This window comes from Convolutriloba macropyga, chromosome 4 (assembly GCF_964194025.1).
Source record: "Convolutriloba macropyga chromosome 4, txConMacr16.3, whole genome shotgun sequence".
Classification (NCBI taxonomy): Eukaryota; Metazoa; Xenacoelomorpha; order Acoela; family Convolutidae; genus Convolutriloba; species Convolutriloba macropyga.
The window spans coordinates 15,432,169-15,497,205 of record NC_134471.1 but is presented as its reverse complement, the minus strand read 5'-3'; the positions used below and the strand labels follow the sequence as shown (position 1 = coordinate 15,497,205).

At 35.0% G+C, this 65,037-nt stretch overlaps 1 protein-coding gene across 2 annotated transcripts; it reads left to right on the top strand.

Annotated features, from left to right (window-relative positions):
• Nucleotides 1–9,995: 9,995 nt before the first annotated feature.
• Nucleotides 9,996–56,578, top strand: LOC142337477 (protein shuttle craft-like). Of its 2 annotated transcripts, none has more exons than XM_075386727.1 (13): nucleotides 9,996–10,367; nucleotides 13,945–14,109; nucleotides 15,954–16,167; nucleotides 16,661–16,786; nucleotides 17,315–17,515; nucleotides 19,524–19,687; nucleotides 27,258–27,398; nucleotides 40,229–40,434; nucleotides 42,941–43,141; nucleotides 46,112–46,330; nucleotides 47,708–47,987; nucleotides 50,521–50,882; nucleotides 56,320–56,578. In XM_075386727.1, exons 1-13 carry the CDS (start codon nucleotides 10,137–10,139, stop codon nucleotides 56,489–56,491), a joined length of 2,682 nt encoding a protein of 893 aa, XP_075242842.1. In that variant the 5' UTR covers nucleotides 9,996–10,136; the 3' UTR covers nucleotides 56,492–56,578. The 2 variants fall into 2 exon arrangements, with proteins under 2 accessions (XP_075242842.1, XP_075242841.1); XM_075386726.1 differs by having other exon boundaries at nucleotides 9,997–10,367; nucleotides 56,317–56,578.
• Nucleotides 56,579–65,037: the final 8,459 nt, after the last annotated feature.

Sequence of the window (65,037 nt, the reverse complement as noted above, 5' to 3'; positions counted from 1 at the left end):
ATAGGGAAGAAGGGAACAAGCTGTCCAGCAGCGTTTCTTAATTCTACATGGATACTGTGGAAGTTCGATTTGATTACTTTATGGAATCTCAAGTGTTCGAAACTGCGATAACTCAGAACTTGCGATCTCTTAATCTCATCATTATGGAACTCTCGGTGTTTGAATGGAAAGGAGCGTAGAAGAGGACATTTCACATCACCGACTGAATTGGGTTCAACTATATCCAAGTAGAGTAAAACTGTGTGTGTTCCAGTAATATCAAAAGGGAGATCTGCCGTTGCCCAGGACTTGGTGTTGTATGATCTGTTCGAATAAGGCATAACAGGTTTGTCAGCTTCAACGCCCAAGTTAGCAGCCAAACTTTTGCTGAATGATACATTTTGAGATTCTATATTGCAAAAAGTTAGTCTTCGACTTTTTTGTCGATGTTGATGGAAAATTGAGGATCTAAGTTTTTGGGATGTCGTGCTTTTTTGGGAATATCTGTAAGACTCTTTACAAATTCATCCATTGAGTTAAAAACTGCTGGTGGAATGGTAAAGACATGCTTAAATTTCTCATCATAGTGAAAGGTCATCAATCTTCCTTCAACGTTATAACATATACCGGGATATGATACTTCGACTAAAGCTACTTCCTAAGATCCATCCAGTTCAATTTTGTCGGGAAGAAAATTAGTGAACGAAGCCATTGTATTTTGAGGATAAAATTGAGAGGAAGCGTTGGATACTAATTCAAGATAAAACGAATTCATGATGTTTGACTGTACTCTGTGACGTTTGTTTGGGAAAATGATTAGTCAAGGTTCTTCAGAAAGTCTTTCCGAATTTTTTGCCGCACGATACTTTGTCTCGTGTTTTTCCTCTTTTTCATACCACCACCAACTTGTTTTCGTATTGTTGATTTCCCAGTCTTCTTTACTGCTCTTTTAATTGAAGTTTGTCCTGATAAAACACCTCCAATTTCGGGAATGGCTGACTCGATTACATCTCGTCCAATTTTTTTTTTGCTGCAGGTAAAACGTATTTCTTGAGAATTGGGAGAGTTGTTCTAGCGACTGTTCTAGCCAAGGCTCCAAAGCCACGCCCTCTCTGACGAGGAACTCCTTTAAAATAAGGCAGATTGTAACCGTCCATTTTCTAGCGCGACTAATTGAAAAATGATTATTTAACTTTTGACAATTCTTGCTCGTAAAAGATTCCATCAATGTTTTCTCCTTTCTGATCAACAACAAAGTAAGTCGGGAAAGGAGCCAAAGTGTTTATTTTTCCAATTAGGAAAATTTCATGTGTATAGTGAGGCTTATATCCTGTTTGAAAATTGTGCCCTACTAATACCAACCGAACTTTATCACCTACTTAAAAATTAGGCTTCTTGTTTTTTCGTAGTTTCATCCGCTTGTACATGACAGTCAAAAAGTCAGCATTTACTACATTTTTGGGTGCCAAACCAATACTTCGATTTATTCTAGAGTTGATGATGTTGGTCCCTTCCCTTTATACAACTTCTGCAATTTGATTCTATCTGAAACTGTAATTGAACCAGTCTGAACCATACTGTGTCCTCAAAATGTTGTTTTTAACAGATATGGTCTCAGATTTAGAACTTTAAGAATTAGGAAATAGTTTGGATCAACTGGAGCGTTTTTCAATTTGATTGAATGAAGGAATGTTTTTATATCAACTCCAGTGTCAACGTTGTCAACAATAATTGTATTGGAAAGTGAAACTTTCAACCGTTTGTTTTCGTAAATTTCCTTCGAAGTTTTCAATGTCTCGGGACTGTTCTTATAGTGAAATTCCAGATCTGTCTTAAGTTCTTTAGGTGGACGCTCGGTTTTTTCGGAACTAATTTCTTCTTTCGCTTTTTTGATAACTGGAAAAACAGTTTCTTCCTTTTTATAGATCTTGCAGGAGGGTTCCGGTAATTTCCTTTTTCTGGTCTCACACAGTTCTTTTGGAACAAGAACAAACTTTTTGACCTCACTCATTGAAGAAATTTGAAAATTTGTTCATACAAGGTTGATATATGTAATTTAATATTGTTATTCCAGCTTTCGAGCCCAATATAAGTCTTCTGGAATTGAGGGTTGTTGATTTTGACGTGAGCTTTCTAAGTTGTTTTTGGAAGCGAACAAACTGATTTTTTCTTACTCCTGTGAGGTTTCCTTCAATCAAGTTTACAATACACTCACAGAGAAATCTGATGAACTCTTTAGGACAATTTAGAAGGAAAGCTGGTTGAAATTTCTTGCTGAGATTGCGAAAGAGCTGCAGAGTATAATAGTTCTGTGCGTTTATCATTAATATCAGTAATACGAGCACGACTGTTCGGTACAAAGAATTCTGAGGGAAATGATGTTACATTTGAACAGTATCTCAACAAATCAGGTGTAGATGGTCTCAAATCAATCATAAGATGACCATATGGTTCTTGTGTTGCATCATCATACCAATGTTTTAGTTGTCTTCCGAGACCTAGCTGTCTCCCCAAGATATCAATCTGCTGCACATCTCTCGGTGATTTGAACAAAACAATGTGAGTAGTCTGCAGCTCGGCATCACGTCCAGTTTTGTTTTTGTGGAAGAGATTATGCTTGATATATACACAATTTAGGTTTCGATGTCTACCGGCTGTCGCAATTCCGTTTAATTTTTCCGACTTGGAAAGAATGTCTAATGAATCATCGAATATAAGTAAATATTTAGTACCGTCAGCGGGTAAGTTATCGATTAAATCAAAGTCAACTCCCTAAATGAATTCTATATCTGCAATTGATTGAATCATTGTGTCGTAAATTGACTGAAAGTGCTTATAAAAGTATAAAATTCGATCAAATAATGGTTGAAAAGTTTTCATTCGTAGCATATCACTGATAAAAACAGTTTTTCCAGATGCGGAAGGACCAATAAGATACATCAAAATTCGTTCGTTTGTTGAAATGATTTTGTTCATTTTATGTTCTGGGATTAGGAAGTATATAACCAACGGCACTTGAAAGAATAGCAATCCAAACTGTTCGTTCGTCACAAGTTCTAGCAAAAATAAGATTAATAATTGAAAACAGAAGCAGTACTAATACAACTAAGCACTGAAATATTGACAAAAAAGCTGTTCGAGAGCAAGTGCGACCACAGATTTTCCAAGGAGGTCTTTCTTGATTGTTATTATCAAAAATAAAGTCAGATGCGTGATTGAGATGATCTGTCATTAGAGAGCAACTGATTTTTGTTCGTCTTTAGGAAATAATGATTCACACTTTGATAAATTGGAATCGTGGTGACATTTTCAAAAAACAACAATATGCAAGACCTGCCATATGTCCCAAGAAACAAAAATTCAATATAGAATTAAAAAATGGAACCATGTAACAATATCCAGGGCCGATATTTAGATTTGTTTTCAGGTATCCTGCGGCATCATGAATTGTAGCATGTAATCGAAAAACTTTTGACCAATTGAGAAGTTATTCTAACTTTGAGTCACCAACTCCTATTAGTCCCCCAAACGGAGTTTCTCTGTTGATTTTATCCAGATCTACACTTTTGTCCAAGCTTCGACAGACAGCCAAAAAATAATTTTTGCGTTTTGTATTTCCAACAAAAAGTTTTCTGATTTCTTTCTCTAACGCTACAATTTCCTCAATGTTCATATCAAGCAACTGTACTGGAACATTAAATTTTAAAAAGTGATTAAATACAAACATCACAACATACAATATAAAAATTTTCAATTACTTTTATGCACTTTGCGATCTTTTTTGGTTTTTGACTTTGTTCAGCACTGAAATAATTTCATCGCTCATTCTGTGTAGTTTCTCCATCTCGCCAATTCTGACCGAAAGAAAGCATTTCCTTCTAAAACTGTCCTTTTCAGTCCCTCGTGTGAACAGCTTGATTGTGAAATAACATCGATTCGGATCATCTTGGAAAAATATTCTTGTCACACACACACCTTCCGTCGAGCAGTCTCACTCACCTCCCAGAACACATCAAATTTTGCTTTTTCCTCAACATCAGTTGGTTGGAACACAGTTTCGTCAATCACCAGCTTCGCAGTACCTACAGTAGGTTCGAACAGTAGTGCTTCTTTTATCATCTCAGGTATCTTTTCAATAACAAGCTTCAATTCTCTGGCGGATAGCATCAGAAATTGATGCAGAATATATTCAGTTTCCACATTTTCGCGAAATACTTTTAAGTGAGTCCAGTTAGAGTTTGTGTTGATTGTTTCCTCTGGGATGCTGATTTGAAACTTCCGGTTACCGTATTCTTGAAAGGACCAACAGTTGTTTCTTCCATCGTGCTCCTCATTTGGTTTTGAGTCGGTGTTGTCTTTTTTATCGTTGTTGTCTTTAAATAGAGAAAACATGCTCTCATTGTGGTATTCCAATTGTGGTGAGGGAACAACTGGTTTTCCTTTGTAATCTCGTTTGCGGATGGGAAAGGAGAATGGTTTTTTGGAGTTAGGAGAGACAGAGCTTTGATCCATCTGTGAAATGAGAATGTGAAGTATGTAAAGTTTTTAAAGCAGAAAATTTGGGTCTACAAGGGTAACTGAATATTGAAATCGCAAAGAAACAAATGAATAAATTGTCTTCAAGAAAGGGCTTGATATCTTGAGCCAATGAAATTTAAGAAAGAACGAGAACAGTAGCGAAAAATAAACTTCGTATCCAATGAGATCTTATAAAATAATTCGTAACCAATGAAAATAGAGTGTGCATCATTACGTAATAGTTATGTCACTTCTATTTTTAGTAACATCACGTGATGTCAAAGATGAGTTTTCTATGTTTAGTCACGTGAGGGAAATTTTAGCATTGAACACAAGCGAGTTATCTCTCTATTCTATTGGAGAACACCTATAGTTCGAGAAAGGAATATTTTGATGAGATGATTGACTCTCATCATTGTCATTTTCCTGGATCGGAGGAAGAATAAGGTCTTTGAAATCGTGCAGATTGAAGGCCTATGGTTTTTTAGAAAATGAGTCAGCATGCTTGGAGAACATGTCTTCTAACCACCAAACACCGTAGTGATTTATGTCACGAGAGTACGGGAACATAATACCTTTGCTGTCTTTCAACGGGTGAAACCCTTGTTCTTTTCGAATTCTTTCAATGGTTTGAAAATAAGTTTGGAGAGAAAGCAATGAATTGTTGACTTTTTCTTCGGCTAGGTAGAGATAATGATGTCTAGCTGCCTCTAAAGTTCTCCACAAATCCTTCGGAAGTGTCAAGCTAGTTGTCTGAGTTTTAATTGTTACTCTAGTGCAATCCACCTCAAAAGATAATTCCAAATTATCGGTTACTACCGTTTTAAATATTGATGCTTCCGTGATGGGAACGTAATCTAAATCTGAATGCAGTGTAGAGAGAAAAGATGTCGAAGGAAGTAAAGGAAGAATTGGAGTATTTTGCATTTTTTTAGGCTACTTATTTTCAACCAAGATAAAAGACAAAATGAATCGATAATGTTTTTCAGCATCAACATTCCAAAATCAGATCTGACAGATTATTTGGTTGGCTGAAAAAATAAGAAATGTACATTTTCAAAACAATAATACAACTTTTTCTGAAATCGGAAAATTGGAACTTCAGTTTAAAACGACACAGTAAAACACTATTTTAAACAAAAAAATTGATTTAAAAATTGTAAAAAATCTGTAAAAATCAAAAATTAAAAACTTGTACTGTTTTTTGTTAACATGGGAATGGGTGGGTAAATGACCTTACTAGTTTGTTGTTAAGACACTATCTTACTAATCCCGTTAGTGTGAACAGCTTGGGTATCATACTGTGAGGTACATTTTTGAAAAGTCGTACGTAACTTTAAATGAGTCATCCTAAATTATTATTGAAGGATTATCTTGCTAATCCCCTTTGTGTGAACAGCTTGGGTGTCATGCTGTGAGGTACATTTTTGAAAAGTCGTACGTAACTGTAAATGAGTCATCCTAAATTATTATTGAAGGATTATCTTGCTAATCCCCTTTGTGTGAACAGCTTGGGTGTCATGCTGTGAGGTACATTTTTGAAAAGTCGTACGTAACTGTAAATGAGTCATCCTAAATTATTATTGAAGGATTATCTTGCTAATCCCCTTCGTGTGAACAGCTTGGGTATCATGCTGTGAGGAGGTACATCTTTGGAAATTGGAGGGTAGGAGGCTATACCTAATGTTAATACATAGGTACTTCCTTTTACCCCCCCCACTCTTGCTTAACTATTACTACTTGCCACCATTGCAATGAAAACTTGGGCGTATAACTGACACCTATTCTAAGAATTATAATTTGATTAAGTTGAAAACATCAAGTGTCGAGCTTAGCCAACCTATGTTTAAATTCGGAAGGGGCCCCATATATACGAGAAGCAATACCCACTGGTACCCATTTGTACAGATAGTAGAACCCAACTAATTACTTGAGAAAAATAACTTGTCTCAAAATCTTTAATTTTATCAATTTTTGACGCTAAAATCCTAACATATTTATTCAATAAAAGCCCGTTTTAGCATTGTACTGGGATGCTAAACTTATATAAAGTCCAACATGGACATTTTTCAATCATTCATTTTCAGTATATGACGCGTGAATGAAGAACTATCGTCAGTTGCACGGTATTGTTTTCCACCTTTCTGCATTTTCCATCCTGCTTACGTAAAAATACTCAACTGACACAAATTTTGTCTAAGATGAGCTTAAACATTTTTTTTATCTGATTAGTAACCTCTAATTAGCCCTGTAGTGTTATGTTTATAAGTTACCATTAGTGTTAAGTCTTTTCTTTCTATTTAACTTGATGCTCCACTGTGCTTAAAATCTGTTAAGAATACAACAGTCATTGTGGACCAGTTGCTTTCTCTCCTCGTCGAAACCTTCACAGTACTATGAAAGCTAGACAGTTAAATGTCATTTAATTTGCTTGTAAGTTTGTTTTTAATAGCCGCCCTCATCTTCTCAGCCGGCTATTATAGCGCTCCTATTTTTTTACAATTCAAAGATTTTGAATTGTATTGGGGCGCTGTCTTTTTTTTTAAGATCTGTTCAGACACTTTCATGATTTTTGAAGTCAAATTGGAGTAGTGATTTTGGTCAGGCAGAACCAGGAAGTGGATCGAAAAAGCGAGTGGTTTTGCGGCGTGAAATTTTTTTGCTCTAAATTTAAAGTAGAGTGAGAAAACGGTGTTTGAACAAAAATTCATTTTCTCGCAAGTGGTTTTTTGTTCACATGCGGCAATTTCACTTTGATTTTTACTGTTTTTTCGGTTTTTTGGATCGGATTTTTATCTAAATGGTTTTCCCAATCCATTCATAGTCCGTTCAAGGTCTAGTTTTCTTTTTAGTCAATGAAAATTCTTTGAATTGTGCGTCCTGCTATGTTTTTTTTACTTCGTCGAATAAAATGTTTCGCTTTACCTCATTTTGCCGCTTTTTCAATATTTTGCGTGAAATCTTTTTGACTTCTTTAGGCTAGTTTCTCTCTTCTCTCATTCTGCTAGAAGTGAATTTAAACATCAGTTGCTCAGCAAAGCAATTCAAAATGAACAGAGTCAGTATAAAAAATTGAAGTCAGAAATAGAAACGGGATAAACCCATAAAGCCCAATTTTAGATGCCCGCTATTTGAACGTCGTTCCTATAAGTCTTAGTTACCATCTCTTATGCTTATTGGTATTGATAGTAGCCCCTGTGGCCTCTCTCTAAGAAACAGAAGTATGTTCAACTACGAAATGCCATCAAAATAAATCGGACTTAAAAAAAATGTTTTTGTACAAAAATCTTTTTTTTTTCAATATCTTCTATTCTTTCAATCCCAATCATGCTTATTGGAATCAACGGCGGCTATTTTCCGGCAATCTGCCGGGTATGTTTTCCTACGCATAGAAAATGGCTTATTGACTATTCGTCCAGTTTTTGTTGATTATCTTGGTTTGCTGGAACTGCATTAGAAAGCATGCACGCCTTAAATGCTAATACGTCTAAACATTGTGAAAATGCAATGAGCTTCTCCAAACGGTAACATAATACCTTCCGCTCTTTGAATTCCAACCTTTACATTCTCTAAATACTTCGGCTCCTCTTTCAAATACGTAGCCCATCTTTCAAAGTTCTATATCATCTCTACATAAAAAACGTCAGGTTTCAGTGTGAGTGAAAATGAACCCAACTTTACAGCTTTGAATTAATGTTGCTATTTTTATAGATGCAGGATCAATATCAACTTGGCGACGAGTCCACGCGTTTCCAGTCGTAACGCCTCTTCACGTGCGTTGAACTTCTGACAGAATTGCTTACAGAAACTGGTGCAGTTTAATTTTCTGGAAAATTAATTAATCATTGAAATGTCAATTTATTACACGTTTACCAGTTTTTTACGCGCTAAATGTTCCCGTATCTGAAAGTTTTTTTAATATACATACTAACACCCAAATTCGTGTTTAAATTACAATTTCCTTCTTAACTTCCTTCTTGCAACACTTGAAGTTTATCAATTGAACGCAGTTCTGATCGAAGACCCACATTATCTTCAAGGATTTATCCATGTTCTAAAAATGTAGACGATACTTCAAGCGGGGCGGGTTGTTGAGGCCTATATAATGTGAAATATGCGAAACTCAATCCTTATTCAGTGTTACACAATTGCAATGATACGTGATAGTGGTAAAGTGATTCTTTACTTCTCAGACTCAGTTTTCCCATTCTCTCAAAAGCAAAAATCGATTCTCAGCCTAATTTAAATTCGCAGATAAATATTTCATTTAATCCAAGTCAATCACAGCAACAGTCTTCAATTGTTTGAAATGTCAAAGATAAAATATTCATCCTAAATCTGATTGATGTGGTTATATATCTTTTTTAATTGCCGCGAAGCGATAGCTGACGCTATTATTGGCCTTCTCGTGGTTTTTTACAATTCAAAGAATTTGAATTGTGTTGGGGCGCTGTCTTTTTGTTAAGATCTGTTCACACATTTTCATGACTTTTGAAGTCAAATTGGAGTAGCGATTTTGGTCACGCCGAAACAGGAAGTGCAGCGAAAAATCGAGTGGTTTTGCGGCGTAAAATTTTTTCGCTCCAAATTTAAAGTAGAGTGAGAAAACGGTGTTTGAACAAAGATTCGCTTTCTCGCTAGTGGTTTTTTGTTCACATGCGGCAATTTCACTTTGATTTTTACTGTTTTTTCGATTTTTTGGATCGGTTTTTCTCTAAATGGTTTTCCCAATCCATTCATAGTCCTTTCTAGGTCTAGTTTTCTGTTTAGTCAATGAAAATTCTTTGAATTGTACGTCAGGACGTGTCCTGCTATGTTTTATTTATTTCGTCGTCAAGATTTTGGTTACGACCATATGACGTCACAACCACTTCAAATCTGCTTTTTTTTCATTCGTTCATGCAATTTCAACTGAATTGCGTGCGTAACGTCATTGTTCACTCTTAGTGGAGCTAGTTTTTTTTGTTCATTCGCGTGATTAAATTTTTGGTCACGCGTCACTTACCTCACTTTAAAAAATGACTTCCTCACTCTGAAATTGACTTTTCTTTGCTTTAATTCAAAGAGATAAGGTCAAATGAGTACTTGCTACTCTAATTGAGGGTTATTTAAGAGCAGCTAATAGAAACAGCAGTAAGTTATACAGATTCTTAATCAATATTTAACATCTCAGCCCTTAATGAAAAGAATAAGTTTCTTTTTTGGTCTGTCTTTTTTACCTTCTTTTTGAGACTACAGATCTATGAAGCTATTGCGGCTATTTTCTGGCAACTGCCAGCTATGTTATATAGTTACTTGTTTCATAGATAAATTTTAGTCTTTTGCTGCTTTGTCGCTTCATTATTTTTCCAAAATTTGCGATGAATTTTTCTAAGGACGCTTTGTTTGGAGCGTTCTGTAACAATGGTTATTAGTTTTGATATTTTTGATCCCAATAGTTTTCGAGATAAAATTTATTGGTGGTGTTCATTTTAGAGTTTCGGATTTCAACAGACACTTGTCTCCAAAGCAATCGCGGCATTTTTCTTACAATTTGTCAGCTATGCTTTGTATGTATTCAAGAGAACTTTGCAGATCTGGAAAATAACCAAGATTTTTGACCTTTCAAATGGTTTACTGACGCCCGTCGAATTGTTTAGATGTGCGGCAAAAAACGAAACAGATCACTGAACAATGCAGTGACAATGGGAGACAACTCAGGTGAAGCTAATTCTTCAACTGGCGCTGTTGCAAATTGTGTTCACCCTTGTACTCTGTTGTGTCACCCTGGTCCTTGTCCTCCCTGTGAAGCCATGGTTACTAGAGATTGTGACTGTGGAAAGCAGACTATAACAGTCAGGTGTGACAAAGCTGTCATCAAATGTGACCAGGTTAGAGCACCATACTTTAAAATAACCAATTTCATTGAACTGATAAGTAGTTGCTTTATGTAGCAGAAAGCAGTGGGGAGATTTTTTTAAATAGACCGAAAAAAACACTAATTTTGCTACATGACCCCTTCCAGACTTTGGATATATATTACAGAAATACCAACATCTAAAGGCAATACTACATTGCTTCTTGATTAAGACAGCGCATTGTAATAATCGATAGTTTTTTTGGTGTGAGTTTGAATCGAAGAGGCCGAGTTTTGGACAATCTACGGAAAAGTGAAGCAATCAGAGAATGGCGGTGAAATTTGTTTTTGAAATTTTGTGCACGTAGAGAATTTTCACCGACTTTTTAGTTGCTCTGCAACAAAGTTTTTAGCATTTATTGCAATTTTCCGTACCACCAATTCAATTTTTCGTATAATGGTTTTTTCTCTGACCATTCATAATTATGTCGAGTGTGCTTTGCGTCAGTATGAAAGATCAGTTTTCTACTTCGAGTCGTTTCCGGAATTCTTCCGGCTATGTTTTTAAAGATCTGTTCACTTTTTTTCACCTTTTCTTGTCAATGAGAAGTCAAATTGGAGTCGTGATTTAAGCTATGCTGGAGTAGTAAGAGGAGGGAAAATCGTGTAGTTAAAAGGCGTGACTTTTTTCAAAGTACTTTTTAAAGTGAAGTAACAGAATGGTGTTTAAACAGATTTTTCCTTTTTGAGAGCGAAATTTTTTCACGTGCGACAATTTGACTTCGGTTTTCGCTGTTCTCCTTTCCATTTTCTGTACGAAGCCTTTTAAAAGGCGATAAGTATGTTCGAATAATGCATAGTTACACTTGTTTAAACTCCTCAAAGGGCGACCAAAGGGTCTCGTCATGAAATAAGTGATTTTTTTTAATTTGCCCGTTTTGTCGTTTTGTATGTTTAGTAGCCGCCGTCAGCCTGTCGACGGCTATTGTTTAGGCAGTCTCCTTTTTAATTCGCTTTAACTTTTTTTTGTTTTACATAAGTTACCACTTTTCACGTTTGACTTCTGACTTACCCCACTCAAATTAATGGAATTTAAATTATTTCACTCATTGAATTACGCAATGAAGTGAATGCGGTCGAAGTCAAAAGAGCAAAATCTAAAGAGACGGGATAAACCTAAGACCCGGTCATTAAGTCATTGTGCATCAGCTAATCAGAGTTCATTAAAGCAATTGCTAGCTGGAATTAGTATTATGCTTAAAGCGTTCAGTTTATAAGCTGAGTTAAGTGTATTTTTAGAAGCTAACTGAATATACAGATTTTGTCCACTAAATAAGAACACGTTGGCACTTAGAAAAATTCTGTCAATTTCTGAGTCAATGGTTTTAATGAAATGAACACCAACAGTTTTCGAAAAAATGGTAGCAATTTTTTTGGATTTTTTTAATCGTTTGTAGCTATTTTCTCTGCCACCTAGTCTCATTATGGACAGCTCTAAGTGGCTCTCTTATGAGTCCCGTTTTTATCGTTATAAAAGTTTTTTATCAAACAATTTTAACTGCCTTGACCCAACCTGCTTTCAAACTGGCTTTCTTACTAGGCAAATTTGAGTTAATCTAGTTTTTTAAATTCAAAGCTGCCGGTTTTAGACATTGATACGACTGGTTTTCAAAACATAGTCGTGATCTTTTTGGAGTATTGACCGTTTTTACATTTGTTTTTAGTTATCTTTTCGGCTAGTTTCATTAATAATAAAACCTAATCATTGTGCAATTAGGCAGAATTGGATCTCTTTAATGTTCAGGTTTTTTGCTAACAATTTAATAATCGCTTCGGCACCGTTTGTTTTCGACTATTTTTGAATTTTTGATTCTTGCCTGCATTTGTTGCTGCTCTTGTTACGTGGTTCCCCAATTGTTTTCATTGAAATTGTTATGCTTTTTTATTGATAGATAGTACAATAGATGTTGAAGAACTTAAGTTTTAGTTGCGTGTTTTTCAGTGACTTTGATGCCACTTATTTTCAATGAAATTTGTTTTTTTTTTGCAAAATATCGCTTATGTTGTCCTTTTATTTTGTTTGTACTGGTTTTTAAAAACATGTGCTGTCTAAAGTTCCATTGTGTAAAAGTTTATGAGGTTGATGTTGGGAATAATAACTTTGATCAAACTCTATTTTTAAAAATGAATTTTTTTAAGGTTTTGTAGTGTTTTGTTTACTTTCGCCGAGGTCTTGGTATTTGTCTTGCTTTTTATTGGAGTCGGATCTTGTGTCTTTATGTGTGTGTTTGTGTATTACATATATATTACTTGTTCCATATATTAGACGGTTTGTATGGGTTCTGAGTACGCAATTGTTTTTGCGTTTATTTTTTCTCTATCTTCCCACAGCGATAGATTTTTACTACTCTTGGATGGAAAACCTGGAGTTAGCACATGCGTATTGGGGTAAGATTTTCGCTTTCTTGTTACATGTTGTTTCTAAATAGTAGTTTTTAATAGCTGATATAGCTAAGCGGAGCTCTTCTCGGCCTTCTCTTGGCTTTTTATTTTTTCTGTTACGACCATATGACGTCACATTCTCTTCAAGTCTTCAATATTTTTGTTCAATGAGTCTTTTATTTTTCAGTTTTATTTGCTCGAGTTGTTTCCTTCTTTCACGAGTTCAGCAAATTTTTTTATCTGAGGGCACCTTCTGAAAACCTTTAGTCTATCTTAATTTAAGATAGCAATTTGTTTTCTTGTTTTTGGTCTGAATTTTTCATTGGGTTTTGCGCCTACAGGTTAACGAAGCTATGGCATCTATTTTCTGGCAATCTGCGATCTGTTTTTTCGTCAATTTTTCGCATGATAAAACCCTTTTGAGTTTTTTGTGGTGATTTTTTAATGAAGGTTGATTCGTGGCTCTAAGCACACGGCAGCATTGAATAAATTGAAAGAGCAATCGTTTTTGAGCTCAATTCTGGTTACAAAAACTATAATTTTATTTTCGGCATGACAATACTTGAAATCTGAATGGTCGATTTCTCATGTTAAAGCTACTTTTTCTGAAGGTCTATTGAGTGCTCATAACCTAGAATCCTATTAAATGGTAGGGCTCAAAAGAATCAATTTGTTTTTCAAACAGGCAAAAGACTTAAGGTTAGCTAAATTTTCATCTTCTTTTCCTTCCGTTTTCATTTGTCTGTTGCAACAGATCTGAACTGCGTATTTGCCAGCTATTCTGCTGGCTATCATTTCCGGTTGCTCTCAGTGCAATCCGCCATCGTCAAATGTAGAACAATTCAACATGATAATCAGTTTAAGGCGAAGTTTATCGCTGTGAACAGCTTTTATGTCCTGATTTCTGTACTTCACACAAAGTTACTTTAAAAAACGGATCAATAGTTTTTGCTGCAAAAAGAAATTTTCATTTTAACAAAGCGGAATCAGCTGCGCTTTTTTAAAATTAATGATACATCGTTTTGTGCTGTGGAAAAAATAAGTTAATGCCTCCCCAATTTATAAGCCGGTCATAAAGACACCGTTTCATAGCAAAATTAGGCGGTCTTAGGATCAATAGTAAAGCTAATAGTGAATTAAGGAAAAAGCAATGTACCGAGTTTTTTTAGGTATGTGGGCGTGAACTTTCGTGTAAGAAGCACAAATGTGAGAAGACGTGTCATCGGGGCAGCTGTGGAGACTGCACTGAGACTGTGGAGGTCAACTGTTTCTGTGGCAAGAATAAGGCCACACGAGTGTGCTCGGAGTTCATAGAGCAGTACTCATGCAAAGAGGTATTATAATTATTAGTTGCTCTCAAAGAAAATTTGTAGCAATTATATTAGTTCTGTGGTCTTCTTTATGCGATTTTTCGTTTGACCAATTTTTTGTCTGACCCATTTGACTTTTCATCTTCCGGCTAAGTTATAATTTTGGGCGCGCCGAAACAAGAACTCTGATTTCAAAGTAGTGAGAAAACGGTAATGGAACAAAAATTCGCTTTCTCGCTAGTGGTTTTTTGTGCACATGCTGCATTTTGACATTGATTTAATCTTGACGCGACGCCATTTTTCACTCCCAGTGGAACGGGTTTTTCATTCGCGTGCTTGAATTTTTGGCCACATGTGACTTTTTCACTCTCAAAATGACTTCCTCGCTCTGCAATTGACGTTTCGTTTCTTTAATTCAAAGATAAATTGAAGTCAGAGTATCTCACTCTGTTATTTCAGAGCAGCTAATAGAAGCAGCAATGATTTATACAGATTCCTAAGCAGAATTTAACATCGCAGCATTTGATAACTAGAAGTTTCTATTTTGGTCTGTTTCTTTTACTATTTTTTGTCAGTTTCGCATGGGTTAATAATGGCTGGATTTTAACGTAGTAAAATATAAGAAGTTTTCTTGAAATTATTTTTCTTGCAGTTACATTTTTGCCTCTACTTGGTTTGTGATGTTTAATAGATATTAGATTTACCGCACGACGGAAGCTTCAAAACAATGATTGGTTCAGACGCTCTCTGTTTTTAATGTTCATTATTTCAGTTGTTACGCTCAATAGCAATTGTTTTCAACTGAGCTGCGTGATTAATAGCGGACGTCAGCTTCTTAGGCTATTGTTTCGGCGCTCTTCTTTTTAATTCTTTCTCTGTTATTTTACACAAGCAGCGACTCACTTTTAACTTACCTCACTCACTGTTTCGACTGAATGGTGCTTTGATTTCATTCAACATTCTACGCAAATTCGTTCAAAGTCGCAAAACGAAACCAAAAGAAGTGAGTTAAACCAATAATTTACTTTATGTTCAACGACTGAGTGCATTAAGTTAACCAAAGTTCCTTCTAGTATACTGCTAACTGCTATCAGTATTAAGCTTATTGTCCTCCAAATTAGATGCCGATTTCATCGTTTTTGTCAAATCTACCGAACCTGCGGACCAATTCAGAACAATTTTGACACTTAGAAAAAAATGCTGTGGTCAATTTCTGATTTTAATAGCCGCAAAGCGACAGCTGAGGCTGTTATTGGCCTTCTCTTGTTTCTTTTGTTTATTTCAAGATTTTTGTTACAACCATATGGCGTCACAGTCACTTTAAATCTCCTTTTTGTACATGCCATTTCGATTGACTTTCGCGCTTGACGTCATTTTTCACTCTTAGCGGAGCAATTTTTCTTCACTTGCGTGATTAAATTTTTGGTCCTACGTGACTTACCTCATTCTCAAAAATGACTTTATCTGAAATTGACTTTTCTTTGCTTTAAATCAGAGATAAGGTCAAGTGCGTTCGTGCCACTCTAAGTGAAGGTTATTTGAGAGCAGCTAATATAAGCAGTCATAAGTTATACAGATTCTTAATCAAAATATATAATTTCAGCATTTAAATAAAAAACTTTCTTTTTGTCTGTTTCTTTTATCTTTTTGAAACTGCAGATCTACGAAACTATTGTTACTATTCTCTGGCAATCTGCCAGCTCTGATTATAAATAAAGAAGATGCTCAGTCATAATTAGCAGGAAACGAAACGAAATTCTAATTGAAAAAAAACGAAGAAAAGATGGGTCTTGTTCTGGATTTTTGGTGCGTGGCATTGGTTTAGAAATAAATCTTAAATTACTTGATTCACGGCATTGCTTTTTCAGGTATGTGATAAAAGCCTGAACTGTGGTAACCATAAGTGTGAAAAAGTGTGTCATTCTGGAGAGTGCGCCAAGTGTGAGACGTCCCTGGCTGTTATCCAGACATGTCCTTGTGGGAAGTTCCCAGTGTCAGTGTTTGGAGAAAGATTATCTTGTCTGGACAAGGTTCCAACTTGTGGGAACATCTGTGGGAAAGTGCTGAGATGTGGACCAACGCGTAAGTTGTAAAATGCCAGCCCGATTTTAGATTGCTAGCTTGACACTAAGATATAAGTCATGGATCCCTGCTAGGATATAGTTGCATGAAATTTCCTGAGCAGCAGTAAAGCTGAAATATTTATCTAGAAGTATTCAGTTGGTTCAGTTTGTTCATAACTTCAGTTTGTTACTAATAACTTCAGAAAACTTAAGAACTTGTTCATAGCTTGTTCATAACCGTTCATAACTGTTCATTGCTGGTTCATAACTGTTCATAGCTTGTTCATAACTTCAGAAAACTTCAGTTTGTTCATATGTGCCTCAGTTCAAAATTGGAGCTTTTAAGTTACAAAATATCCTAATAAATGATAGCTACTTTTGCTACATATGAGCAGAGCTAGCACCTTTTCATAGATACATTCAATTACAGAACCTGTTGCAGTGGTTGATACTGGTAACTTTTGTGAGAATTTTATTTATCGCTTGTTTTGATGCTGCTGTTTGTTGTTTAGAGCAGAGACACAGATGTCAGTTGGTGTGTCACACAGGACCGTGTCCACTTTGTCCTCTGGATACGCAGTCCCAATGTAGATGTGGGGCAAACACTGTCACTGTCAAGTGTCAACAGATCATTGCTAGTTAGTAGAGATCTTAATTGTGATTAGCAATCATCCACCCCACCCCCTGTTTAGTGGGTGCGTTGCCTATTCATATTTTTGTTACCTCAGCCATATGAGCTATTTTAAACATAATAACACTTTAATTCAAAAAATACTGTTTTGAATGGGGGAGGGCATAGTTTTGAAAACATACTGAGGGGAGGGCATTAATTTTAGACACCACTTCGGTAGGACAGTTAATTGAACGGTTTTGATAGTAGTCAAGTTTTCAGTTTTACTCATCAAAAAGGAAACAAAATTCGTGGTAAAACAGGTAAAATTTTTCTACACATTAGCTCACTGGTACGAATTATATAAGGAGGCTAAACGTATTTTGGAAAACAGCGAAAAATACTATGCTTGGAAAAGTCATAAAAGAGGAAAAGAGCAAAATATTGTTTCTATCTTTTGAATATAGGAACCGTTAGGTTCCCTCAAACGTCGTAAAGGATTTTATAAGAACCGCATGATCGAAATTCCGACTTAGTTATTGCGACTGTGTTTAAGATGACGGTGACATTCTGTGCACTCGCGTGTGCAAGCGTAAGTTGCACTGCAATAAGCATCAGTGCAGGAGAGTGTGTTGTGTGGAGTCGGAGGCGCAGGGTCATGTTTGCAGTGCCACGTGCAATAGACTGTTATCTTGTGGAGTGCATCAGTGTCAGGAGAACTGTCATAGGGGTAACTGTGACAGGTGCTGGCAATTCGGTGAGTAGTTCAATTGAAATTCCAGATGATGGTGAAGAAAATATTAGGCAACATATTTCTTTCGCTCTCGAACGAAGTTTGAGCCAACTATTAATTGTTCTCAAACGAAGGTAATAGCAATTATATGAGTCATATTGGTGTCTTTATAGCTGCGAAGCTGTAAGCTGCGAAGCTGTGGCCTTAGTGCGGCGTAATTTTGGCAATAGCTTTTAAGTATTATATCTGTTGAATGAGATACCGCTTGTTTTTGAAATGTTCCACTGAATTTGTAAATCTCCGCTTCATTTGTAGTTATATTGCTCGTTTTTCAATAATAAGAACTGCTAAAATGTATTTTATGATTTCTGAGGTTTTATGTGTTTGTGGTTAAGGATTTGGGTAAATTGTTATGAGGTGCTCTTGGTTTGACACGATTTACTTAGAAAGATATTCTGGTTTTGCCGATTTCTTCAATTTTTGCTCCCTTTTGCTTCGTCTTTCCCACAAGGTTGTTGTATTGTTTATCCAATCAAACGATGCGGAGTGTCACTAAATCTTGGATGCTGAAATTTTCGAATTGTTTATATATGTTCTTGTTCATTTATGCGCAAATAGGTTAATGGTCTTTGTTGACTGTCTAAGTTTGATGCTGGTGTAAAAATGTTAATTTTCAGTTCATCAGTGAAATCGATCATGCTTCTTTCATTCTGCTCAAAGTGCTTTTAAAGCACAGCAGTTTCTCAGCAAATCAGTCTCAAAATGAAAGCAGTTATAAAAAACGAAATCAAAAATAAAAACGGGAAAAATCTATATAAGCCCAATTTAGATGCCCGCTACTTGAAGTTTTTAATAGCCGCCCTCATCTTCTCAGCCGGCTATTATAGCGCTCCTATTTTTTACAATTCAAAGAATTTGAATTGTATTGAGGTGCTGTCTTTTTTTTAAGATCTGTTCACATATTTTCATGATTTTTGAAGTCAAATTGGAGTGGTGATTTTGGTCACGCCGAAACAGGAAATGGAGCGAAAAAGCGAGTGGTTTTGCGGCGTGAATTTTTTTCGCTCTAATTTTAAAGTAGAGTGAGAAAACGGTGTCTGAACAAAAATTCGGTTCCTCGGTAGTGGTTTTTTGTTCACATGCGGAAATTTCACTCTGATTTTTACTGTTTTTTCGATTTTTTGGATCGTATTTAAGTCGGATCTAAATAGTTTTCCCAATCCATTCACAGCTTATTCTGGACCAAAATCAAAATTACATATCTCACTAGTGGTTTTTTGGTCTCCCTAGCAGCATTTTGACATTGAGATTTTCTCTTTTTTTTGGTTTTTTTTTCATCTGATTTTTTAGAAATGGTTTTCCCAATTCACCCGTTGTCCGTTCTAGGTCTAGTTGTTTGTTAAGTCAATGAAAATTCTTTGAATTGTACGTCAGGACTTGTCCTGCTATGTTTTTTACTTCGTCGAATAAAAAATGTTTCGCTTTACCTCATTTTGCCGCTTTTTCAACATTTTGCGTGATATCTTTTTGACTTCTCTAGGCTAGTTTCTCTCTTCTCTCATTCTGCTAAAAGTGATTTTGAACATCAGTTGCTCAGCAAAGCAATTCAAAATGAACAGAGTCAGTATAAAAAAAATTGAAGTCAGAAGTAGAAACGGGATAAACCCATAAAGCCCAATTTTAGATGCCCGCTATTTGAACGTCGTTCCTATAAGTCTTAGTTACCATCTCTAATGCTTATTGGTATTGATAGTAGCCCCTGTAGCCTCTCTCTAAGAAACAGAAGTACGTTATGTTCAATTACGAAATGCCATCAAAATAAATCGGACTTAATAAATGTTTTTGTACAAATTTTTTTTAATATCTATTCTTTCAATCCCAATCATGCTTATTGGAATCAACGGCGGCTATTTTCCGGCAATCTGCCGGGTATGTTTAAAAGTTTTAGTTACCATTTTGTTTTTGTTTTGCGTGCACGAAGACAAATACTTCCTTCGTTTTGAGTTTGCCCAAAATTTGAGCTGAGTTTCAGGCTTCGATGACCTCTCGTGTCATTGTGGACGATCATCAATACCTGCACCGGTGGCCTGTGGGACTGACCCACCGACCTGTGACTTCCCTTGCATGAGACCTCACCCCTGTGGACACGCTCCCCAACACACTTGTCATAGTGAGGAAAAATGCCCTCCATGTCCGGTGCGAACCAATTATCATTTTTAATAGCCGCCCTTATCTTCTCAGCCGGCTATTATAGCGCTCCTATTTTTTTTACTACTTGAACTTTGTTCTCATAAGTTTCAGTTACTATCTATAATGCTTATTGGTATTGATAATAGACCCTGTAGCCTCTCACTGAGAGACAGGAGTATGTTCAATTACGAAATGACATCAAAATAAATCGCACTTAAAAATGTTTTTATACAAAAATCATTTTTGTTGATATTTTCTTCTCTGTCTATCCCAATAGAGTTATGGGAATCAACGGCGGCTATTTTCCGGCAATCTACCGTGTATGTTTTTTACTTCGTCGAACTTTTTTTTCGCTTTACCCATTTTCAGCTTTTTCGACATTTTGCGTGAAATCTTTTTGACTTCTCTAGGCTAGTTTCACTCTTCTGTCATTCTGCTCATAGTCCTTCTAAACAGCAGCTGCTCAGCAAAGCAATTCAAAATGAAGAGAGTCAGTATAAAAAAATCAAAGTCAGAAATAGAAACGGGATAAACCCATAAAGCCCATTTTTAGATGCCCGTTACTTGAACTTTGTTCTCATAAGTTTTAGTTACTATCTATAATGCCTATTGGTATTGATACTAGCCCCTGCAGCCTCTCACTGAGGGACAGGAGTATGTTCAATTACGAAATGACATCCAAATAAATCGCACTTAAAAATGTTTTTATACAAAAATCAATGTTTGTTGATATTTTGTTTTCTTTCAATCCCAATAGAGTTATGGGAATCAACGGCGGCTATTTTCCGGCAATCTACCGTGTATGTTTTTTTTCGTCGAACTTTTTTTCGCTTTACCCATTTTGGCGATTTTTCGACATTTTGCGTGAAATCTTTTTGTTTTCTCTAGGCTAGTTTCACTCTTCTGTCATTCTGCTCATAGTCCTTTTAAACAGCAGCTGCTCAACAAAGCAATTCAAAATGAAGAGGGTTAGTATAAAAAATTAAAGTCAGAAATAGAAGCGGGATAAACCCAAGCCCATTTTTAGATGCCCGGTACTTGAACTTTGTTCTCATAAGTTGTAGTTACTTTCTATAATGCTTATTGGTATTTATACTAGCCCCTGCAGCCTCTCACTGAGGGACAGGAGTATGTTCAATTACGAAATGACATCAAAATAAATCGCACTTAAAAATGTTTTTATACAAAAATCAATGTTTGTTGATATTTTCTTTTCTTTCAATCCCAATAGAATTATGGGAATCAACGGCGGCTATTTTCCGGCAATCTACCGTGTATGTTTTATACTTCGTCGAACTTTTTTTCGCTCTACCCATTTTGCCGCTTTTTCGACATTTTGCGTGAAATCTTTTTGTCTTCTCTAGGCTAGTTTAACTCTTCTGTCATTCTGCTCATAGTCCTTTTAAACAGCAGCTGCTCAGCAAAGCAATTCAAAATGAAGTGAGTCAGTATAAAAAAATCAAAGTCAGAAATAGAAACGGGATAAACACATAACGCCCATTTTTAGATGCCCGGTAATTGAACTTTGTTCTCATAAGTTTTAGTTACTATCTATAATGCTTATTGGTATTGATACTAGACCCTGCAGCCTCTCACTGAGGGACAGGAGTATGTTCAATTACGAAATGACATCAAAATAAATCGCACTTAAAAATGTTTTTATACAAAAATCAATGTTTGTTGATATTTTCTTTTCTTTCAATCCCAATAGAATTATGGGAATCAACGGAGGCTATTTTCCGGCAATCTACCGTGTATGTTTTTTACTTCGTCGAACTTTTTTTCGCTCTACCCATTTTGCCGCTTTTTCGACATTTTGCGTGAAATCTTTTTGTCTTTAGGCTAGTTTCACTCTTCTGTCATTCTGCTCATAGTCCTTTTAAACAGCAGCTGCTCAGCAAAGCAATTCAAAATGAAGAGAGTCAGTATAAAAAAATCAAAGTCAGAAACAGAAACGGGATAAACCCATAACGCCCATTTTTAGATGCCCGGTAATTGAACTTTGTTCTCATAAGTTTTAGGTACTATCTATAATGCTTATTGGTATTGATACTAGACCCTGTAGCCTCTCACTGAGGGACAGATGTTCAATTACGAAATGACATCAAAATAAATCGCACTTAAAAATGTTTTTATACAAAAATCAATGTTTGTTGATATTTTCTTTTCTTTCAATCCCAATAGAATTATGGGAATCAACGGCGGCTATTTTCCGGCAATCTACCGTGTATGTTTTATACTTCGTCGAACTTTTTTTCGCTCTACCCATTTTGCCGCTTTTTCGACATTTTGCGTGAAATCTTTTTGTCTTCTCTAGGCTAGTTTCACTCTTCTGTCATTCTGCTCATAGTCCTTTTAAACAGCAGCTGCTCAACAAAGCAATTCAAAATGAAGAGAGTTAGTATAAAAAATTAAAGTCAGAAATAGAAGCGGGATAAACCCAAGCCCATTTTTAGATGCCCGGTACTTGAGCTTTGTTCTCATAAGTTTTAGTTACTTTCTATAATGCTTATTGGTATTGATACTAGCCCCTGCAGCCTCTCACTGAGGGAGAGGAGTATGTTCAATTATGAAATGACATCAAAATAAATCGCACTTAAAAATGTTTTTATACAAAAATCAATGTTTGTTGATATTTTCTTTTCTTTCAATCCCAATAGAGTTATGGGAATCAACGGCGGCTATTTTCCGGCAATCTACCGTGTATGTTTTTTACTTCGTCGAACTTTTTTTCGCTTTACCCATTTTGCCGATTTTTCGACATTTTGCGTGAAATCTTTTTGTCTTCTCTAGGCTAGTTTCACTCTTCTGTCATTCTGCTCATAGTGCTTTTAAACAGCAGCTGCTCAACAAAGCAATTCAAAATGAAGAGAGTTAGTATAAAAAATTAAAGTCAGAAATAGAAGCGGGATAAACCCAAGCCCATTTTTAGATGCCCGGTACTTGAGCTTTGTTCTCATAAGTTTTAGTTACTTTCTATAATGCTTATTGGTATTGATACTAGCCCCTGCAGCCTCTCACTGAGGGAGAGGAGTATGTTCAATTATGAAATGACATCAAAATAAATCGCACTTAAAAATGTTTTTATACAAAAATCAATGTTTGTTCATATTTTCTTTTCTTTCAATCCCAATAGAGTTATGGGAATCAACGGCGGCTATTTTCCGGCAATCTGCCGGGTATGTTCTCTAGATTGCGCAGAGAAATTTGCTTATGCTGGAGAAACAAGACTGCGTACTCCCACATTACAATTACTGTTGGAAAAATTGTCTGAAAGTGTTATTAAACCACAATTTTTTTAGTCCTTGACTTTGAAATCAGAGAGAGCAAAACTATGTAAAGTTTTTTTTTAATTTGACGACTACTTTTTTTGTGAAATTTGAATGCAAATCAACATTTTGGCTACAAGATATCTGGTAAGTGACCATTGCATTTTCCGTTTTGGATTTCCAGTTTCTCAAACCTTCGTCAAATTTTGTCGCACTTAAATTATTTTGTTAATGCTCTTGACGGTAAATTGTAATTGCTATATCCTGATCGTTTTTATAGAAATTGAGAAATAAAGCACTTACATTTTTCCAATTCTCTGCTGATAGATGAAAACACCAAAATTAGCGAATTGATTTTTGCTAAATTATAGTTTAAAAACAGGCAGCTCAGCATTGAAAATTGAGATATTAGTTTATAATGTTAATCAGTGCCTTTTTGAAAGGGTCTATGAAACTATGCTAAAGCAATTTTTAGACTTTTGAGCATAATGTTGAGCCTATTATTTGTGTAATTTATGGGAATACCAATTCAAACTTTTCAAAGTTGTACTTGAAAAGTTTAATTGATGGTATAATGTAGCAATCATAATGCTGATTGACCTTCGAAAGAAAATCAGAAATGCACAATTCATGTTTTGTTCAGGTAGAACAGGTGTAGGGTTTAAAAATTTTGAGTTTGGGTTTTCTTTAGGTTTTTCTAACCGAAAGTACTATTCGTTTAGACGGCGTTTTGACATAAAAGCTCGTTTAGACTTCGTTTTGACATAAAAGCTAAAGAGTAAAATTGTCGTGTGAACTAATTTTTCTAAGCGAGAGAAGTTTTTTGATCATGCGCTTCGATCAGTGAATGACTTTTGGACTTTGAAAAGTGTTTTTTGACAGAATGCGGCATAGAGATAACTATTTTAGCCGTTTCTTCGTCCAATTGGCTCAGCTATTTTGCTTCTCATTTAGTTTTTTTGTAGAAATGTTTTTTTAATAGAAGCTGTAGTATTAATATGTGAACCTCTGAAATTGATACTGCAGTGTTTTTTAGAGTCTAACAATGCGTTTTAAGTTTAAATGAACACATATTTCCCAATTTTTAATATTCAATTTTTGTTTCTTAAAGCGGATTATTTTTTCAAAATTTTCCAAAATCATTGCATATGGAAGTTTATCTCTGATATTATTCCACTCATTAAATGCCTGTTTAAAACGTGAAGTGTTTTTGATAATTTTAAACATGCTTGCCCAATTTTGGCAGTTTTTGGTCTAATTTTATGTTTTTGTTTTTTTTTTTGGATTTAAATTTTAGAAAGTCTTTTTGTACACTGTCGAAGGATCCTCATTTTTTTTTACTATTACTTGAGTGATTTTGTGGTGTTTAGTATTTGAAATACTGCAAAGATTTTTTCATAGGTGCAATTTTGAAAACTTTTGACATTTTATTGCAAAATATTTTATTGTTTCCAATCTTTGAACTATATTTCTACATTTTAATCTATAATGGAGGATAGCTATAAAATTTTATGATAAATGAGATGTAATTATTTTTCTAATTCTCTTTTTTTTGTTTATAGCTGGGAAGCTGTAAGCTGAGCTGATCTATATTGCTGGGCTCTTGGTTTTTTTTTCTTTTCGTCGTCTGATGCTCTTCTTCGTTTTACATTTGTTCACACAGCAAAGCTGAAGTCAAATTTTCTGAATGACTTCCTCTCACTAACGGAATCTGCGCACATGACGTCATTTCTCTCTCTAACAAAAGTTTTTGCTTGATAGATTTTGATCATAAGTGACTTACCTCACTCAATAAAATGACTTTTATACTTTAAAATTTAAATTTATTTTGAATTAGCGTTAGGTCAAAGGAATTCATAGATGTAATAAAGGTCCCTAATAAAAAGGCTTTTGCGCAATGAATTTAAACAAGCTTTATTAATTTATAGCTGAATTTTTTACATAGGATTTTGAGCAGCGTCCATAACTTTTTCGTTTTTATCTTTATCTGTTTCTATCTCGTTTATACGGCACCCAAGTCTATTCGCAGCTATTCTTGCAATCTGCCGGCTATGTTTTGAGAACTAGTCTGTATTTGATCATGTGTTTTTGCTTCTATCTTCATTGTTGCGCATTCTAGCATGCATCAGTCTATCATTTTTCTGAACAGTTCTGATCAGCCCTATTTTTAGCAGTTGTCATGAAAATAATGATTTTAGCTTTTTTAAGGATTGTTTGCAATTGATTTCATTTGACAGCGCGGCACTGAGAATTTGCTTGAATTGCCGTTTAAGCATTTCAACTGATAATTACTTTCTACGAATACTATTGGGTCTTAGTTTGATTTCAAACAATTTTTTCCTTTGAATTACATTCTGTTTCTTTTGTCTTTTTGTTGATGAATTTGAAGTTTTTACAATTATTTTGCTGACTTAGAGTCTTTTTGCGATTTTTGTTCATTGTATTAACAAGTTTCCTAATAGCCGCCGTCAGCCTCTCAACGGCTATTATTTAGGCGCTCCTCCTTTTTTAATTTGTTTACTTTTTGATCACTTTTTTCGTTTCACATAAGTCACGATTTTTACCTTTGACTTTTGACTTTCTTAACTCACTGTTTCAACTGAATGGATTTTAAATTCTTTCGCGCATTGATGTTTGAGCTCATTAATTCGGGGTTGGTATTATGTGGTTGGTTAACTTGTTTTCATTCATAAACCAACGAATTTCGTTTGTATGCATACTTGTTCTATATGGAAAATTGAATTTTCCTGATTTTTCATGTTCAATTTCTTTTATTCTTTGACTTAAGACGCTTGTTTTCTCTGCATTGATGCGTTCTGCATGGAGATTTTAGCTATTTGAAAAGCCAGTGTTTTCTAGGATATGACTTCGAGTCGTTTCCGGAATTCTTCCGGCTATGTTTTTTTGTTCGCTTTACCTTTTGATCACGTTGTTTTTTAATAGCCGCACAGCGATAGCTGGGGCTATTATTGGACTTCTCATGGTTTTTTTAATTTCGTCGTCATGATTTTCACAGCCACTTTTTCTTCATTCGTTCATGCAATTTCAACTGAATTGCATGTGTGACGTCAATTTTCGCTCTTAGTGGAGCGAGTTTTTTTGTTTATGCGCGTGATTAAGTTTTTGGTCACATTTGACTTACCTCACTCTCAAAAATGACTTCCTCACTTTGAAATTGACTTTTATTTACTTTAATTCAAAGAGATAAGTCCAAATGGGTGTGTGTCACTCTAAATGAAGGTTATTTGAGATCAGCTAATAGAGGCAGCAATAACTTATACAGATTTTTATTCAAAATATAACAGATCAGCCTTGAATGAGAAGACGAATTTGTTTGGTCTGTTTTTTTACTGTTTTTTTTAGACTGCCGATCTACGAATCTAGTGCGGCTATTTTCTGGCAATCTGCCAGCTACGTTTTTACATAAGCCACGATTTTCACGCTTACTTTTGACTTCTGACCTACTTTCTCACGCTTGACTTACTCATTGTCTGAATGCATTTTAATTTCTTTGACGCATTGAATTACGTAATGTAGTGAATACGGTCAGTCGAAAGAGCAAAATTAATGGAAATGGGATAGACATATAAAGCCCGGACATTAAGTCATAATGCATTAGGTTGTCAAAGTTCATTAAAGCGATTGCTACCTGGCATTAGTATTATGCTTAATAGCGTTAAGTATGTAAGCTCAATTAGGTGTACTTTTAGAATCTAGCCGAGTATGCAGAATTTGTTCAACAAATAAGAACACTTTGACACTTAGAAATTTCTGTCAATTTCTATCTTAACTTTTTTCTGTTTCAGACCCAATGTGCAATTTGCTGGCTATGTTTTTTTTTATTGCCTGATTTTGTTTCGTGATTCCTTAATAGACTCGTTAGTGGCTGTAGTGATTCTTGTAGAAATGGATATATCTTTCTAGTGATGAATTGCTTGCTAGCTTTTAAAGATCTCATTTTTAAGCTACGCGTTTCAACGACGTTGAAGCCACTGATTTTCGAAGTCATTAGGAAAGTTGGATTTTGCAAATGCGAACTCAATCGTAATTGAATAAACGTGAAAACATATCTTTTTTTTGTTCTGATAAGTTTCAATTACGTGTCAACCCAGTTTAATAGGTAGGCAAGACCACTAGTGTATGGGATCAATGGTGTAAAATTGTCCGCGAAATGCCATCACAATTCGTGTAACATCGAGTCAGAGTTGATTTTTTTTGTAAAACTGTAGGATGCTAACTTACTTTTGACGTTTAGTATAATTAAGCATAACTGTTGGCGTTCAATTAAGTGTTATGAATATTTTCAGGTATTGATTGAGGCACCGTGTGTGGGTGGTCACCAGATGATGAGGAGTGTGCCCTGTTACATTGGAAGTATGAGCTGTGGAAGACCATGTAATAAAGGACTCCCAAGTTGCGATCATCTCTGTACCCAAACGTGCCACTCGGTAAGATTTGACAAATAATGCCGACTTGGTACCTGCCTACTTGCGTACACTTCCCAGTCAAAACTTAATGTAAATTTTATAAAAAATTATAAATTGAATTGTAAATATTTGCAAAAATAATGCATTATTGTTACAAAAATTTGTAAAGTATTGCAAAATTTATGCATTATTTTATAAAAATTTGCAAATTTTTCCCTCTAGTTTATAAAATGTTAGACAATTTTCATCCAATTTTATAAACAGTTTGTAAATTATCTTTTGAAGTTACAAAACCCAACCTACTTTATTGAGTACTGCAAGAAGTCTGCAAATTTGCATTAAAATTACCCTTGACTGTGCTCAAGTTTGGTTCCATAAAAAAATGGAATCAAAATGTTATGAACACCATTATCCATTCAAACTAAACATTTTAAAAAGTGTTGAGTGAATCCAAGAATTAAATTGAATTTCTATGTACTTGAAGTAGATCAACAGTAATGTATCGTCTTAAAATTATCAGTTACAAAAAACAGTATTCTTAAAAAATATATCACGTCAAATGAAAGTTTCAAATCAAACTATTAATGAAAAATCAGCCAACAATTTTGCTCCCTGACAAGTCCCACCTTTGGCAAGTTTTTAGATTTAAGAAATTCGTCACATAGTCATTTGAATAGCCCACCCTATTCAAATGGGAGCAAAATTTTTAGATTTTTAAACATAAGCTCAAAGAAAATGGTCAAATTGTAAGCAACTTTTAAATTAGACCTCAAGATAGAAGACAATTGGCGTTTGACCATACATAAATAAATACATACATAAATACATACATACATGCATATGCATATACACAATACATACATACATAAATAAATACAAACATAAATACATACATACATACATACATACATACATACATACATACATACATACATACATACAAACATACATACAATGATACGTACATACATACATACATACATACATACATACATACATACATACATACATACATACATACATACATACATACATACATACATACATACATACATACATACATACATACATACATACATACATACATACATACATACATACATACATACATACATACATACATACATACATACATACATACATACATACATACATACATACATACATACATACATACATACATACATACATACATACATACATACATACATACATACATACATACATACATACATACATACATACATACATACATACATACATACATACATACATACATACATACATACATACATACATACATACATACATACATACATACATACATACATACATACATACATACATACATACATACATACATACATACATACATACATACATACCTAGATACATACAAACATACATACAATGATACGTACATGCATAAATACATACATACATACATACATACATACATACATAAATGCATACATACATACATACATTCTTGCATACATACATACATACACACTGCTTAAAAACAATAGAAACGATTAGAAAAACAGTTAAATGTTATAGCAAAGCAGAAGCATTATTTTTAGAAATTTGTAAATATTTATTAATTTTCAATTATTTTCAAAAATTGTGAAGATTTTTCGAATGGCTTCAGATACAAGTGAAATGCAAAAGGCCTTGGCGTGAGATAAAGAAAACTAGAAAACACTGAAAATCGTTTGATGATATATTTATAAATTTTTATAAATTTTGCCTTTTTTATCTACCAATTTATGAATCTTTATAAATTATCCATTATTTTCCAAAAATATATAAATATTTATAAATGTTCCATTATTTTTTTACTAGGGTTATAGCTAAAATGTAAACTTTCAAAATACCTTTTTGCATGTTAAATTTTATAAGCTTTATGATTAAGCCGAACAATTTTTACGCAAGACTGGCTTTAATGCTGCAAACAGAAATTTGACGAACGATAACGATATATGCGTGGTACAGAACGTTCCAGCATTTTCAATGAAAGAAAAAAATAAGGACATTGCTGCAGAAGTTGCAATCAAGAAGAAATGCACAATTGAGATGTCATTTCAAAGAGTGATTCATTCAGTCAATGATAGACAATGGTACACTTGGAAACTTTTTGAGGTTGTTGAGCAATTTTTCAATCCTTTTTTGAACTTAGAACCCTATTTTGCCAGACATTGGCTTTACATGCATTGGACGCATTTCAATTTGAAACTATTGAAGCTTCGAATTCGAATATTGAGATGCACCTCAAAAATTGAGTTTGGGCTTATTCTTGCGCAACTAGACCAACTTGGTATATTTTCTTCAGATTCAGAGAGTGATCAAATTGGATGTAAGGTTGATGACACTAAACTTGTTGAGACAAGTTTGGAGAAACAATGTTATAAATATTTCCTCCAAACTTATCTTAATATCTTCATTATTGTTTTGAATTTTTTCTGATCAGATTTTTCTCGCTATTAGCCTGAAATCAGTTGTGATGAATTGCTCTCAAATGAAGTTTGTAGCAATGAGATTAGTCCTATGGAGCCCCTAACCTAATTCGAGGTGGTTTACTAAAAATCAAATCAAAGGTACGCCAAAATTTGGTTCATTTATCAATATTGTTCATAAAAGTGTCTAATAAAAGGGATAAATAAAAACAATCCAAACACTAGAACATTCTCGGCAGAATCCCGGAAAAAAAGCCGCCATTAATTCCTATCAACCAAGTTGAGGTTGAAAATCAGAGAAAAAAATGAAATGGTTTTTGTACAAATTACATACATACATACATACATAAATACATACATATACATACATACATGCATATTCATATACACATATACACAATAGATACATACATAAATAAATACAAACATAAATACATACATACATACATACATGCATACATACATACATACATGCATACATACATATATACAAACATACATACATACATACACACTGCTAAAAAACAGTAAAAACGAGTAAAAAAACAGTTTAATTTTATAGCAAAGCAGAAGCATTATTTTTAGAAATTTGTAAATATTTATTCATTATCCATTGTTTTCAAAAATTGTTAAGATCAAAAATTGTTAAGATTTTTCGAATGGCTTCAGATACAAGTGAAATGCAAAAGGCCTTTGTGTGAGTTAAAGAAAATTAGAAAACACTGAAAATCGTTTGATGATATATTTATAAATTTTTATAAATTTTGCATTATTATCTACCAATTTTTGAATCTTTAAATTATCCAATTTTTTCCAAAAATATATTAATATTTATAAATTTTCCATTATTTTTTGACTAGGGTTATAGCTAAAATGTAAACTTTCAAAATACCATTTTGCATGTTAAATTTTATAAGCTTTATGATTAAGCCGAACAATTTTTACGCAAGACTTGGTTTAATGCTGCAAACAGAAATTTGACTGACGATAACGATATATTCGTGGTACAGAACGCTCCAGCATATTCACTGAAAGAAAAAAATAAGGACCTTGCTGCAAAAGTTGCAATCAAGAAGAAATGTACAATTGAGATGTCATTCCAAAGAGTGATTCCTTCAGTCCATGATAGACAATGGTACACTTGGAAACATTTTGAGATTGTTGAGCAATTTTTCAATCCTTTTTTGAACTTAGAACCCTATTTTGCTAGACATTGGTTTTGCATGCATTGGACGCATTTCCATTTGAAACTATTGAAGCTTCAAATTCGAATATTGAGGTGCGCCTCAAAAATTGAGTTTGGGCTTATTCTTGCGCAACTAGACCAACTTGGTATAGTTTAATCAGATTGAGAGAGTGATCAAATTGGATGTAATGTTGATGACCCTAATCTTGTTAAGACAAGTTTGGAGAAAAAATGTTGTAAATATTTCCTGCAAACTTGTCTTAATATTTTCATTATTGTTTTGAAATTTTTCTGATCAGATTTTTCTCGCTATTAGTCTGAAATCAGCTGTGATGAACTGCTCTCAAATGAATTTTGTAGCAATGAGATTAGTCCTATGGTCTTTTTATTAACCTTATGGAGCCCCTAACTTAATTCGAGGCGGTTTACTAAAAATCAAATCAAAGGACGCCAAAATTTGATTCATTTATCAATGTTGTTCATAAAAGTGTCTTTTAAAAGGGATAAATAAAAACAATCCAAACACTAGAACATGCTCGAATGCGGGAAAAAAAGCCGCCATTATTTCCTGTCATCTAAGTTGAGATTGAAATTGAGAGAAAAAAATGAAAAAATGGCTTTTGTACAAATTAAATACATACATACATATACATACATACATGCATATGCATATACACATATACACAATAGATACATAAATACATACAAACATAAATACATACATACATACATACATACATACATACATACATACATACATGCATACATGCTTACATACATACATACATACATACATACATACATACACACTGCAAAAAAAGAAAACGAGTGAAAAAAAAAACAGTTTAATTTTTATAGCAAAGCAGAAGCATTATTTTTAGAAATTTGTAAATATCTATTCATTATCCATTATTTTCAAAAATTGTTAAGATTTTTCGAATGGCTTCAGATACAAGTGAAATAAAAAAAGGCCTTTCCGTGAGTTAAAGAAAATTAAAAAACACTAAAAATCGTTGGATGATATTTTTATAAGTTTTTATAAATTTTGCATTATCTACCAATTTTTGAATCTTTATAAATTATCCATTATTTTCCAAAAATATATAAATATTTATAAATGTTCCATTATTTTTTTAACTAGGGTTATAGCTAAAATGTAAACTTTCAAAATACCTTTTTGCATGTTAAATTTTATAAGCTTTATGATTAAGCCGAACAATTTTTACGCAAGACTGGCTTTAATGCTGCAAACAGAAATTTGACGAACGATAACGATATATGCGTGGTACAGAACGTTCCAGCATATTCCCTGAAAGAAAAAAATAACGACATTGCTGCAAAAGTTGCAATCAAGAAGAAATGTACAATTGAGATGTCATTTCAAAGAGTGATTCATTCAGTCCATGATAGGTACAGTTGGAAACTTTTCGATGTTGTTGAGCAATTTTTTAATCCTTTTTTGAACTTAGAACCGTTTTTTTGCCAGACATTGGTTTTACATGCATTGGACGCATTTCCATTTGAAACTACTGAAGCTTCGATTTCGAATATTGAGGCGCGCCTCAAAAATTGAATTTGCGCTTATTCTTGCGCAACTAGACCAACTTGGTATATTTTAATCAGATTGAGACTTTGATCATATTGGATGTAATGTTGATGACCCAAAACTTGTTATGACAAGTTTGCAGAAAAATGTTATAAATTTTTCCTCCAAACTTGTCTTAATATCTTCATTATTGTTTGAATTTTTTCGCATCAGATTTTTCTCGCTATTAGTCTAAAATCAGTTGTGATGAATTGCTCTCAAATGAAGTTTGTAGCAATGAGATTAGTCCTATGGTCTTTTTATTAGTCATATGGAGCCCCTAACCTAATTCGAGGCGGTTTACTAAAAATCAAATCAAAGGTACGCCGAAATTTGGTTCGTTTATCAATATTGTTCATAAAAGTGTCTATTAAAAGGGATAAATAAAAACAATCCAAAAACTTGAACATGCTCTGCAGAATGCCGGAAAAAAAGCCGCCATTATTTCCTTTAACCCAAGTAGATTTTGAAAATGAGAAAAAAATGAAAAAAATGATTTTTGTACAACTTAAATACATACATACATACATAAATACAAACATATAGATACATACATGCATATGCATATACACAATACATACATACATAAATAAATACAAACATAAATTCATACATACATACATACATACATACATACATATATACATACAAACCTACATACAATGATACATACATGCATAAATACATACATACATACATACATACATACATACATACATACATTCATACATGCCTACATGCATACATACATACATACATACACACTGCTAAAAACAATAAAAAACGATTTAATAAACACTAAATTTTTTAGCAAAGCAGAAGCATTTTTTTTAGAAATTTGTAAATACTTATTTAATTATCCATTATTTTCAAAAAATGTTAAGATTTTTCGAATGGCTTTAGATACAAGTGAAATGCAAAAGGCCATTCCGTGAGTTAAAGAAAATTAGAAAACACTGAAAATCGTTTGATATATAAATTTTTATAATTTTTCCATTATTTTTTACTAGGGTTATAGCTAAAATGTAAACTTTCAAAATACCATTTTGCATGTTAAATTTTATAAGCTTTATGATTCAGCCGAACGATTTTTACGCAAGACTGGCTTTAATGCTGCAAACAGAAATTTGACGAACGATAACGATATATGCGTGGTACAGAACGTTCCAGCATATTCCCTGAAAGAAAAAAATAACGACTTTGCTGCAAAAGTTGCAATCAAGAAGAAATATACAATTGAGATGTCATTTCAAAGAGTGATTCATTCAGTCCATGATAGGTACAGTTGGAAACTTTTCGATGTTGTTGAGCAATTTTTTAATCCTTTTTTGAACTTAGAACCGTTTTTTTGCCAGACATTGGTTTTACATGCATTGGACGCATTTCCATTTGAAACTACTGAAGCTTCGATTTCGAATATTGAGGTGCGCCTCAAAAATTGAATTTGCGCTTATTCTTGCGCAACTAGACCAACTTGGTATATTTTAATCAGATTGAGAGTTTGATCATATTGGATGTAATGTTGATGACCCAAAACTTGTTATGACAAGTTTGCAGAAAAATGTTATAAATTTTTCCTCCAAACTTGTCTTAATATCTTCATTATTGCTTGAATTTTTTCGGATCAGATTTTTCTCGCTATTAGTCTGAGCCCTAACCTAATTCGAGGCGGTTTACTAAAAATCAAATCAAAGGTACGCCAAAATTTGGTTCATTTATCAATATTGTTCATAAAAGTGTCTATTAAAAGGTATAAATAAAAACAATCCAAACACTAGAACATGCTCGGCAGAATGCCGGAAAAAAGCCGCCATTAATTCCTTTAACCCAAGTTGAGATCGAAAATGAGAAAAAAATGAAAAAATGGTTTTTGTACAACTTAAATACATACTTAAATACATACATACATGCATATGCATATACACATATACACGATACATACATACATAAATAAATACAAACATAAATACATACATACATACATGCATACATACATACATACATACATACATACTTGCATACATACATACATACACACTGCTAAAAAACAATAAAAACGATTTAAAAAACAGTTAAATTTTATAGCAAAGCAGAAGCATTATTTTTTTTTGAAATTTGTAAATATTTATTAATTATCCATTATTTTCAAAAGTTGTTAAGATTTTTCGAATGGCTTCAGATACAAGTGAAATGCAAAAGGCCTTGGCGTGAGTTAAAGAAAACTAGAAAACACTGAAAATCGTTTGATATATTTATAAATTTTTATAAATTTTCCATTATTTTTTACTAGGGTTATAGCTAAAATGTAAGATTTCAAAATACCATTTTGCATGTTAAATTTTATAAGCTGTATGATTCAGCCGAACGATTTTTACGCAAGACTGGCTTTAATGCTGCAAACAGAAATTTGACGAACGCTAACGATATATGCGTGGTACAGAACGTTCCAGCATATTCCCTGAAAGAAAAAAATAACGACATTGCTGCAAAAGTTGCAATCAAGAAGAAATGTACAATTGAGATGTCATTTCAAAGAGTGATTCATTCAGTCCATGATAGGTACAGTTGGAAACTTTTCGATGTTGTTGAGAAATTTTTTAATCCTTTTTTGAACTTAGAACCGTTTTTTTTGCCAGACATTGGTTTTACATGCATTGGACGCATTTCCATTTGAAACTACTGAAGCTTCGATTTCGAATATTGAGGTGCGCCTCAAAAATTGAAACGCGCTTATTCTTGCGCAACTAGACCAACTTGGTATATTTTAATCAGATTGAGAGTTTGATCAAATTGGATGTAATGTAGATGACCCTAAACTTGTTATGACAAATTTGCAGAAAAATGTTATAAATTTTTCCTCCAAACTTGTCTTAATATCTTCATTATTGTTTGAATTTTTTCGGATCAGATTTTTCTCGCTACTAGTCTGAAATCAGTTGAGATGAATTGCTCTCAAATGAAGTTTGTAGCAATGAGATTAGTCCTATGGTCTTTTCATTAGTCATATGGAGCCCCTAACCTAATTCGAGGCGGTTTACTAAAAATCAATTCAAAGGTACGCCAAAATTTGGTTCATTTATCAATTTTGTTCATAAAAGTGTCTATTAAAAGGGATAAATAAAAACAATCCAAACACTAGGAGATGCTCGGCAGAATGCCGGAAAAAAACCGCCATTAATTCCTTTAACCCAATTTGGGATTGAAAATGAGAAAAAAATCGTTATTGTACAAGTTAAATACATACATACATACCTAAATACATACATATACATGCATATGCATATACACATATGCACGATACATTCTCACATAAATAAATACAAACATAAATACATACATACATACATACATACATACATATATGCATACTTACATACATGTATACATACAAACATACATACAATGATACATTCATACATAAATACAAACATACATACATACATACATACTTACATACATACATACATACATACATACATACATACATACATACATACATACATACATACATACATACATTCATACATACATACATACACACTGCTAAAAACAGTAAAAAACGATTTAAAAACACTAAATTTTATAGCAAAGCAGAATCAATTTTTTTAGAAATTTGTAAATATTTATTAATTATTCATTATTTTCAAACAATTGTTAAGATTTTTCGAATGGCTTCAGATACAAGTGAAAAGCAAAAGGCCTTTGTGTGATTTAAAGAAAACTAGAAAACACTGAAAATCGTTTGATGATATATTTATAAATTTTTATAAATTTTGCATTATTATCTACCAATTTAAGAATCTTTATAAATTATCCTTTATTTTCCAAAAATATATAAATATTTATAAATTTTCCATTATTTATGACTAGGGCTTTAGCTAAAATGTAAACTTTCAAGAAGAAATGTACAATTGAGATATTATTTCAAAGAGTGATTCATTCAATCCATGATAGGCAATGGTACACTTGGAAACTTTTTGAGGTTGTTGTGCAATTTTTTTAATACTTTTTGAACTTAGAACCGTTTTGTTGCCAGACATTGGTTTTACATGCATTGGACGCATTTCCATTTGAAACTAGTGAAGCTTCGATTTCGAATATTGAGGTGCGCCTCAAAAATTGAATTTGCGCTTATTCTTGCGCAACTAGACCAACTTGGTATATTTTAATCAGATTGAGAGTTTGATCATATTGGATGTAAGGTTGATGACCCAAAACTTGTTATGACAAGTTTGCAGAAAAATGTTATAAATTTTTCCTGCAATCTTGTCTTAATATCTTCATTATTGTTTGAATTTTTTCGGATCAGGTTTTTCTCGCTATTAGCCTGAAATCAGTTGTGATGAATTGCTCTCAAATGAAGTTTGTAGCAATGAGATTAGTCCTATGGTCTTTTTATGCAATTTTTCGCTGGACCGATTTTTTGTCTGGCGCTTTGACTTTTCGAGTGACTTTTACCACGCTTGACTTCTCGATTTTCGTTTGATCTAAATTGCTCTCATTCCGAAATTGAGCCCCTAACCTAATTCGAGGCGGTTTATTAAAAATCAATTCAATGGTACGCCAAAATTTTGTTCCTTATCAGTATTGATCATAAAAGTGTCTATAATAACTCCAATCCCAAAATTTTAAGCCCTTCGACATTATACGAACTCATTGGGTCAAGTAAGGCCCGCAATTGAACTCGCGCTTACCGTTTGAGAGCAATTCAGCCGACATCAATCGGTTATGTTCATTAAGTTGAACCTGTGTCAAGTGTGTTGTGTTTCATTAAATGCAAGCTTTTCCTTGTTTGCCAATTTTCGTGATTTTGCGTTAATAATCACAAAAATTAGTACAGCAAAATAACATAATACGCTCAGAAGCTCTACTAAGTAAAGCATTTTTAGAATCGTGTTTCAAAGAAAAAAATTCTTACTGATACCATTTGTTCTTTTTTCAGCTTTGCTGCATATTAGTTGCTCTCAAACGAAGTTTTTAGCAATTATATTAGTCCTGCTGTCTTTTTATGAGATTTTTTGCGTAACCGTTTTCTCGTCACTCTTTTGACTTTTTGTCCTCAATAACGGGATAAACAGGTATTGGTACGAGGATATTAAGTGGCTGAGCAGCTCTCTCAGAGCCTTACGCCTTACTAGATTAATACTCTATACGTATGCGGTTGACTGTTTTTAAAGACAATTGAATGGGTGAAGGGCGGTTCTTGATCTTAAAAGTTTGACCCCCCTCCTCAGTCACGTTACGTTTACAATTGAAATTGTTTATACAGTAAACGTTTACAATTGAAATTGTTTATACAGTAAACGTTTACAATTGATATTGTTTATAACAATTTAATAATAAAGGAGTTCAGACATTTGAGGTTTCTATTTTAATTTTTGATCAGTTTTCCGAACTTCTGTTATCTTGATTTGGGCTTTGGAATATTTTGTCTATAATTTTTCTGATTTGGCCGGCTTTTCAACATTTTGCGGGATTTTTTGAACTTCTCGAGACGGTTTATTTTTTGCTCATTCTGCTCAAAATGCTTTTAGACAACATTTGCTCAGCAAAGCAATCTAAGATGAACAATGAACAGAGTCACTGTCATTAAACTAAATCACTAATAGAAAAATGATAAACTCCTTGTTTTAGATGCCTGATACTTAAACAATGTTTTATTTTTACTCATCCAACAATCTGCCGGGTTTGTTTGGATTTGAATTTTACACTTTATGAGCTTTCTAATAGTACTACGCTTATCTCTAGATTGCGCAGAAAAATTTGCTATTTTGCTGGCGAAAAAAGACTGCGTACTGCCACAGTACATTTAATGTTGGAACATAAAAATGTTTAACTTTTATTGAACCACTATTTATTTAGTCTTTGATTTAGAAATCAGAGAGAGCAAAACGATGTAAAGATTTTTTTTATTTGACGACTACTTTTAAGTGTGAAATATGAATGCAAATCAACAATTTGGCTATAAGATATCTGGAAAGTGACCATTTAATTTTCCGTTAATCTCAGATGTGTCGAAAACTCAATTTTTTCTTTGTGGGATTTCTAGTTTCAAATTTTTTGTCGCATTTGAAATATTTTGTTAATGGTCTGGACGGTAAATTGTAATTGCTATATCCTGATCGTTTTTATAGAAATTGCGAATTGAAGCTCTTAAATTTTTCAATTCTCTGCTGATAGATGAAAACACCGAAACTAGCGGGGATTGATTTTTGTTAAATTGTAGTTTAAAAACAGGCAGCTCAGCATTTAAAATTGAGATTTTAGTTCTTACTGTCAATCAGTGACGTTTTGAAGGGTTTATGAAACTAGGCTAAAGCAATTTTTGGACTTTTGAGCATAATGTTGAGCCTATTATTGAGCCTATAATGGTGTAATTTATGGGAATACCAATTCAAACTTTTCAAAGTTGTACTTGAAAAGTTTAATTGATGGTATAATGTAGCAATCATAATGCTGATTGACCTTCAAAAGAAAATCAGAAATGCAGAATTCATGTTTTGTTCAGGTAGAATAGGTGCAGAGTTTAAAAATTAGTTTTTTTGCTGTTTTTTGAACCATTTTCATGTTACGCCTAGATTGACTTTCTGACGTCAAGTTGACTCGCAAGTGCTTTTCAATTGCTCTAAACAACGTTGAGCAATTATTGCGGACCTGTCGGTATTTTTATACAATTTTTCGTCTAACCGCTATGTTATCAATTTTTAATTACTCTCGAACGAAGCAATTATTAATCAACTTCGATTTTTCGTTTCAGATTTTTCGTCTGGCACATTTGACTTTTCCATCTCAAAAACAGGATAAACAAGTAGCGCTACGAGGACAGCATAAGTGTTGCTAATATAAAATTGATCGTTAGTTGCTGATACTCAAAGCCGTTTTAGCCTAATGTTTAAGATGTCTAGCCTGGAGATCTCGGGTTCGAACCACTATAAGGTCCGAGTTTTTGCACCCATGAAAAAATTCTTAGCTACCCCCTAAAGTAAATTGCCCCCCGTCCGTTCGAGAGCAATTCATCTGATGTTATTCTGTTTATTTTTGATTTTTGTGTTTTAAATTGTTCTCATTCAAAGCTTAAAACAGCGTTACTACTATGGAAAGTGCATCAAAATTGATTTCATTTCTTAAAATTCATTTTCAGAATTTAAATTTTACGTAAGAAAGCACTTAAAACTCCTTAGGTTACACTTTTTTTAATTGATCCCTTACCGCTCGCCACTTGTTTGAGGTTAATTCGTCCAGCATTAGTTCATTTTATTTAAAGCTGATTAATGTTCGCCTAATTTTGCATTTTTTTCGCTTGTCTAAAATTGTTTTTGCCTAATCAAGTTTTCGCCTATTATCCAATCCCTCGTTGTAAACCTCCGGGAAGATTTTAAATTAGTAACTACAGTAGACATCCAGAGAAACGTTTTTGTTCCAATCATGACGAACTTTCAAGTTTTTTTCCTAATGCTAATTTGAGACAAAATTTTTGCCGATACGTCAAAAAATGTGAAAAACGACTGTAAATAGGAAGCATTGTATTCTGCAAAAATGTCACTGATTCAGTCCTGAGTTTTTGTGTGCTTTATGTTTGTGAGCCTTGCCTGATATCAGTCATGATAGTGATTGTATATTTTAGGGTTCCTGTCTGAAAGACAACGAATCGTGTCAGCAGAAATGCCAAGTGCGCAGAATGGGTTGTGGACATGCATGTAATGAAACATGTCATTATGGCTCTGGCGATTGTCCACCCTCCCCATGTAAACAATTGGTACCTGTTAGTTGTGTATGCAACAGGGTCAAAGGGCAACTACCCTGTAACGAATACGTCCAGAGATCAAAAGGGTTCGTGCACTGTTAAGCAGATTTTGCCTTTAATTTACATCCGTCTGTATAGATGTAAGGTAGCTAGCTATATTGCGTATGTCTTGCTTTTTATTTAATTTCTCTTGTACGAAGTTTGGAGTTATTTGGTGCATTCAGAAATTATGTCGGTTGCAAAATTAGAAGCGATTGTGAGATGCATGCGTTTGAGAGCAATCCGCCCGTCGGTTATGTTTAATAGCCGCCCTCATCTTCTCAGCCGGCTATTATAGCGCTCCTATTTTTTTTACAATTCAAAGAATTTGAATTGTATTGGGGCGCTGTCTTTTTTTACGACTCGAAGAGGAGTATTGGAGAAGTCCTTTTTTAATCAATTTTATTGGAGTGAATTTTGAAGCGGGAAATGAAACGCGTGAAAAAATTCGGAATGATTTTGGTGCTGAACAAAAGTGAAAAGCGGAGCGAAAAGAAAGTGGTTTTTGTTCATACCGCTGTTATTGAGAGAGCGAGAAGTTGATGTGTGAAAAAATTTTCTCTAAGCGAGCGAAATTTATTGTTCACGTGCGGCTTTTTAAAAGCAGTTTTTTGCAACTTTTGATATTTTTGTTGATATTTTCTTTTCTTTCAATCCCAATAGAGTTATGGGAATTAACGGCGACTATTTTCCGGCAATCTGCCGGTTATGTTTCACCTTCGTTCAAAGTACTTGAAATTTCACAAATATGTAGATGCCCTGCTGACCTGGAGGTTAGAATCCTAAAACCGTTTTGTGTTAGTTGAGAGTAAAATAATGTTAATTGAAAACTGCAAGACTAAAATATTTTCGAGTTAATAAAGGCTATAGCTGATAATTGTCTTCAGGCGTCTTTTCGGTCTAATTAAAATTTTGCATTTAATGCTCAAATTGAAACTTTGTTAACGCGGGTAAACATACGTATCTTGTTTTTATTCAATCTTCATCATTAACTTAAAAGCAATTTTTGTAAAGGTGTCATTTTTTTATGCAAAAGGTTTGCTTGACCGTTGTATTCTAGAACATTCTTTGAGTTCTCGGGTAACTTTTTCACGCTTGAGAGCTTCATTTGGAGTGATCTAAGTTGCTCTCATTCTGAAATAGTTTGTTGCTAATATAAAAGTGGATGTAAAGAAAGAAAAACATTGTTAATTCCTTTAAGTATGAACTATAAAATACAGAACATAGTTTAAAGGTAATGTAGTGTTAAGAAGTATAAATGAAACAAACGTCACATATTGTGAAAGTTTAAAATTGTATTAAGTTTACGATGTGTTAAAATATCGACAAATTAAGAGAGATGAATTATAATTTTAAAGTCATTTAAGTCAAATTAAGATTGAACTTGAAAGAGTTGAGATAAGAATTCAATTCAGAAACCGTTGGGTCTTTTAGAAACTCATTCCAGAAATAATTTTTGATTGTAATTTTGAGAGCCCGCTTTTTAGGAATATTCCGCCTCAAGGCGAGAGGTAAATCATTATACCAGTCAATTGCTTTTTTTTGGAAAACAATTTTGCATTATATTTGTTTTTTGGTTTGCTCGAAATGACAGCTTGTTTGTACGGTCATTCATTTTAGCACTTAGGGTGGCTAACTTGAGTTCATCGAAAGCTGGTAGATCTGCTTTTAGAAGCTTTATAAAATATATAATAATCCGATACTTTATGAGGTATTCTACTGGTAAGATTTTTTGTTTGATTTTGAGATCAGTGGTCCTGTCAAATTTGGTTCTATTGAAACATGCCTTTATCCCCCAGTTCAGTTGTTTATTTAAAATAACTCGAAGTGATTTTTTAAGACCTGAGAACAGAGCAATTGGGTAATGCAGATGACTTAAAACAGGAGCGTTCAGTAAAGCAGATCTAGTTTTTTCTGGAAATATTTTTTGATGAAGTAAATGACCTTTATGCGAACAGCCATTTTTTAGTACATTTTTTAATTCTTCATCGAAAGAAAGATTACTGTGATATCGAATCAAAAGCTTTTGATAGGTCTAAAAGAGCTCCTGTAACGATGTTTTTTATTGAGATCATATCTGATTTTTCAAAGCAATATAAAAGAGCATCTGTAGTTGACTTTTTTTCTATATCCAAACTGTGTTGTTGCAAGCAGTTTTTTCTTCTCTAAATAAGCTTATATTTGATCTCGAAGGGTTTTGATCTCGAAGAAGGGTGAGCGAAAGGGAAATAAATCCGTCGTAGCCTAGTGGGTAAAGAAGGCAGACTGACATCCTGAAGTTCCGGGGAGGGAGGGGTTCACCCATCAAACATCTATAATCTACTACCCCTGTAGATTAAATGGTACCGAATGTCTTTCGAGAGCAACTCATCTGACATTTGTTTTATGGTTTATGTTTCAAAGCTGAACAAATGCTGAAATATCAAGAAATTTTTTTAGCATGTAGTGCAGTACTCAACGTACGCAACCTATTACCTGAAGAACTTTGCTGTGCGAGCTCGCACATTCATTTTGTTTATAAAAAACAAGACGCTCAAAACTTTCGTGTTTCAGATCTCTACTAGAGTCTGCGATGAATGCTATGAACATAAACTCAGACAGCAGAGGACAACCGAGTGATGGAAGTTGCTACACTTTGCCGTGTAAAGACAGTTGTAAGAGAGACGCCTGGCTTCAGAGGTTGGATGATGCGTTTGGTCCGATCGGCAGCAGCAGTCTGGTGGTACCATATACAGACTTCCTCATACAAATGGGGTCAGTTTTCTTCTTATCTTTAAATATGTAGCGATGTGGTGTAATTGTACCTCATAAATTGATGTTCGCCAATCGGTAACATCGCGTTGTTCAGACTTCGTATGATCAGCTAATCCGTTTTGGTTGCCTTCACTTTATTTTGCGTAAAGTTAATCTATTCGATCAACAAATTTAACAAATTAATAGCTGTCTGAGTGTTTTCTCAAGAAGAAGAGATAAGAGTCAGTAAGTGATTACAGAATACGACACAAATTCCTGATGCCAATCAGTCAGTTGCTTGCCGAATTTCGCATTATTTTCCGCCGTGTTAACCACGAAAAAGGCTCTCCATGATCCTCGGCTCTCAAATTTTAAAATCTCATTGCTGTTGATCTAGGAAAGAAGTTTTTTTCCACTGAAAGATTGATCCTGTACAATGCAATAGAGAACTTACATAAATTCACCAATTATTGCAAACGTGTTGCATTTCTCCTTATTTCGTACTGCTTTTCTGAACAATTGACTGTTTAATTGCTCTCAAACTAAGTTTGTGGCAATTATATTAGTCCTGTCGGTCTTGCGATTTTTCGCTCTACCAATTTTTCATCTGTCCCATTTGACTTTTCGTCCTCAAAAACGGGATAAACAGGTAGCGCCCAGCGGGTATTAAGTGCTCTTAGAGCCTTTCAGCTCACTAGTCTCCAAGTATGTTATTCACAGAAACTCTTTTGGAGACTTATACTTATGGTATGAAGGGTGGTTCTTTGAGGTTGAAGACCCCTACCCCCCATCAGCCCCCGGTGCACCCACCCCCGCCCCCCTCCGTGGCTAGCTACAGACGAAGCCAGCCAGTCGTTTGAGAGCAATTCGCCCGACGTTAGTCGGTTGTTTTTAAGTGCGTTTTCTGCTCACGAATGAGCCGTTCGTCTTGCTGCTCACAAAAACTTTTTACAAACAAGAAATCACTCAGCAGAGAAACATTCAAAATGTGAAAAATATCAATTTTCAATACAAATAAGCCTTTTTAATTGCTCTCAAACGAATTTTGTGGCAATTATATTAGTCATGTGGTCTTTTTATGCTGAATTAGTTTGTGTGAATTCTGTTTTCTTTTTTTCTGTTCAGGAGGATGGATCTTTGCCTCGCATGATTCATTGTCTTTTCTATGTCTCGAATGCAGAACAATGAAATGTATTCGTTTTTCTTGATTTTTTAATTTGATTTTTAAAAATCAAGAATTAGTCTTTCTCTTACGGTGTTCCCTACATTGCGTCCATATTCTCCACATTCTAGTTTGTATAATTCTAGCTTTGTCTTGGCCCCTAAATTTATATTTGTTATTTTGATTTTTTTTCGGTTGTTTAAAAATTGAATGATTTCAGCTTTCTTAGATTTTCGTCATTTCTTAGGTTTGCAATTGATTTCTTTCAACATAAGGCAGTACTGAGAGCTTGCTAGAAAAAATTTCCATTCAGTACCATTTATTGCAATTTTCTTTAGGCATTAGTATTGTTTTTAAGCGATCTTTTGCCTTTATTATTGTTGCTTATGTTTTTTTATGTTTAATTTATTTTTTGAATTAGTATGAAATCATGTCTAGAATATATACGTCAAGGAAAAAGTATGTGTTGTTTTGTCTTAATTGCAGTGATTAAAAATCTAATTGTAATGTTTTCAGATTCTTAAATTTGAGCATTCTTTTTTGAAAAATTTAACTTAGTTTCTAAGATTATTATCTGCCGTTTGCTTTCGCGATCTTTTTGAGATTGAAATCATGAATTATTTGAGGGCAATTAATAGTTTTGCAGGTTTTTCAGCCTATCAGTATTTTGACCATCCTAATTTTTCGTACTTTTTTAACGTTACCAATTGTTTCTGTTAATATAAAACTTTGCTGCATTTTGTTTCTCTTGGTGTCAGTGGTATAAATTTCACCGATTTTTGGATCAAACCTGGGGAGGTTATGAGTTAATGATTTAATACAAAAGGTAGCGGCTTCAGCTGCAATTACGGTTTTTTGTGAAGTTTTGAGGCTTCGAGTTGCTTCCTGAGTTATTCCGGCTATGTTTTTTATTTCGTCGTCAAGATTTTTGTTACGACCATATGACGTCACAACCACTTCTGGCTCATTCGTTCATGCAATTTCAACTGAAACGCGTGCGTGACGTCATTTTTCGCTCTTAGTGGAGCTAGTTTTTGTTCATTCGCGTGCTTAAATTTTTGGTCACACGTGACTTACCTCTCTCTCAAAAATGACTTCCACACTTTGAAATTGGCTTTTGTTTACTTTAATTCCAAGAGATAGGTCAAGTGGATGTGTCACTCTAAATAAAGGTTATTTAAGAGCAGCTGAAAGATGCATCTATAACTTAAACAGATTTTTAATCAAAATATAACATCTCAGCCTTCAATGAAAACACTTTTTTTCTGGTCTGTCTTTTTTACTGTTTTTTTTAGACTGCAGATCTACAAAGCTATTGCGGCTATTTTCTGGCAATCTGCCAGCTATGTCTTTATTTGTTGGTCTGTTTTACTTCAGTCCATTCTCCAAAAATCGGAGATTTTTGTCTAGATTATTTTCTCGCCTCTTCGGATGGAATTTGTCTTCTTAGTAGACCATGGTAACGACAGCGTTTCGTTAGATTTAATATGAGCACATTTTCTGCGCTTCAGTCTCTCCTTTGCTTTGTCCCTCCTTTGCGAGTTGAGCTGAGGAATTTGTATGAGCCCTGCTGTAATAGCATTGTTGGAAACTATTTCTGTTCTCTCGGTTGAAGGTTTTCTATGTTGACCAAGACTATTTGCCGATATTCAATGCAACTATTACATTTAAATCAGATTTATAATATTTATTGATTTATTATGCACATATTTCATGTATTCATATCTAAATGCAAAAATTGGGGATTACGCGTGAATACAAGTCATTATTTTGTGTGCAGAAGATTTTGATCCAAATTAGATTTAATTCTTACTCTGAAACTGATGCAGGATGACAGGAGGGTACGCGGAGTTCATCTACGAATTAGAGAAGACGTGCTTCAATCTGGTCCAGAGCTGTGTGGACACTGGACTGCGACAGCAGTTTCCATTCAAACCGATGAGCTCCACCAAGAGACGAATCATACACGAGTTAGCTGAGTACTATGGACTGGAGTCACAGGCGTATGATGAGGAACCCATGAAACATGTGGTCATTTTCGGGTACAGGTACGTGTAAAGTTTAATATGCAATTATAGCCTGCTATATCTATGTAAAAACCGCTGTACAGCTCTGCGAAGCTGTAAGCTGAGCTTAGCTATATTACGGTACTCTTGGTTTTACGGCTCGAACCGGCAGGAGCACTGGTTTTCTACAGCGTTTTTGCCTGAAGTACTAATTGTTCAGGTCGAATTTATTTCTAAAAGTAAGTACACGCACGCAGTTGAGTGTATGTCTTTTTGTCCCTGAATACAGAATTTTTCTCTTTTGACAGAACAGTGCTTAAATTTTGCAGACTATCTGTGTAAATTTTTGCTTTAACGTTTCGACTTTCTCCAGATATTGTGAGTTTTTGAGTGATTTACTTACTTGCGGTCTCAAAAACGGGATAATCTGTTCAAGCCTGAGGCACTAGTGTCCGAGCAGCTTATTAGGGCTCTAACTGTACGGTTCACCAAAGCTGCTGAATAAGCAGAACTGCCTGGCGTGAATGACAATTTCGTCTTAATTGACTCCCCCTCCCCCACCAACTCCACTCTTTTCTGATGTGAAAAGTTTTGAAAATGAGCATCCGTTAACTGGATTTAGAATTATTTTGACAATTTTTAATCAACTCGAAAGCATTACAGTGCACCTCACCTTTGGCCGGCACCGTAGGTATCTAGTCATTATACCTTTAAAGGACCGAATCCCAAGCCATGAAGAGCAGCGCATCGGTACGAAAATTATCTAGGGTCCAGCTCTTTGGAGTTGATTCCCCGTGAGCCTCAAGTCTCCTTGAACCATCTTTCGGGAATTAACAGAGCTCGTGTTGTGTGTACCAAACATGTAGTGTAGCCACTCTTTATCATATTAACTCTGCAATCATAATTGTAACACTACTCTGATGTTATTTCTGTGGCTATGACTGCATCTACTTTATCTGATACTCATTCAAATACTAATTGAGCGCAGGGATCACGCAGTTTTCGCTTCCAATACTCATCTTTCAGTCATACAGTAAAGCAGTCATCTCAACCTCACTAGAGCAGACATCTCAATCACAGTAACCATGCATTTGTTGCCTACTAGGTTCAGGTTGATTAGAGTTCACAAAAGACTTCAATTGGAGTCTAGCCAATTCACAACTGAATATTCAAATTTCATCTAGTTACGGTTGAAAATGTTGTCAATGAACGAAAGATGGTCGTACAGTCTCGAAAATCAACAAGGCATTACACTATAGCTTTGGGCACCATCCACAAGCTAACTTTTGTTGTAATTGATTAGTAGCCGCCGTTATCCTCTCGACCGAATAAGATAGCGCACATTTTTTTTGAGGAAATTTTTTTATATTTTCGTTTTGAGGATTGTATCTAAAACTGAGCGTGTTGCATTCGTTTAAGGAATCGAGTGAAAATACCAGACTCTAGTTTGACATCTGTGATAGCAAAGCGCATCAAAGAGAATTCCAAACAACAACCTGCACCTGGTGTTATAAGTATTCCCAGGAGTAACACAGCCGGCAGTCTCTCATCTTTCCCAGCTCCTTCCAGGCCACCTTGGGGACCACCGAGGGATGATACCAGGACGACAGGGTATTCCAACCAGCAGGACTCAGATGGCTGGACAGTTGTTGGAAGTGCACAGTTTACTCAATCTGCAGGCAGTATTGGTCAACCTAAGGTGACTTCATTATTTTCGTAACGAAAAAACTTTCAAAAAACACTTTTGACCTTGGTTGGTTATAATAAGTTCAATTATATCCTTGAAAACTAGTTTTCTAGTGAACGGAATAAGTGATCTTATTGTCCGTGTTATCTAAGCGACAATTTATACAACATGGGTTTTATGAATAAATTATATACTGGCTAAACTAAAAGTAACGTGTTAGTTATTTTGCTGCGAAGATGTATTTGTTGGCTTCTGTGTTTCGTTGTCGCTTCTGTATTTTTTTTCGAGCTGCTGGCCTTAAAAAAGTAACTTTGTTAATTGTAGCAATTATATTAGTCTTGTCGGTCTTTTATGCGATTTTTCGCTTGACCGATTTTTCGTCTGACCCATTTGTCTTTTCGTCCTCAAGAACGGGAAGCAGGTAGCGCCCAGCGGTCATTAAGTGCTCTTAGAGCCTTTCAGCTCAAACTGTTTCGGAGACTTATACTTCTGGTGTGAAGGGCGGTTCTTAGATGTTATAGACACCGCCACTGTTGACCAAACCAACCCCCCCCCTCCCACTATTGCCCTACCCCCCACCGCGCTGTTGCCCCACCCCATCAGCCCCCCGGTGCACCCCCACCCCCGTGGGTCATTTTTTGAGTTTTTTCAGCCCTAGGTGTCAAGGAACCTCCTCTAGAGTTTCATAGTAGGTTACTGCATAGTTTCTAGGGGTAGTGGAATGATTTCAACATTTTAACACCACGAATTTTAGAATTTTTTGACAAAACGTGCAATTTTTTTCAATTTTTTTTGACATTTAATTTTCATTATTCACATCTGTCCAGACGTAGGGACTAAAAAACCTTCTTAAGCGTTTGATAATAAGATATCGAAATTTTTTTTTGCCATGGAATAGTTTTCATCTTTTTAATATCACAAATTTTAGCAATTCTTTATAAAACTTGCATCTTTTCAAGTTTTTTGAATCTTTTCGTCGTTTTTTTGGATCAGCCTCTTTGTCGTTTTTGAGGCTCCAGCCTCAAGAGCCAAGAAACTCCCTCTAGGGTTTGACAATAGGTTACTGTATAGTTTCTAGATGTAATAGATTTTTTCCTGTAAAACTTGCATTACAAATTTTAGCTTTTTTTTGAAAAACTTGTAATTTTCAATTTTTTAAACGTTTTTTTTGTCATTATTCAGTTTTTTCAGCCTCAGGGCTTAGAAAACCCTGCGTTTGGGTATGATAGTAAGTTACTGGAAAACTGTTTAACTTTTAAACTAAGTTTTTTTGTCTTTTTTGGGTTTCTCTAGCCTCAAGAGCCGCTCAACCTCCTGTAGGGTTTGATAATATGTTACTGCATAGTTTCTAGATGTAATGGAATGTTTTTCAAGATTTTGATATCACGAATTTAAGCAGCTTTTTGAAAAATATTTGCAAATTTAAGTTTTTTGAATCTTTTTGATTTTCTTGATTTTTGCGGCACCAGGGTACTAGGGACCTCCTCCAAGGTTTGATAATAACTTGTTGCATAGTTTCTTTAGTTATTGGAATGGTTATCAATATTTTAATCTCCAGCTTTAGCATTTCCTTGATAAAATTTAAATTTGTTCCAAATTTTTGGAAAATTATCATATTCAAAGTTTATGGATCTTTATGAGCCAGTGAAACTATTTAAAGCTGGAAATAGGGATACTAGATAGTCTTTCGAAACAATGAAATGATTTTGAAGATTTTAATATCTTGAATTTTAGCAAGATTTCAAAGTTCGCGATTGCTTTCAAAATTTTCCGATATTTTTGTCCTTTTCTGAGTTTAACGATGAATACTGGCCGACGAAACTTTTTAAGTCTTGCAAATGGGTTACTTGACAAAACTCCAGAGACAAAAAATGGTTTTGAACGTTTGTTGACTGCGAAATCTGGAAACTTTCTTTTTAAATTTTGCAATTTTTTAAAATATCAGTTTTTTTTTCTATTTGATTTATTTACTAACAAGGCTAGACAACTAAAAGTTGCAGAGTCGAACCAAGCTAAAGCTAGCCTCTCTAAACCGTTGCTAGCTGCTGACGAAGCCAACTGCCGCCGGTCGGTTGAGAGCAATTCGCCCGACGTTAGTCGGTTATGTTTGATATTTCGGTGCCACACTTGTTCTATTGATGATTTTATGTGTGTGGCGTCATTTTTGACTGGATTTTTAACTGAGCTCGAAGTTCAACTGCGTGATTAAATTCTTTTTATCAAATGACTTACCGAGTCCCTCAATCATTTTTTTACACTTACATTGAGGTTACTAAACCTTTTCGAGGTCAAGAAAAGCCATGTGTATCAAAGGCAGCTACTAAGGGTTTTTGAGTAAACGATATTCAAGAATCTGGCTTTAGCTTGAAAAGTAACTTTTTTAGATGTGAAAATAAGTCATCTTTATAATTTAATTTGATCAGATAATTAGCTCTGTTGTCAAGTATGTTCTACGGCACGTAAGTCTACTTCTATTTCGCTGCTATTTCAGCAATTTGCTGTCTATATTTTTATTAGTAGCAAAACTCGAAAGCTGTGATTTCAGTCAAACAACACTAGACAGATAAACGACATCCACCAGTCTTTTCCACTGGGTACAGCCACCAATTGGGCTTCTAATTTTGCTATCCCGGGCCAGCAAAGTTCACAAAACATAACCGCTCATCCGACTAGCAACATAAACTGGCCTATTGCTGCTCTTGAATCTGTAGCAGGGCCAGAGGGGCAAATCTCTTCGCATCACCAATCACAAAATTCCCAGTGGGCTCACTTAAATTCTCAATGGGGCTCACAGAATTTGCAGATAAATTTTCAGAATGTGCACTCACCCAGTAATTACGAACCAGATTGGACGCATGCAGATTCGCGTGGTGCCGGAATTATGCAAGCTAATTCGTTTCAATTCACGTTAGTATTTTCATGACATAGTTACACAGCATTCTAGCCATTTGTTTTTCCCAGTGTGAATAAATTTAGGATACTGCTGGCTGTTTTGTGGATTTTGGCAAAAAAGTTGTTTTGAAAACATTGTGTTAGAGTTCACGGGGAAATATATATTTTTTGCGGTTTGAAGCGGGGTTCTTCCATTGGTTTTTTAACCTAAATTTGGATTTTTTTAAAATAAATTTACGCCATAACCCGTACGAGAATTTAGTAAAATTTTGTCTTTTCTGATTTCATTTTTATAAAAATATATTTTGTTTTCGCCTCTGTTCGTCTTTTGTCTGTCAAGTTATTCCTGCATGAGGTGCTAAGTTATCTATTCTCTAATTCTTGGGTCTTAGATATGAAAGATTGGTTTTGAATACATTTACAATAAAGTTATCTACATTTTACTGGATTTTATTTATTTTTCACTACATTTTGAAACTTATTTTGTAAGTTTTCTGACATTATTTTAATAAAATTTAAAGCCAAAGAAATTTTTTGAGCCAATAAAACTTTTTATAGCTTGTGCGTGTTGATAATGGGTGGATTTTAGCGTAGTTAAATTTAAGTTTTATTTAAGTTTGTTTAATTTTTGTCTCTACTTGGTTTGTGATGTTCAGTTGGTGTGCTGATCAAATAGTAGTTTCTAGAGTTTTTTATTCAAATCGGTTTGTATTTCAAGACTTCTCTTGCTATGGCTTTTGGTTTTGTCTGAAATTTCCCGCACGCCGGAAGCTTCAAAACAATGATTGGTTCCAACGCTCTCCAACTGGTTTTATGTTCATGACGTCAGATGCGTACTAAAATATAAGTTTTAAGTTTTGTTATTAATTGTTCTCAAACGAAGTTTGTAGAAATTATATTAGTCCTGGTTTTTTCTAAGGCAATTTTTCGCTTGACCGATTGCTCGTCTAACACATATAACTTTTCGTCCTCAGAAACGAAATAAACAGCTAGCGCCCAGCGGGCATTGAGTTTACTTAGAGCCTTTCAGCTCACTAGCCGCCAAGTACAAGATTCACAGAAACTCTTTTGGAGACTTATACTTGTGAAGGGTGGTTCTTAGAAGTTAACCCCCCAACACCACACCCCCCCCCCCCCCAATCCTCATCCCTGCACATCGTTCAAGCCGTAAGGGCCCCGTGCAGCCAAAGATCCCCTCCCATCGTTGCCCCCCCCCCCTAATGCCCCCGGTTCACCCCCCCCCCCGCTGCGCTCATCTCACGCCCCTTCAATTGAGCTAAAGCTAGCCTCACTAAACCGTTGCTAGCTGACACGAAGTCAACTGCTCGCCTGCAATTGGCCCGACGTTAGTCAGGGCAATTCACTCTACCTTTTTGATCACGTTTTTCGTTTTACATAAGTCACGATTTTCACGCTTGACTTATGAATTTTAATTCTTTCACGCATTGAATTACGCAATGTAGTGAATACAGGCAAAGACAAAATAGCAAAATAAAAAATCAAAAGAAACAGGGGCAGCATATAAATCCCGGTCATTAAGTCATAGTGCATTCGGTTATGAAAGGCCATTAAAGCAATTGCTAGCTGACATTAGTATTATATGCTTAATAGCGTTCAGTTTAAAAGCTGAATTAAGTGTAATTTTAGAATCTAACCGAATATGCAGAATTTGCGCACCAAATAAAGAGAAATTGGCACTTGGAAAAATTGTGTCACTTTCTATCTCTTATTTTTTCTTTTTCTGTTTCAATCCTTGTGTGCGTCAAGCGGGTCAACGGCGGATATTTTCCGGCAGTTTTACGGATATGTTGTTTGTTTTTTTTTCTACTTGGCTTGTGAAGTTCATTTAGTCTGCTGATCAACTTGTATGTTCTGGAGTTTTTAATAGCCGTTAGCTGAGGCTATTTTTGGCCTTCTTTTTTCTTCATTTTGTCAACAGGATTTCTAATACGACCATATGACGCTACAATCACCACTTCAAATCTGCTTTTTGTTCATATGTTAATGCAATTTCAATTGAATTGCGCGAGTTACGTCATTTTTCACTCTTAGCGGAGAATATTTTTGTTCATTCGCCTGATTAAGTTTTGGACTGACTTACCTCTCTCAAAAATGAATTTTCTGACTCTGAAATTGACTTTTCGTTACTTTATTACAACAAGATATGTTCAAATTAGTACGTGTCACTCTATCTAAAGTGTGTTTAAGGGAAATTAATAGAAGCAGCAATACGTTAAACAGATTCTTTCAAAATATAACATCTCAGCGTTTAAAAAATTCCTGTTGGTCTGTTTTTTGATACCGCAGATCTACAAAGCTATTGCGGCAATTTTCTGGCAATCTGCCAGCTATGTTCGTTCAATTAGGATTGTATTTCATGACTTGTCCTGCTTTGGTTTTGTCTGACAGATTAGATTTCCCGCACACCGGACGCTTCAAAACAATGATTGTTTCCAATGCTCTCCAACTGGTTTTATGTTCATGATGTCAGTTGTTACGCTCAGTAGCGATAGTTTTCAACGCAGCTGAGTGATCAATAGCGGCCGTCAGCCTCTTCGGCTATTGTTTAGGCGCTCTCCTTTTAACTTTTTCAACCTTTTTTGTTTACCCTTTTAGCCTTTTTTGTTTTACACAAGTCACGACTCGCTTTTATCTTCTCACTTACCTCACTGGTTCAACTGAATGTTGTTAAGATTTCATTCAACATTTTAACCACTATTAAGCTTATTGTCCTCCAATTTAGATGATGATTTCGCAGTGTTTGTCGACTCCAATGAAACTGCGGACCAAATTAGAACACTTCTGACGCTTAGAAAAAATGCTGTCGTCAATTTTTTTTTTTATTTTTTCTCAAACTATTTAATCCCAACGTTGATCAGTGAGGTCAACGGAGGCTATTTTCCGTGAAATAAAAAGCTTTTATTTATCACTCCATCAGCTCAGTTCTGATTTTAAGTATATCTATTCTAGAGCCCGCGAATCTTGTGAAAAATCTCCTTTTGCGCTATTCATAGTTTGAAGCCTGAGGTGTGACTAGCCATTACAATGATTACAAACAGTTATAAACTTGAAATTTGGTCAAGTACTTATTAATTGCTCTCCGACGAAGCTCGAACGGATTATTGTTAGTGTGTTTCAATGAAAATTTTTACCTTGCCGCTTTTGACTATTCGTTTAACTTTCAGCCCCCTAACTCTGTACTTGAAGTAATTTGTTACACTCAATAGCAGTGGGTTTTAGATTAATTGAGTGATAGATTTTTTTAATTATAAATGTAGTACCTCAAGTGTATTTGACAACAGCTTTTTTTACTCTAATGGATTTTCTTCTAATATTGTGTATGCTTTGAAAGGACTGGTAGTGTAAAAGGTTGTTAACATGTTATTGAGTTTAAGATTTTGGCACGACTAGTTTTTTGAGAAGCAAATGGAAAAAGGTAGTTTTGGACCTCTCTTGTTCCTTTCGTTTATGTGCGTGAAAATTTTTTTCACACGATTTACCCAACTTGCAACAGTGCTTTTCTTCCATTCTCAAAATGACTTTATTTTTTTCCAAACATGTAAATTAATTGTATAACCGAAAGGTTAAGTTTACATGCCTTTAATAATATAGGAATATATATTAAAATAATCAAAATTATAAAAATCTGCTGGTTATTGATTGTTGTTACCCATTAAGCTGTTCGTTAAGCGTCCTATATATAAAATTAAGATGCGAATGATCCTAATTGTCTGTCTATCGGTATATTAGCATGCTGAAATTTCAAGAACTCTGTTAAAGTTCTTTTGAAAAGAATTTTTCCCGTCGCTCTTACATTAAAAGGTAACATAATCCACTTTTGTATGCTCTTCAAAATGAGTGATCTTTGACTCTGCTTAGCATACTTTGGGGTGGACTTTAATTACTAATTCTTAATTAGGCAAATAATTTGTGGAGTTAAGGGCAATTGAGGGTGTGTTATTAATAGCCGCACAGCGATAGCTGGGGCTATTATTGGCCTTCTCTTGGTTTTTTACAATTCAAAGAATTTGAATTGTATTGGGGCGCTGTCTTTTTTTTTAAGTTCTGTTCACACATTTTCATGATTTTTGAAGTCAAATTGGAGTAGTGATTTTGGTCACGCCGAAACAGGAAATGGAGCGAAAAAGCGAGTGGTTTTGCGGCGCGAATTTTTTTCGCTCTAATTTTAAAGTAGAGTGAGAAAATGGTGTTTGAACAAAAATTCGGTTTCTCGGTAGTGGTTTTTTGTTCACATGCGGCAATTTCACTCTGATTTTTACTGTTTTTTCGATTTTTTGGATCGGATTTTTTTCTAAATGGTTTTCCCAATCCATTCAAAGCTCATTCTAGGCCTAGTTTTTTGTGTGAATTAAATTTTCATTTCTCGTTAGTGGTTTTTTTGTTCACATGCGGCATTTTCACGTTTTTTTTTCTTATTTTTTTTATCAGAATTTTTTTAAAATGGTTTTCTCAATTCACTCTTAGTCCACTCGTAGGTCTGGTTTTTCTGTTTAGTCAATAAAAATTCTTTGAATTGTACGTCAGGACGTGTCCTGCTATGTTTTTTTGTTTCGTCGTCATGATTTTTGTTACGACCATATGACGTCACAGCCACTTTTTGTTCATTCGTTCACGCAATTTCAACTGAATTGCATGTGTGACGTTATTTTTCGCTCTTAGTGGAGCGAGTTTTTTGTTCATGCGCGTGATTAAATTTTTGGTCACATTTGACTTACCTCACTCTCAAAAATGACTTCCTCAATTTGAAATTGACTTTTATTTACTTTAATTCAAAGAGATAAGGTCAACTGGGCGTGTGTCATTCTAAATGAAGGTTATTTGAGATCAGCTAATAGAGGCAGCAATAACTTATACAGATTTTTAATCAAAATATAACAGATCAGCCTTCAATGAAAAGACGAATTTTTTTGGTCTCTCTTTTTTACTGTTTTTTTTTAGACTGCCGATCTACGAATCAATTGCGGCTATTTTCTGGCAATCTGCCAGCTATGTTTTTAAATGAAGGTTTTTTGAAGGCAGCTGCCAAAAACAAGACTTAAATCTGAATCTAATTGAGACAGCATATTTTGTTGATTTTTTAGTATTTTAGGGTCTCATTTTGATTGGTATTTTGAGACAGCAGGTTTGCAAAGCTATCGCTGCTATTTTCTGGCAATCTACCAGACATGCTTCTATCTCAAGGGTGTCAACGGTGGCTATTTTGTGGTAATCTGCACGCTGTTGAATGCTCTATGCTTGATTAACTTGACTTATGCAAATTGAAAGCTCCAAACCTTCATTGACTGAGCTTGTTGCAGATTCGATGTCTCTAATTTTGTTTGGAAACTGAAACGTAAAAACAACAGAAATATTGCTTGTCTTATTACTGAGGCAATTGCATCGGAGTAATGATGTTTCCTTGTATCTTTTTGATACTCTCATATTTTAGTAGACATGGTGTTGGTGAAGAGGAACCTGAGCCGGGTCTGGTCAGTTTGGGACCTGTGAGGTCAATGAGATCCAATGCAACTTCTGTCTCTTCGAATGCTACTATCAACAATCATTTGCAAGCAGAAACAAACATGAACAACAGATATATGTTGATCGATCATTTTGACAGCTGAGCTGGAAGAAAATTTAAAAAATTGACATGTATAATTTGAAGTTTATTTGTGATCATGGAACTGTTTGTTAATAAAGGGCTTAAATGACGGGGTTTTGATTGAAGAAGAAGAAGAAGAAAAACACTTTATTGTATTCCGTCGTCTGTCAGTTACTATATTAACTGTTATCTAGAATACACAGTGTATATTAATAAATGAAGTGAGAAATGGAAAAGAGAGAATGTTTAGAGTCGGTTATGAAGATATTTAGATTCACAATTTTTTTCTCATCCTTCCTAATATTCAGGTGGGGGTTGTAATAATTGTACTTTTTATGTAATGCCCAAGTCGACAGCGAGGATGGCTTGTTTAAATTTTCTTTTCCATGTTTGGTGAGAGCGCTTTAACATTTTATCAAACTCTACTGTTGGTCTTAGAGTGTTAATACGGCTAATAGTGCTAAAAAGGTATGATTTGGAGAGGTACAGGCTTTTTGCTTTTGTTGGAAGAAGCCACAGTTTTGTTCTGCTATTTGTATTATATGAGAAATTTGGGAACTGGAGCGTTCTAAACGCTTTCGTGCTGTTTGTAACAAGTTGTGCTGCATAGCTAATGGACCGGTATGATATTATTTGCTGGGCAGTGGGGATTGAATAAAATTGTTTCACCCTTCGAAGTGACCTCTCTTTGTTCCTAACGGCCACACGACACCCCCAATTTATCTGTTTGTCTAGTTTTAGCAGGTTTTCTTTTGTGATACCATTCAGTATGAGACATGGATAATGTATATGGCTCAATACAAGACTTTTCAGGAGAGCAATGAGAGTTGGTTCTGGCAGTGCACCTTGTAAGCTTTTGATAGCTTGAATCCCCGCTTCCATAGATTTAGGCATTTTGTTGATTTGGTCATCAAAACTTAAATGCCTGTCGAGCAATATGCCAAGGAATTTGACAATTTTTGATTGCTTCAATGATTTCCCTTCGATATTGAGTTCATGGTCTTTTATAGAGTCTGAGGCACGGGGTTTGCAAAAAATGCTAAACTGAGTTTTTGAAATATTGATCATCAGTTTGTTTGCACGGAAGTATTGAATGATTGTACAGCACAAATAGCAACTAGTTTTAAGTGAAGGTCCCAATTTTCTTCGCCTATTTTTCGTCTGACCGTTTTCAGTCTGAGGAGGTTAAGTAGTATGCAAAGAGAAATCCCGAGTTATAGGTTGGACGTTTTTATGGTTTGCTTATCCAGAAAAAGCATGGTGATCAGTAATTACTGAGAATGTTTTCAATTTAATGAGGTAAATGGTAATTTTGAAGTCTTGGAAGACGTTTTCTTAGAGCTATAGGAGCTGCAGAAGATTTCCTTTAGCTGCCAACATTTACTATTTAAATCTTATTGCTGCAACTTTTTATCCGTTTGTGAAAATATAGCTCTTTTCGCATACCTGGGTGCGCATGGCCGAAAATGGGTTGGGCCAAAAATTTTAGCTAGAAAAAATTTTTCAGGATGACAACGCCGAACAAATTTGTCAGTTAAAGGGGTTTTAACTGCTCTCAAACGAAGTTTGTAGCAATTATGTTAGTCCTGTGTGCTTTTTTATGCGTTTTTTCCCTTGACTGATTATTCGGCTGACCCGTTTAACGTCTCGACCTCAAAAACGGGGAAAATAGGTAAAACTCGGACGGCATCAAGTAGCTGAGCAGCTCTCTGAGAGTCTTACTGGTCTCTTACATGCCATTACCTAACACTGTTTTGCGGAGACAATTTTATTATGCGAAGGGCGTTTCTTAGTCTGAAAAGTTTGATGCCCTCTGTTACGCCAACCCCCCTTCCCCGTCCACCCTCCTCCAACCCGGCGATTTGGACCCCTCTCGCAACCCTACCCCCAGCACTTGACCCCCATCTCACTCCGCTCACACTCACAAGATGCATCCCTAAGCCCCAGCTGGCTAATACCGAAGCTCAACTCTCGCCTGTCATTTAAGAGCAATTGGCCCGACGTTAGTTGGTTGTTAAATAGCCGCCGTCAGGCCTCAACATCTATTATTTAGGGGCTCTCCTTTTTTAAATGTGGTTTATCTTTTTGATCACGTTTTTCGTTATATATAAGTCATGATTTTCGCGCTTGACTTCTGACTTACCTCACTCACTGTTTCAACTGAATGGATTTTAAATTCTTTAACGCACTGAATTGGACAATGTAGTGAATACGGCCAAAGTCAAAAGAGCAAAATCAAAAGAAACGGTATAAACATATATGGCCCGGTCATAAGGCATTAGGTTATCAGAGTTCGTTAGAACGATTGCTGGCGGGCAATAGTATTACGGTTAAAAACCTTCTGTTGAGAAGCTGAATTAAATGTTATTTTAGAATTTAACCAAATATGCAGAATTTACTAACCAAATAAGAACACTTTGACACTAAGAAAATTTCCGTCAATTTCTATCTCTTAATTTTTTCTGTTTCAATTCCAATGTGCACCCCGTGTGTCAAGCGGCTATTTTCTGGCAACTTGCCGGCTGGCTATGTTTGTCTATTGTTCTGAATTTTTTTGATTTTTCATTTTGTTCGATTTTGGCGATATTCGCATTCAGAATCTTAGCAACTTTTTCTTTACTTTTGCTTCTATTTTTCTCTTATATATTCAGCCAATTATCTGTGAGCCTCAGCATTCATAATTTTGCAGAGATTCTTCAGGAAAATTTGTTTCGAAACAACTAGAAAAGGGATTAGCAAGATGTCTTGCAATATTTGCGTATAATCCAGTTTTAGATGCCCTTTATTGAAACGGTTATGTCTAATGACTATTGATAATGATAATAATCCCTCTAACCTCTCCTTGAGGAACAGCACTGTGCCCTGCTGCAAAAGAAATAGCGCGTACGTTTGTCAGTTTTTTTGTAGAACAAAACACTTGATTTATGTTAGTGTTTCAAACAAAATCGGGTTCATGGGACTCAATGGCGGCTTTTCTAGCAAACTGCAGGGTATCCGTTTCCCTCTTTCTTTTTTCCATTTCATTTTCTTTTTCGGATTTCTATTTTTTATTGTATTTTAGGATTTTCGTTTAAAAATTAAATACAAGCTTTTTCAAATTTTGGTTTCGAACGATTTTTGAAGCAACCATCGTAAATGTTCGTCTTTTTTCTGTCAATTTTTCATTGAACGTTTTGAAGTCTTGAGTGACCTTTACACCCATGACTGTATGCTGTTTACGTGATCTAAATCTCATGGATTCACTCAGCAGCTGAACTCGTTCAGCGGTAGTTTATTATTGACGTTGGGAAAAATTTTGCGACAAAATTGGTGCCATTTTTCTGACTTCCAATCTACAAAGGCTCCTGAAAAACGTAGCTGCTAAACCACACCGGAGTAAGCTGCTATATAATCGAGCGCCTTCTAGTCGTTCAAGAAAAAATCGTCCGTCGTTTGACAGTGATGTTTGTTTTATGCTTGAGATCAAACTTGGCTGGCCACTCGCAGTCACTGTTTTAGTTGGCTGAACTGATAAGTAATTTTTAGTGAACAAAGCGTTGTCAAAAATTACGCAGGCGGCAAGTGCAGGTAATGTGCATTGTCATGGAGCACTGACATTGAGTCTTTGCCCTAAATTTAGATTAGGTCGGTTTGGTAGCTGCTCAAAGCCTTAAGTGATGACGATATCATACTCCGGTGTAGAGAAGGAGTATATCATCATTATCTGATCTAATGACCATGTGGAGTACATAACCCCCCGAAATTGAGAAATCTGAACTTTAACTTTGTCAAATTTTTCTTAAACTGCCAAAATTATTCAGAGGTGAAAAATGGCTAATGTCCCCAATTTGGCGGCTCAATTTTTTGATGATGTACTTTTGTGATCAATTTCATAGGGTGTGTAAGGACGCATTATCAATTTGATTGGACCTCTTGGCCTCCTTTTATTTGGATCGAGATTTGGATCGTTTTGTAGCACTAATTTTCTTTCAAGAGTTGTGCAGTTTTCAACTTTTTCATTTCAAGGAAATCATTTTCTAAAGATGATTGGATCTTTTCCTTTTGACCCCCCCCCCCCCCCCCCCAGTTCGTTAGAAACTGAAAAACGGAAAAGATCCAGATGAATTTACTCACTACAAAAAGAGGTGGAGCGAAAAACCCGATAGTGAAGTTTTTCAATGTGCTTTTAGAGGCGAGAGAAATTCGTTGTTGGACAATTTTTTGGCTTTTGAGCGGCATTTTTTACCAGCGGCATTTTGACGACTTCTGTTTTGCACCTCATTTCTAACGAATATTGTTAAGGATGATACATGTCTTCTATTGGTGCCCAGCTGCAATTTTCACATTCCCTCGGAATTTTTGTTGCCCGTTTTTTTTTTCGTTCTGTTTTAGTCTTATAACCTAGAATAAGTGGTTGTCTAATAAGAAACAGATAAACCTATTTAATATGATCAACTGATGATTAATAGTTTTTGTAACTTTGACAATTTGCTTGTTTGTATAGTATTTGTGATTTTTTTTATTTGCATGCATCGGTTGTTCTTTCTATCGTTGCGACCTACAGTCTCCGTAATGACAAAAACGATGGCACTCACATTAGGAATTCATGGCAACAATTCATTAAAGGGGACGAACCACGGAATCATACACTAGCAATCAATTAAAAAGATAATAAACAGGCGTACACATTATCATAAGTACAAAGTTTTTATTACTTCAAAATTGTAAAGATTGTTTCGCAACGGACAAAAAAATAGAAGCCCAAATTCCACAAAAAGCACAGCCAAATAACAGTATTACTCCGGAAAATGTCACAGTCCACGCAACCAAAAAATTGAACTATAGGGACCAATTTTGGATATCCAAAATTTCCTATTTCTATACCCGTCTTTAAGTACTCCATTAATAAGGACAGCAAAGCTGTTCCAGTACCATCAGATCAATGTACTGTTTTGTTAGAGTGTTAATAAAGGTTGTTCAAAGATGATCTGAATTTTGTTAAACCATTGACATCAAAAATTTATCAATACTCTAGCAAAACAGTACATCGTTTTAATGGTGCTCTAAAGAAAAGTACCAAGAAGAATACAAAATGAAAAAATTGCATTTAATTTGGTTAATAATATATCTCAAATGGATATTTTCCATTGCGATTTTGTTTATTCGCGCTGTTTATTTGGTTTTTTGTAGGGGGTTTGCTTCACAAATCTTCCCGGTAAAATCAGTAGGGGCTTCGATCTATATAATCAGTGACTGAACATCCAAATTTAAAAAACAAACTAAAATTAGTTTCATTGTGAGTATATATTGTTGTAGTGGTGCTAAACAGAAGAACTAACAAAACAATTGTTTTTTTTCAGTGTTTACCTGCCTTTAGTGTAGAAGTTAATCTAGGACTGATGTTACATTTTCTATTAAGAGATAGAAATTTCTCACAGAAAAATTGGAGATTCCTATGCTATGGTTTAAAGGCAGAATCTACCCAAATTTTGTATATATGAAAATGTTTGTCTTGTCACTATCTTTCTAATTGATTACGAGTTGCTCACTTTTTGATTTATTTTTGTTAAAAGTAGCGATTTTGAAAGTAGTTTTTTATTTTGATTGCTATGTTGAACTTCTTTTGTGTTTCAACTGAGCAGTTGTCCTCAACTGTTTTCCTCAGAAGATACCAAAAATTAGTTTTGCTTAAAGTTACTCCCTTTTGCCAATTTGGATAGGTGGTCTAGAACAATTAGAGAACTTTTTTTGATGCCTCATTGATTACAGCCAGGCTTTGTTTCAACTCTGATTCGCCTCGTCTCAACTCTGCCCCGTTCACTATAATCAGTTCGTAGATGCCAAAGTAGTGCTCTAAATATTACTTGTTCATTCGTAAGCCTCCATCTATGTACAGTCTGATGTGGTTTTTAGCGGCTGTTGTCGTCTTCTGAATTTCTAACTAGGCCAACAGTGAGGGGGATCTGTCGCCCAGAAGATCGAACAAATTTAATTAAAACCAACACCGAAGGTTTAAAAGAAAATGGTGAAGCAAGCGCTACCTTGTCTCTTTTCTGAGTTTTTCCCCTCGTCCACTCTTGCAGGCTGTTAAAAGTGCTTTGTCCCAAAAGACGTTAAATTGAATAGAGAACACCAGCACAAATGTAGAATCCACAGTAAATAGATGCAACTCTCAATCAACTAACAACTTGAGACAAATTCAACTGCAAAATCTTCTATAAGTTCAAAATTTATTCGTGATTCACTCGAAATATAATTAACCAAGTTGCTCACAGTTTCCTAACTGGTCTTGCAACTTTACTGACTGTTTTAAGTTTAGTCCCACTAAACCAACTGCTCACTAGCTCAGTATTTTCTCTCTCTCTCTCTCTCTATCTCAACTTATACACGATAAGCTGATTGCAACTTTTTCTATTTGCCTAACTGTATCTTATCTTAATTAAATACACTTTTAGAACTTAAGTAAACACCGTAAGTCATTTTGACTGATTGATACATCCGCAGGAGGTGTTATCTTCACTAAACAAACAGATTAACGTCAAAGTCCGCGGTCCTTATCGCTCTTATTTGCGCACTCAAATTTGGCGCCTAGTCAATTTCGTCGCTTTTGTTATCCAAAGACTATTGGTCTCCATGTGTAAATATACCGCTAATTCATTCTCGCTAAAGCTAAAATAATGGCTTGGTATGCTCTTCCCAGCATTCCGTGCAATTCCCCATACAAAAATTAGTCAGAAACCAAAATTTCCCAAAAACCAAAAAATTTGACCTCTAGAGGTCAATTAGGGGTCAATAGTCAAGGATGCAGGGACACTTTGGTAAAATTAACTATTGGCGCGGAAAATCCTACCATAGTTACACCTACTCACCAATTTTTATCACCTAACTCCTAATAGAACACGAGCAATGACCGCGCACACTTTTCATCGACCTCCCGGATGACCCCAAATTTCGAAACTTAATAACTTGCGAAGTAGTGGTCAAAACGTCTTCGGGTAATGTTTTCTAGTAACTATAGGGTGCCACCAACTTGCCTGCCAAGTATCATGACCAACGGATCAGCCGTTGCGAGTCATTTGCAATTTGAAAATTTTTAACGAGTCGTGGGTGCCGAAACCCGAAAAATCCGAGTTCGTCAAAATTGACCGGGGTGGTTATTTTTTGTCACTAACTGTCTCAGGTTATCATATTAATACCATTTCAAAGTCATTCGGCCGCTCAAAAAGGCCAATTTCCGGTTTTCGGCACTCGGGTCGTCCCGAAGCACCGACTTCCGGTCGCAATTTGGGAATGAAATTATCACCAGTCGAAAGCCCTTGAAAAGTTACACTAACCCTCCAAAAATCATAGTGCTACTACCAATACTCCACGAGCAATTCAAATTTTACGTTCCGCAGCTTGGGCGTGCGCTAGTTCCGTGCAGGTTGGTGTGGGGTCAAATCCGACCTCAAAATCGGATTTCCCGTACCCAAATTAGTCTATCCCCCAAATTTCAGGTCAATCCGACTTCAACTTTTAGAGAAATTACTATTTCAATTTCCGTGTTAACTATTTTTAGTGAAAACTGCCTATTCTTATTTCAAAATGCTAATAAATTTCTCCCACAACTTCCTAAACCCTTCCAATGATCATGTGCTACATTACTCTGGACTTAATACCCATTGCAACCCTTAGTTCCCCGTGTATCATACTCGAACAGTCATTTTTTCGCTCAAAATATCGAAAACCTTCAAATCACGCCACTTCCGGTGTTAATAGCTTGGAGTTAGGTGGTCGGATTGGCCCGAAAGGTATACCAGCCTGAGAGGACCATTGGGTGTACCTGCCATTAAAATTTGGTAAACGTCCGCTTAATATAACCTCCATGGGGGGGGGCGGGAAACATCGGCTTGATGGTATTTTCATAAAGTGAATAAGTGAGCATTTTATTTGCTTTAAACAAACATTTTCGCAACTAAGCTTCAGTCTTCAGATTATCGTTCTTACTACAAGTTCTTAAATCTATCCTCTGTCGAAATGGACAGTCGTACATACTTCGAGATTATCGTGTACTTGCGTTCAGGGGTTTACCCCAAGAATTGTCATTGGGTCGAGAAAAACAGCATTCGCCGCCGAACCCGAAAATTTTATACAAAAAATGGTCATATATACTTGGTTGGGTCCGATATTCAGGTACTACATCGTTCAAATGCTCGTACGAAGATATCTCAGATGCACAGTTCTAATGGCCACCTCCCCAGATACAATATAATGCCGTTAGTTAATCAAAAATTTAGTGTTATGCATCTTAAAGTCTGGTGCGAAACGGTTATACGCGATTGTTCTACTTGCAATGATAATGCCATCTATCGCCACACTAGAGGACAGATGAATTTTATTTCACAGGAAGTCCTCGACCGAGTATGTCGCGAGATGGGTCTAGAGAAGAAGAGAAGATACTGTTATGAATTGTTTAAAAGGTAAGAAAATCATTTTTTCGTACAATAATTTCATATATTACGACGTCCAATTCTTTTTAGTTGCCCTGAATTCGACACCTCGCAATACGAGCCTATTGCATTAGACGTTGCTCATCCTAAATACAATTGT

Coding starts and splice junctions, on each gene's coding strand:
- LOC142337477 (XM_075386726.1), top strand. CDS start 10,137: ATGTGCGGCAAAAAACGAAACAGATCACTGAACAATGCAGTGACAATG. Junction 17,516..19,523: donor TGACAGGTGCTGGCAATTCG/GTGAGTAGTTCA, acceptor GCTGAGTTTCAG/GCTTCGATGACCTCTCGTGT. Junction 40,435..42,940: donor TACGTCCAGAGATCAAAAGG/GTTCGTGCACTG, acceptor TTCGTGTTTCAG/ATCTCTACTAGAGTCTGCGA.